This window comes from Papaver somniferum, unplaced genomic scaffold (genome assembly GCF_003573695.1).
Source record: "Papaver somniferum cultivar HN1 unplaced genomic scaffold, ASM357369v1 unplaced-scaffold_132, whole genome shotgun sequence".
NCBI lineage: Eukaryota > Viridiplantae > Streptophyta > Magnoliopsida > Ranunculales > Papaveraceae > Papaver > Papaver somniferum.
This window is the reverse complement of record NW_020622381.1, coordinates 11591257-11663345: the sequence shown is the minus strand read 5'-3', so window position 1 is coordinate 11663345 and position 72089 is coordinate 11591257. Positions and strand designations below refer to the sequence as shown.

Genomic DNA, 72089 nt, shown 5'->3' with positions numbered 1-72089 from the left:
AGCATAGCTCGGTCAACCTCGCATGCGTTGCTATCTCAAGCATGTTTGTCAATGTTAGTGATCAAAACTATAAGTCTTGATTTCTAACCTACATAGCTAAGTCTCGGACTAGGATAGAAAAGTGTAGTTGAGCTCAAGGACTTCATGGCGATTCATCATACAACGACGAAGATCTATACAAGGAACCGTGGAACTTCATCAACAAAAAGGTATGTGGAGACTTGAACTTATCTATCACTCAAAATTCTATCTCTTCTATCTCCTACTTCTTATGAGACAAAAGTCGTATGCTATATAGACTAGATCATACACATTTGACATTTCAAGCTGAGCATTCATTGCTTATCTTTTATCTCGAAATCGTGTGTTGGTAAAGCGTTTCGCTTTGATCAAGTTTATCTTCACCTAGTGACGAAAGTCATGAAAAGTTTCAATCACTTTGAGAATTGCTCTGACGTGAATCGGTCTGTGAATAACGACTACATAGCGTCCTCTGAGAATGTCTCAATGATTGAAATGAGAGTTTAGATTACATAACCATGTATTCCTTGAACCGAAGTTTTCAAACTTTGTTGATCAAGAGAAATCGGGAGGATTGTGGAATTGGATTGTCAAGTCCGCGAACTGTCGGAAGTTCTCGACCGAGAATTTTTGCTGGGATTTTCCGAAACTCGTTTGTGTGTTAAGGTCGCGAACTCAGTCCGCGAACCCAGTCTGCGAACTGGCGGAAGTTCTCTTTCCGAGAATTTCTGATGAGTTTGGAAAACTCAACCGATTAACTTAAGTCCGCGAACTTGTTTGTGAACTTAAGAGGTTATGATCTAAAGATGTGCTCTGAACATGAAATATTAAATTACTAAGGAATGCTTTATGCAAACCGTGGCTACAATGTTCATGAGCCGATTCAATCGAATCGAATCATCTTTGTTTCAATTGTGTCTTGTGTAGTTACATAAGATCTCATAGCAATTTAACAACTCTTTAACTAGTTCATTTGAGTCAATTGAACTAGTTATGGTGAAGAAGAACAAGGTTAATATGAAATGCTCATATGGTTAACCTTTTTGGGTTACTATGTTGAACCAACATACACGTACACGTTTGGGCATGGTTTTCACGGACCCAGTAAATGTCTACCCGAGTGTGTGTGACAAGCTAAGTTTTCGATCTAACGGTTGAGAAATATTAGCTTGAATCTAAATCAGGTTTTCATCTAACGGTGAATAAGGATTGTTGTGTAACTAAGGAAAAACCCTGATTTGAAGGCTATATAAAGGAGACATCTGGCATTGTGCAAAACTAATCCCCACACGTCTGTGTGCTACTAGTGCGTCTGCTAGAGTCGATCTCCATTAACCTTTGGTTTTCTTCTCTAAAATCAGGTTAACGACTTAAAGACTTCATCGGGATTGTGAAGCCAGACCGATACTACTTTATCGTAGTTGTGTGATCTGATCTTGCATCTTGTATCGTACGAGTACAATCGATTGATTGGCTTGAGATCGTGAGAGTTCTCCGATAGGCAAGATAAAAAAAGTCACAAACATCTTCGTCTCACTGTTTGTGATTCCTCGACAATCCGCTTGTGTAGTCAGGAAGGATTGTAGAGAGGTGATTGATTAATCTAGGCTGTTCTTCGGGAATATAAGACCGGATTATCAATTGGTTCCTGTTACCTTGATTTTATATGTAAAGACGGAACAAAACCTAGGGTTTATCTGTGGGAGACAGATTTATCCTCTTATAGACTTTTCTGTGTAAGACGGATCTGTTTATTATCAAGTCTGTGATTTTGGGTTACAACAACTCTTGGTTGTGGGTGAGATCAGCTAAGGGAATCAAGTGCGCAGTATCCTACTGGGATCAGAGGCGTAGGAGTACAAATGTACCTTGGATCGGTGGGAGACTGATTGGGGTTCAACTATAGTCTAGTACGAAGTTAGTTTGCAGTAGGATAGTGTCTGTAGCGGCTTAATACAGTGTGTATTCAATTTGGACTAGGTCCCGGTGTTTTTCTGCATTTGAGGTTTCCTTGTTAACAAAATTTCTGGTGTCTGTGTTTGGCAGGCCAGGAAATGTGTATAAAAATGATGCAATGGAAACGGGCCTACAGTAATACCGCAAGTGCACGGTCGTCGGTTGTAGCTCGTGCAAGTACGGGTCGATCCACAGAGATCGGGTGTGTTTCGGAAGTGTTTTAGCTAATTGGGTTCCTAGATTTGCTTTGGGCTTAGAAGCCCTTTGGAAGTGTTGGGCTTAATGTACTATTGGGTTTGAATGCCCTTTGAATGGATTGGGCTTAGTGGGTTTGTTAAACATAAAATGAACTGAGCCTGGGCTCAGTTATATTTAAAGTGCAAATGGGCTTTGGTTCTTTGTTTAAGCTTTGGGCTCAATCTCACCTGAACAGTGAAATGGCCTTTTACAGTAATTGGGCTTGGTATTTGAGAGTTGGGCTTTGTTTCAGTGAGCTGATTTGAGCTTTGGGCTCAGCAGTTCAACTATGAGTTGGGCTTAACAGAGAACTAGGCTTTGGCCTTGACTATGAATTTGACTTGGGGCCTTACTGAACTGGGCTTTGATTTTGGTCTTACAGTTGGGCTCAGATTGTGCTCTGGGCTTTTGGAAGTGAGCTGTGGAGAGCAAAGCAATCAGCAGCAATGCAACAGCCCAGAGAAGTGGATTGGCAGCGGCAGCTGCAGAGAGGCAAGAAGCAGTGCAGCAGGCACCAGCAGCAGCAACCTGGTAGAGTAACAGGCACCAGCAGCAGCACACCAGAAGAAGTGGCAGCAGCACAGAAAATGCACAGCAGTGCAGTAACAACAGAGCTGCAGCAGCAGCTGCAGCTGCTCAAGCAGTGAACAAAAAGCAAAGCAGGGGTGCAACAGAGTTGCAGGGCAGGGGGGAACAATCAAGGTAAAAGCAAAACAAAGCAAGAACAAAGCTAAACTAAACAGTTGAAGAATGAATTGTGGTTGAGAATGAAGTAGATTATGGATGGGAACTAGGGGTTGAATTCACTCTAATTTTTACTGTGTATTCTCCTATAGAAAGTTAAACACAACTATGATATTATTTCCAAAGCACTAATTGTCTTTCTACAGCACAACTAGTCAAGGGATTATGAATTCAGCTTGAGTTGCAGCTTATCAGCAGCTCATGAACCTAACTACAAAGCATACTTGGCATACATTGTGAAAGTGAGGTGATGATGAGCTAAGTTCAAGTTTTTCCTAAACTTGTTTAGCCTTCTAGAGCAATATATTCAGTGTACTACACAATAAGACATTAGAGATTCATCAAGTCCCTAGCATGGTGGTTTAGAACATGACAAACATCATAACAGTGAGTAACAATGAATAGAAAGTCTAACATGAACACACACAAACAAACATTGAACTGAAATTAACATGTGAACACAAACATCTAACACACTAACAGGATGCAAATACAATTATAACAAGAACACAAGCATTACAGGAATATCACACATTTAGACATTAACAGTGCAATTTGACATTGGAATTAACCTAACCCAAATTGGGTGGAAACTTGGCTAGTCCAAGAACAAGTTTTTCATCTCCTACACATTTCCTATTTATACCCAAATTAACAAATTAGGGTTTCACACACATTTTTCCCAAAAGTATCAATACACAGTACAATTTAGGGATAAATTATTACCCAAAATTTGGCCTCCAAACTCCAAAAATTGCTCGACCCATGCTCTGAATCGTCCTTATGATGCTCTTCCTGCTCCTATTGTCCCCTAATTTCTAGCTATTTTACTCACCCCAAAACCTAGGGTTTCAGAGGTTGTGAGATGAAGAAAATAGCTAGGCTAGGGTGTTGTCGGGTGTTGGAGATGGTGGTGGCAGTGATGGAACTGGTGGTGGTGAAGGAAGCTCGAGGTCTGGTGGTGGCAGTGGGTTGCAGGCGATGGTGGTGGCAGGACATGGTGTTGCAGGGCCTGTGAAGGAGAAGGTGATGGCAGAGGTGGTCGATGGGTTTGAGGAGAAGGATCTGTTTGGTTGGGTGTAGGTTCTCGACTGCTTGAGTGTGAGGCGGGCCCATCGTATTTCGATGTCTTGCGATGCTTAGCCGTGGGGTGTGGAGATGGTAGGTAGATCGGACGGCTAAGGAAGAGGCAGCTTGTAGCGACCGTAGGATGTAAAATACAACGAAGTCAACGGTGCTAGATTGAGTTAGGTGTTGTAGTGTTAGGCGGAATCATCGGGAGTTGATGCACAGGCATAGGAGCGACCGTTGGATTCAACTACCATCTAATCTGAAGGCTTGGAATTTCAGCGCTGTGGTGCTCGGCAGAAACATCAGATTTTGATGCTCTATGAAGGAGCGACCGTCGGATGCTCCTGAGAACTGATCTGATGGCTGAGAACGGAGGCACTTTTGTGTGTAGAAAATGAGGTTGTGCGCACCATTCTTTGCGGTTTCCTTGCGTAATTTCTCCCGGCTTTTCACTACTTTTCTGCTCTTTTCGCTCCACGTCTCATCCGAACTTTATTTATTACCTAAAAATGCAAAATTAATTAATAAAAATATTTATTCTTGAAAACAATGAAAATACAGAATATGGGATAAAATGTAGAATTAATGCGCAAAAGATGAGTTAAATGCCAACAAAAAGGGATAAATATATACAATATTTGGCACTCATCAGTGTTATTTCTTTTCCGCATTATATTTTATATAATTGAAATAGTACAGGTTGTGTGTTCGTGATCATCAATTGGAAATCCAACCTTTGGTTGTTGATTGATATTGATTGTTCCTTGTACATTGGTCTTTGGTACCGTCCAAGTATTCCTTGTAGTTGATAAAGACTGGCTATTGTTTTTAGCTTGAGTAAAAATAAAATCAAGAGAGAGATATTAACTCCTTGAGATACTTTTATCTAGATTGAGACTGACTGCTAATCGAAATATTGGGTGGTGTTCTTAAACCCCCGCTTTTTCACAAACTATAAGGGTTCACAACATATGAGATCGAATATCAAGGTTAGAAAATCTAAATAAAACATCCCATACACATACGTAGCAATAAGATAAAGCATTCAAGCACATGCTATGTAAATCATAAACTATCACAAGAAAAATTATAACTCAAATAATTTTATTCATAATAAGATAGTTTTATTCATAAATAGACCTAATATAATCATTGAAAGAAATCAAGGACTAGTGTCTATTTTCCTGGATTAAGTATTACAGCATATAACTTAATCTCTAATGGTGCTCTTGTTGTTCACTAAGGCTTCTTCAGTGTTCAAACTTCTGAAGCATGTCTCAAGAGACTTGTCTGCAACCACTTCTTGTTTCTCAAGTTCTTCAATTAGAACCTTGAGTTCAGTAAGAACTCCTCTTGTTCCTTTAATCTTTTCTTTTATCCAATCTTGATGTCGAACAGTCATAATGAGATTGGTTCCAGTTCTTCAAAACCTTGGATATAGTGAGTCATACTATCAGAACGAATCCACTTGGTTTTGGTTGGATCTTGTTAGTTGTAAGCCAACAGACATGACTCATCTTGTGATCCAACTGAACTATCAGAATCATAATCAGACATGATATTTGATATGTTTTTCTTCTTCCTCTCTGTATTGATTCCATGGCAATCACTAACCTTTTGAGCTTCCTCCTTATTAGCCTTTGTGATACTGCGAGTTATTGGAGGCATGCTCGGTTATATAAATAAGGATTGATTAGGGTTTCAATAATACAGGCAAGAGATAGTTTCCCTTTAAGAAGAGACAACTCTCCGACCGAAGGATATCATGGGAATCCGAAAATATTAAAGAATATGTTTCGTCTCCTTTGTCCGAACTTCTTAAGCTGGAAGGTTTATTAAAATTCGAAAATTCTAAATAAAACCTATTTTGGGAAGATCATATTAATCATGAACATTTTTCAGACAACCGCTATCCATAAAATGTCACAACTTTTCTGATAAACAACTACACAAACAAATATGCTCCAGTTTTATTGTGCCTTTCCCATCCATGAGTAAGAGCACGAAAAGGGATGAGGCACAATTTTGATACAACTAGGTTGCATCGGAGTAAGCTTTTTCTAGCTTGCAGTGAGTATCAGAAACATAATTCATGTTTCTCTTAGGGAATTTCTGCCCAAAATATTTTTTTCCAAGATGATGATCTTTTCTAACTCTAGAGATATGATCATGTGGAGAAACTGTACTGATGTGAGAATTCTCAGAGATAGATAAATCTCTCTTAATTCTTTCAATGAGATTTTCATAAGATTTTCTCATTCTAAGGACTTCCTTATGATCCATATCAGTGTGATTATCTGAAACTGAAAAAGCGGGGGTCTAACAACACCACCCAATATTTCGCTTAACAATTTATATGGACTAACTCCGAAATACTTTCTAGAGAATCAACTAGACAGTCAGACTCAATCTAGGTAAAAGTATCTCAAGGAGTTAATATCTCTCTCTTGTTTCGATTTACTCAAGCTAATAGAAATCAGTGAGTCCTAATCAAACACAAGGAATAACTTGGACGGTACCAAAGACCAATGTCCAAGGATCAATCGGCGACAATCAAACAACCAAAGGTTGGATTATACCAATTGATGATCTATACACACAACCTGTATTATTTCAATTATAAAGTTAAACAATATAATGCGGAAACTGAAATAACACAGACACCAGAAATTTTGTTAACGAGGAAACCGCAAATGCAGAAAAACCCCGGGACCTAGTCCAGATTGAATACACATTTGTATTAAGCCGCTACAGACACTAGCCTACTCCAAGCTAACTTCGGACTAGACTATAGTTGAACCCCAATCAGTATCCCACTGATCCAAGGTACAATTGTACTCCCTACACCTCTGATCCCAGCAGGAGACTGCGCACTTGATTCCCTTAGCTGATCTCACCCACAACTAAGAGTTGCTACGACCCAAAATCGCAGGCTTTAACAATAAACAAATTTGTCTCACACAGACAAGTCTATCAAACGATCAATATGTCTCCTACAGAAAAACCCTAAAAGTTTTTTGTTCCGTCTTTTGATAATAATCAAGGTGAACAGGAACCAATTGATAATCCGATCTTATATTCCCGAAGAACATCCTAGATTAATCAATCACCTCACAACAATGTTAATCGTATAGTAGCGAAACAAGATTTCGTGGAATCACAAACGATGAGACGAAGGTGTTTGTGATTACTTTTTATATCTTTCCTATCGGAGAACTCTCATGATCTCAAGCCAATCAATATAATTGTACCGTTACGATAGAAGATGCAAGATCAGATCACACAACTACGATAAAAGTAGTATCGGTCTGGCTTCACAATCCCAATGAAGTCTTTAAGTCGTTAACCTGGTTTTAGAAGAAGAAAACCAAAGGATAAAGGAGAACCGACGCTAGCAGCAAACTAGTAGCACACGTAAGGTGTGGGGATTAGTTTTGCAAGGTTGCTAGATGTCCCCTTATATAGTCTTTCAAATCAGGGTTTTTCCTTAGTTACAAAGCAATCAATATCCACCGTTAGATGAAAACCTGATTTAGATTCAGGCTAATATTTCTCAACTGTTAGATCGAAAACTTAGCTTGTCATACACAAATGACTGTACGCTTCTAGGTTTGTAAACCGCACCCAAACGTGTACATTGTTGGTTCAAAAATAGTTTACCAAAAAGGTTAACCATAAGAGCATTTCATACCAACCATGTTCTTCTTCACCATAACTAGTTCAAATGACTCAAATGAACTAGTAAAGAGAGTTGTTCAATTGCAAGGAAATCTTATGTAACTACACAAGACACAATTGAAGCAAAGATGATTTGATTCACAAGAAACGGTTCATGAACTTTAATAGCCACGGTTTGCAAATGCATTACTTAGTCTTTTAAGATTAAGTTCAGAAATCATATTTAGATATATAACCTTCTCAAGTTCGCATACTAGGTTCGCGGACTTAAGACACCGGATAGAGTTTACAAACTCCAACAGAAATTCTCGGGTTCGAGAACTACGCCTGTTCGTGGACTGGGTTCGCGGACTTGGCTCACGCAAGTAGTTTGTCAACTCCAGCAGAAATTCTCGGGTTTGAGAACTTCTGCAGTTCGCGGACTAAGTTCGCGGACTTGGCACTTTCCATACTTCCGGTTCTCTTGATCAACAAAGTTCGTGAACTTCGGTTCAAGGAATACATTGGTTATGTAATATAAACTCTCATTCCAATCATTGAAATATTCTTAGAGGACGTTATATAGTTGTTACACTATTTCTCGTCAAAGCAATTTCCAAAGTGATTAAAACATTCATGACTTTCATCACTAGGTAAAGATAAACTTGGTAAAAGCGAAAATCTTACTAACACATATTTCGAGATATAGATAGGCGAGGTATACTCGGCTCAAATATGTATGATCTAGTCTATATATATAGCATACGACTTTTGTCTCAAAGAGTAGGAGATAGAATAGATAGACTTTTTGAGTGATAGATAAGTTCAAGTCTCCACATACCTTTTTGTCGAGAAGTTCCACCAGTTCCTTGATTAGTCCTTCTACTTGTATGATGAATCGCCATGAAGTCCTTGAGCTTAACTACACTTACTATCCTAGTCCGAGACTTAGCTATAAGAGACTAGAAATCAAGACTTATAGTTTTGATCACTAACATTGACAAACATGCTTGAGATAGCAACGCATGCAAGTTTGACCGAGCAGTGCTCTAACAATCTCCCCCTTTGTCAGTTTTAGTGACAAAACCATCAATACATATGGAATACAAAAAACATAATGAAACTTTAGTAGCTCCTATTCCACATGTCTAATCTTCAACATTCTTCGAAATCTTCGTCACTTCCAAGTACTCCAATGATCCCAAAGGTTGTAAGTTTAGCACCATCGCTGTTGAAGATCCTTAGCTATAACAACGAGAAAGCATCGGTCTCGATCATTGTTATACAGTGTCATAGTATTATTACACAGTGTCAAAGCTCAATTGTATCACAACTTCAATAATAATACTATGGTGATATGTATCACTCCCCCTTAGTCAATACTCCATCTCACATGAAAACCACTCCCCCTTACACAATGATCCGAAAACCATAGGTATTTGTAGTGTGATCTACATATTAATTATCCCCATTTTTGTCAATAAAATTGGCAAAGGTACAAGAACGGGTTCATAATGAAATTTCCATAAGAGACATTTCATGATTCAGAGAAAGAAACACACGTCATCTTATTTAGATGCAATCATATAGCCGAAGCTAACAACATTCATCAAGGAGTTTAAAGATGCAAGATAACCCCTCTAAAATTCCACAGCCGTACACCCCTCAAGATATGACCATTAAGCACAAGTTCAAAAGAACTCTCCCCCATTAAATGTCATTACCAAGGGAACAACAAGAGCAACCTTAATTTCGAAGGAAAAAAGGATTTATTTGGACAAAACTAATCACATACAAGTATGAATTTGAATCCAAAAATATTCAATTAAACTAACCACAAGAGAACCCATGATTAATTTAATCGACAAATGCTCAATATAAGTGAACTTATGGAGACTCAAAATATACAATTAGATTAATCACAAGAGAACCCATAATTAATCTAATCGAAATACACAATCAAACTAATCTCAAAAGTAATCAATTTAATTGGTCGTGCTCGACATAATAAAACTTACGGAGCAACAACTAAATAACCAAACAAGATGGTTAATTTAGTTGAATATGCTCGACATAAAGTACCTTACGGAACAACAACATAGTTAATCATGAAAATAATCAACTTGGTCGTTCAACGCTCAACATAAGACACTTTACGGAGCCTCACAGTAATACATAAAATACGGATCAAGGAAGATCAATTACCGTGGAATACACAAGGATTCATTCTATTTTCCATCACTATTCGCGTAACGATATTTAATTGACATAATCCTTGCAAACAAAAGATTTTAACCTATCTTCCATCAATAATTGACATAATAGGCTTAACTTTTGTAATTGTCAAAAGTATATTCATTCTTTTATCAATACATGCATATCGACATACGAAAGACTTTACTTTTGACAAGGTATAGGATAGCCATAGTTCACGGACGCAAACACACATATCCCATAACAATATTGCAATATATAAAACCATAAAGATTAATACTGCAATAATCATCTTCCAAACAAAACATGAAGATGAAAACGTTCGCAATAGCTATATGTAAATACAATAATTGCTATTTCAAACTCTAGTAATCCTTCTCAAAAACAAGAATAAATTCTCATAAGAAGTTTCCTAGGCATCAAGACAAACTCGTAATGCACATATAAGATGATTTGTCCTTAGAGGGTAGAATCAATCTTTTCCGCCCGGATTTTCACCAAGAATAGCTACCAAAGGCGTATAAAAAGATTTTCTTAACAAAGAAGAACATACAAAGTCATTAACGACCATGCACCATAGTTCACATAAAATGATTGTGAACATTCAAGAATCCCATAGTAATGCGTATTACTGCCCATTCTTGAACTTCCTTATTTGTGATTCACCAACAACATTCTTGTGAAAGCTACAATGAGCTTAGAAGAGTAGTACTCCAAGAATAAAAGTGCCCAAGTCCAAGAGAAGTGGAACAAGTGCAACAAAACAGAGCAAAACACTCAAAATCAAGAGACAGGACAAATACCAATCTTAACTCATCCAAATTCAGAAATTCTCATCTCCATTTTGAAGAGAAATCAAAGAGTAAGAGAATGCAAAAATAATGAGGTCATTTGGAGTTCGTACGAAGAAATTACGGCCAAAACAATTTTATCGAATATCGACGTCTACAGGCAAGTATGCATACGGGTTTGCAAACGAATTTTCATATCCTGGAGCAGTATGCAGACGGGGTTTGAGAACTTAAACCCCTGGATTTTGGTTTTAAATGATGTTATGTATACTTGGTATGTGTACCATGAAGTCCAAACATCCCGAACTAATGTTTTCAAACCTAAACATTTAAGAACCTTAAACACAGATCAAGTTAGGTAGAAATGAACGATAAACAAGGTACATGGATCATTATAAGTACTCAAACAAGTAATAAAAACATAAAAATTGCTCAAGATTATAGACATACCTTTTTAGAAAAGTCCAATTGAATTCTACCGCCTTACCGAACATAATCTGTGTGCCCGAGTTCTCGTGCTTCCCTCAACGTATACATAATAGGGCATTCCTTGGTAAGGATGCACTTACAACGCAATCAAGTTGTGTTGGGGTGAAAAATGTCTTGCTCACCACAAGTGACCTTTGGATTATCATGAAAGAGATCGCTTTTAGAACCTTACACATCCAATTCCATTTTCCCAAAAAAATTGTTAAGTTCCAACATCATGGATACTGCCTTCTCCATAGTCATGGAATTTTCTGGAAGATCATTCCTTTTCACACTCAAAGCATCATTATATTTCTTTGGTACCCACTTATGAGTGCGTTTAGGAACAACTGGAACCTTCTTCCCATTACTCTCTTCAAGATTTCTCGGAAGAGAATTGGATTGACTATTCTTTTGCAAGTAAGTCTTTCTCCAATTGGGAGCATCGGATATTGTCTTCATCTTTACAAAGTTATCCTTTTGATAACCATTAAGATTGTGAAAAGGCTTCGTATAACGTTTATAGGCAAATCTAGGTTTATCACAACAACGATTCCTTTGCCTAAAGGTTGGAAAGTTACAACCTGTAATGTTAAGGGGATTAGCTTTAGCATATGATCTTGGTTTCACAACTTCTTGTGATGCCCAAACAAGAACATCATGAAGTTTATTATTCCTTATACGAAAACGACATCTCCTTTCCAGGTGACCTTTATTTCCGCAATAGTGGCAAACATAAGGAATGTTCTTACCTCGATTCGTACGTGCTGACTTTGGAGGTTGATATTCTTTGCTCTTTTGAACCTTAATTGCCGGTGAAGGTATTTCACTTTTGCCATCAGTGGAAACCTTTTGTTGAGAAGAATCACTAGCCTTGACAAATTTTACCTCTTTGCTAATACTTGGAGCATCTATTCCCTTATAGCCCAATCCTCGTGTATCACGATGATTTTTACTTGCTCCTATCATAATGGTCAATTTTCTTGAACTAGTATTGAACTTTTTCAAGTCATCTTCCAACATCTTGATTTTATCAAGAGCAATAGCTAAATCAGCCTCAAGGCGTTTTTCTCGAGCGAGACAAGCACTTTCTCTGTCATCAAAACTAATTTGTTGAGAGTTAAACCTTGCTTCAGATTCTGCAAGTTTCTCTTCCAACAAAAAGTACTTTTGATAAAGATTATCACATTTAAGTGACTTCATACGTAGGTTTTCCTCATAATCCTTGAGGATCGATTCATTAGAACGATTCGAAAAATAAACACCTGCGTAACATCTTCTCAATTTCTTGTTTTCTCGACAGAGAGGAGTCAGAAGAGGTGAGACATGAGAAGTTGTAATCTTCTTCATCTTCCACGAATCCAAAAACTTAACATACTCGGAGACTTCCTCATCAACATCTCTATCAATATCTGAATCACCTTCATCAGAAAGTTCATCCAACTGTTCTTCTAGGAGAGTTTCCCAATCAACAGTTTTTACATCAAGAGAATGTTTAGATATTGACTTAGATGTGATAGTTCTCTCAAGTGAATCCAAGATTTTAGAATCATATGGTAATTTCTGAACGGGTACGTTATTAGAGATAAAATCGTCCAATCAGATCACTACAAACACAGACTTGTAAGGTCTTTAACGTGTTTGGCTTCTCTGATACCAACTGAAAGAGCGGGGGTCTAACAACACCACCCAATATTTCGCTTAGCAATTTATATGGACTAACTCCGAAATACTTTCTAGAGAATCAACTAGATAGTCAGACTCAATCTAGGTAAAAGTATCTCAAGGAGTTAATATCTCTCTCTTGTTTTGATTTACTCAAGCTAATAGAAATCAGCGAGTCCTAATCAAACACAAGGAATAACTTGGACGGTACCAAAGACCAATGTCTAAGGATCAATCAATGACAATCAAACAACCAAAGGTTGGATTATACCAATTGATGATCTATACGCACAACCTGTATTATCTCAATTATAAAGATAAACAATATAATGCGGAAACTGAAATAACACAGACACCAGAAATTTTGTTAACGAGGAAACCGCAAATGCAGAAAAACCCCGGGACCTAGTCCAGATTGAATACACACTGTATTAAGACGCTACACACACTAGCCTACTCCAAGCTAACTTCGGACTAGACTATAGTTGAACCCCAATCAGTCTCCCACTGATCCAAGGTACAGTTGTACTCCCTACACCTCTGATCCCAGCAGGATACTGCGCACTTGATTCCCTTAGATGATCTCACCCACAACTAAGAGTTGATACAACCCAAAATCGCAGGATTTAACAATAAACAAACCTGTCTCACACAGACAAGTCTATCAAACGATCAATCTGTCTCCCACAGAAAAACCCTAAAAGTTTTTTGTTCCGTATTTTGATAATAATCAAGGTGAACAGGAACCAATTGATAATCCGGTCTTATATTCCCTAAGAACATCCTAGATTAATCAATCACCTCACAACAATGTTAATCGTATGGTAGCGAAACAAGATGTCGTGGAATCACAAACGATGAGACGAAGGTGTTTGTGATTACTTTTTATATCTTGCCTATCGGAGAACTCGCACGATCTCAAGCCAATCAATATGATTGTACCGTTAAGATAAAAGATGCAAGATCAGATCACACAACTACGATAAAAGTAGTATCGGTCTGGCTTCACAATCCCAATGAAGTCTTTAAGTCGTTAACCTGGTTTTAGAAGAAGAAAACCAAAGGTTAAAGGAGAACCGACTCTAGCACGCAAACTAGTAGCACACGTAAGGTGTGGGGATTAGTTTTGCAGAGTTGCTAGATGTCCCCTTATATAGTCTTTCAAATCAGGGTTTTGCCTTAGTTACAAAGCAATAAATATCCGCCGTTAGATGAAAACCTGATTTAGATTCAAGCTAATATTTCTCAACCGTTAGATCAAAAACTTAGCTTGTCATACACAAATGATTGTACGCTTTTAGGTTTGTAAACCACACCCAAACATGTACATTGTTGGTTCAACAATAGTTTACCAAAAAGGTTAACCATAAGAGCATTTCATACCAACCATGTTCTTCTTCACCATAACTAGTTCAAATGACTCAAATGAACTAGTTAAGAGAGTTGTTCAATTGCAAGGAAATCTTATGTAACTAAACAAGACACAATTGAAGCAAAGATGATTTGATTCACAAGAATCGGTTCATGAAATTTAATAGCCACGGTTTGTAAATGCATTCCTTAGTCTTTTAAGATTAAGTTCGGAAATCATATTTAGATATATAACCTTCTCAAGTTCGCATACTAGGTTCGCGGACTTAAGACACCGGATAGAGTTTACAAACTCCAGCAGAAATTCTTGGGTTCGAGAACTACGCCGGTTCGCGGACTGGGTTCGCGGACTTGGCTTACGCAAGTAGTTTGTCAACTCCAGCAGAAATTCTCGGGTTTGAGAACTTCGGCAGTTCGTGGACTTGGCACTTGCCATACTTCCGGTTCTCTTGATCAACAAAGTTCGAGAACTTCGGTTCAAGGAATACATTGGTTATGTAATATAAACTCTCATTCCAATCATTGAAACATTCTTAGAGGCGTTATATAGTTGTTACACCATTTCTCGTCAAAGCAATTTCCAAAGTGGTTAAAACATTCATGAATTTCGTCACTAGGTAAAGATAAACTTGGTCGAAGCGAAAAGCTTGCCAACACATATTTCGAGATATAGATAGGCGAGGTATACTCGGCTCGAAATAGCAAATATGTATGATCTAGTCTATATATATAGCATACGACTTTTGTCTCAAAGAGTAGGAGATAGAATAGATAGACTTTTTGAGTGATAGATAAGTTCAAGTCTCCACATACCTTTTTGTCGAGAAGTTCCACCAGTTCCTTGATTAGTCCTTCTACTTGTATGATGAATCGCCATGAAGTCCTTGAGCTCAACTACACTTACTATCCTAGTCCGATACTTAGCTATAAGAGACTAGAAATCAATACTTATAGTTTTGATCACTAAGATTGACAAACATGCTTGAGATAGCAACGCATGAGAGTTTGACCGAGCAGTGCTCTAACAGAAACAATTATTGGAAATTCCTGATTGTTTCTTTTGGCAGAGATTCTCTCTTTCCCTTTCTTCTGGAGTCGTTCTTCATTAAAACAAGAATTGTTTCGATATGGGTGAGGAGGAACCTTTTTCCAGATACGATTATCAACTCTTTCCTCTGATTCTTTTGAGTTTATCTTATCGGGTAGTGGTATAATCTGTCTTTCTACTGAGGAATGATTTTTTGGTTTTTTAAGACAAGAAACTTCTTTCAATATTTTTACCACAGTATGTTGAAGAAATATAAGTTTCCCGTCAAGTGTCTGAAAGTTGTATTCCTTAAGATCACAAACACAGAATAGGTTCAAAGTTTCCTTTGCACAAGATTTAGTTTGATCATCAGTAGATCTATAAGATGGTTTCTCATCCTCTTCTAACTTTATATAGTTAGGCAAACTAAGATCATCTTGATCTATTTCAGACGTGACTAAACCGGTTTTATCACAATCTGTAAAAGTCGATCAAGGACTTTTAGTTTCCTCATTATCAGAAGAAATCACAATAGCATCATTAGTCAGAGTCATAGGACGTGTCTCTTTATCAAAAGTAAGAGATTTACCAAGAGATTCTAGTTTGACAGTGAGATCCATATTATCTCTGGCCAGACTATTCAGTTGAATGTCTTTATCTCTGATCTCATGTTTAAGAAGATTTCACTCTGTCTTTAATATCAGCACTTTAGAAGATAGAGATTTTATAGGCTTTAGGAGTTTTAACAACTCTTTATCAACATTTTCTCTTTTATCAGATATATACATAGATGTTTTCGCAACCCCTGGATCATGAGTCAACGAAGTAGTAACATCTTCAACTTTTGAGTATTCATACTCTTGCATAACGTTAACAGAATCAAACATGGATTCAATTTCTTATAGGTTGGATCGCACCAAACACAGATTGTTAGATCTTTTCGTGGTTGCCTGCTCTGATACCAATTGTAAAGACGAGGGTACCCAAATATACCTCAACCTAAAACTTTTCTACCTATAAGTCCTTTCTCCGAAAGTGATTGTCTATGGACTGAGTCGAGACAATACAACTAATCGGTTCACACTCGTGTGATCGTCTATGGATACGGGATCGAGACAATGCAACAACGAAGTATGTTTACTTGATAAATGATTCGGACTTAACCAAACATAATAGGATTACTATCAAGTAAATAGGAATTAACGTTTGTGTATTTTACTTCTAATTATAATAAAAACAATTATAATTGCGGAACTAGAAAAGTAAAAGACACAACAAGATTTTGTTAACGAGGAAACCGCAAATGCAGAAAAACCCTGGGACCTTGTCCAGAATTGAATACTCTCAGGATTAAGCCGCTATATAATATCAAACCAACTTCGTATAGTTGAGACCAAGCAACTAAACATATAGTTCACCTAGTTCCGTCTGTATTCCCACGCCTCCAACTTGTAATAAGTCACGCACTTGGAACAATTCCTTTGGTTTGTATTCCAAACAGTAAAGGAACAACAAATCTGTTTGGTATCAACCAAGTGACGTGAGTTCGACAAAAGGCTCTTTCGTTTATCTCAATAAACTCCTTTCTCAGGTTCTTAGATCTATCTACTAACAACTACCGAAGTAACCGTCTAGATTTTGCAATCAATACTTTGAATGACAAAGAAACATATTGATGTTGATCTACTCAATAATCAATCCAATCTACCACAAGGATAAACTGATTATAGTTGGATCCTCTTTAACCGAAACAAGTATTGTGCACACCAAAGATTATGAACCCAAATTAGAAATCTTCAAAGTCTTCTTTGTCTTCAAATCTTTTTAGATTTTCAATAAACACCTGCACACAATCAACTTGAATCTCTTGTGATCGATCACGCACAGAGCGGAGTCTGTTAACAATGGATTATCACAAGACGTCTTTAGATCTACAAACAGTCTAAAGATCCCCGTCGAAACTTCGATCTAGTTTGAGTGAATCTTATATCAGAAGAGAAGATTCTCAAGCATAAACAAAATAGGTGCAATCAAAGTTCAACAACCGTTAGTCAATCAAATCAATCGAAAACTAATAATAAGCCGCAATTATCTAGTTTCCCACCAACGGTACTAATAGATCTTCTCAATCCCAAAGAAGTCTTTAAACTGAGCGGACGTAAGATATTTCGCCTAATTAGGTTACTTTCCTCTCCGAATAGGCGGCTCCACCAGTAACAACACAACTAGGTAGTTTTGCTGGCTCTGAGGATTAGTTTTCTACAAATGCAAACTTTGATATTTATAGACCAAGGAAGTTTGGACACCAAGGAATTTCCAAAACCGAAAATATTCTCAAGATATGCAATATATTCTAGATTATGTTTCCATAATTCCTAGAAATGCTTTGTCCAAACATTGACCGAAAATCTCTTAGAAAATCTCCAATTAGTAAATGCACATTACCAATTTTAATTTTCCAAAAATAAAATTAAAAACCTTAATTAAAAGATTCTCAACTTATTTTTCGATCCGGGATTTTCCTTTAGCTATTAAGGAATATCTTTGAACAATAAAAGATAAGCGTTACTGCACATGTTCAAAGTATGTCGACATCTTTACTTTGTAAGTCCTCTTTTATACTTACAATCTTGAAACCGATTTGCCACACTTCCAAAGGAGTTTATAATTGGTTCTTCTGACTTTCAAGAACTATGTGATTGATTAAGAACACTCAAACACAAATCATCGGTTTCACGGTTCTACCAAAACAAGTTTCGGTTCTACCTCCATGTGAGTACTGTGCATAGTCACACTAGCTTTCCAAAAATTCGGTTGACTAGGTACTAGAATCGGTTTCCCACATACTTATGGTAACTACTTGTATTTGTTGCACATGTCCATAGGATCGGTTCCCCTTTTACTAAAAACTTGTTACACGTGTTCATATGATCGGTTCCCCCATCTACTAAAAACGTGTTGCACCTCTTTCAAGGATCGATTCCCCTTTTGTGATCGGTTGCACCTCTTTACAGGATTGGTTCCCCTATGCATAAGATCGGTTTCACTAATAAAAGTCATACCAATACAATAGTCAGGCCTTGTGAATAGTTTTACCAAGAACATAAACAAGTCTTTATCGGTTATACTAATCACACATATTGGTAGTTCAAAAAATATGCAATGAATAACAAAACCAATAAGCCTAGTAATTTCCCTTTCGATTCACGAAACAAGTTCATGAATTTACTTACTTCAAACTAATGTAAAACATTGTTTCCTAGGATGAAATCTTCACCTCATACCCATACATAATCACAATAGCATTCAAACGATTATGTCGATGTCTTATATACGAAGTTCAAAAGATAAGCATTATATTTCGTATTGTATTCCTTAATACTACGTCTAACTAGAGTGTAATCATGTTTCACAGTTATGTTTTCAATATGCAGGACTTAAAATATACGTTAGGGAATGAAATAGTTCAAGTCAAATATCACTAACCTCAAGTGGAAGGATGATGATATCGTTATAGATCCTTACTTCTTCACTTCTTCAAGTCTTCACAATACTTGTAATGTCTGATAAACTAATACTTTCAAGCTAACCTATACGAAGTTGACTCTAGTGCATAATCAAGCGACTCTTTAAATGAGTTTTGGTTCATTTAAATATGACAACCAAACTTGACATACCAACGCTTGGTGGGTTCAACCGAGCTATGCTCTAACAGACTACATGATCAATGTCAAGTGATTAGGATTTAAGATACGAGTGTTATTCACTTTATTATATTAAAATAATTGTAATACGGAAGTAAAGTTAATGACACAACAAGATTTTGTCAACGAGGAAAGCACAAATGCATAAAATCTCGGGACCTAGTCCAGTTTTGAATACTCTCATAATTAAGCCGCTATACAAAGTACAAATCCAACTTCGTATAGCTGAGACCAAGTAATCTACCCATAGTTACTTAGTTCCCTCAGTATCCCTGCGTCTACGATCGTTTGGTCATGCACGTGATCCCAAGACAAAAAATAACTATCTTGAGTTGCTTTACCAATGTAAAGTCTTAAGAACTCAACTCCTTTTGATCGTCTTCCAAACATTATAGGAACAAAGTTGTTTAATAACTACTCCAATAATATTTTAGAAAAAGATTTGTTGAGTTGTCACAAAGGCTTTTCCGTCTAAACTAGTATACTCCTTTGTTGGGTTTAGATAAATCAAGATCATTATTAACGGGGTAATTAGATTTAGATTCGCAATCAATCTAAATGGATCCCGAAAGAGAACTATAAAGAGATGCCGATCTATTCAACTAAATAATCACAAGTATATCAAAGATAAACAAGTCTGGTTGGATCCTAGCTGATCAAGATGTGTGCACAAATCACGAGATACGAGAACCAATAAACAAAATCTTCTTGTTCTTCAGATCTTCAATTGCCTTATTTTGTACCTGCACACCACAAACTTGAATCCACTTATGATCGATCACACATCGAATGGAGGTTTTTAACAGTAGATGAACACAAGTTGTATTTAGATATAAAAATAGTTCTAAAGATCTCGTTAATACTTTGATCTAGTTTGAGTGACCCTTATGTCAGAAGAGAAGGCTCTCAAGAATAATCAAACTAGATTCAATCAAAGTTTCAACAACCATTATTCAGTCAAATCAATAATCGAAAACAAAAATAACAATGCAAATATCTAGTTTCCCACCAACGGTACTCGTAGAGCTTCTTGATCCCATAGTAGTCTTTAAATGAGCGATCATAAAATATTTCTCCTAATTAGGGTACTTTCATCTCTGGATAGACGACTCCACCAGAACAACACTAATGAAGTTCGCCTGGCTTTTAGTATAGTTTGCAAGAAATTCAAACTCGACTATTTATAGACCAAGCTTGTTTGGACAACAAGGAAATTCCAAAACCGAAAATATTCTCAAGATATTCAATAAGTACCTAATTTCGGTTTTCATATTTCCAACTAATATCCAACCTGTAATTCCAAAATATCTCATTAGAAAATATCTAATATTAGTTTAGTACTTAAGTAATATAACTTTCCAAAAGATATGTTTTGATTTGCTGGAAAATCAAAACATATAATCGAAAATCCTATTTAAAAGATTCTTAATATTTCGGTTTGGGATCACCTTGAGTATCAAGGAATATATTTGAATAATAAAAGATAAGAATTATATTCATGTTAAAATTATGTGGACATCTAGAACTTTCCTATCTAGCAAACCCTATTTCCAAACTCACACAAAACCGTAAAGTAATATGTGAATGTAGAGGATTGGTTTTACTCTTGGGAACGATTCTACCATGACTCCTAACATAGGTTAAGAACGGTTCTACCAAGTCTCCAAATATAGGTAGGGTCAGTTCTACCATGACTACCAACAATATCTAAGATCGGTTATACCATGACTCCCAATATAGGTAAGGATCGGTTTTGCCAAGACTCCCAAAAAAAGTTAGGATCGGTTCTACCATGTATCGATCCCAATATAGGCAAGGTCTCTTCTACCAAGACTCTCAACATAAGTTAAGATTGGTTCTACCATATATCCTAAACTAGGTAAAGATCGGTTCTACCATAACTCCGAACATAAGTCAAGATCGGTTCTACCAAAGTTCTTACTTATGTTCGAATTTGTCATCCAATAGATATTCAATGAAACCCGGACCAAAACGTCTATTGATTTCTTTTCGATTACGAAACAAGTTTCGTATATCTACTTCCTTTAAACATATGTAATCAAACCTAATTTCCTAGGAAGAAATCGCACCTATATCAAATACTGATAGACGCATTTATGTGTCTATTTTGTTCTCAATGTTCAGTATTGTTAGACTCGATTAAATACTTATTGTGTTATTTTATGTTTTTGTAGATGTTTTTGGAAAAATAAGCTCTTGCGGCGAAATTGGCTCGAAAAGTGGTGTTTTACACCCTAGGATAGAGTACTAAAGACACCCCAGAAATGCACCAGAGGAACCCAGAAAAAGTGTTGGAAACACCCCAGAAAAATTACTAAAGGCACCCCAAGGGACAAGTGTTATTCGGACTCCAGCAACGGATAAGGGGGCGACCACTGGATAAGGGGTGACCTTCTTCACAAATTCAAAAAAATATTTTGGCGGGAAAATATTTGCTCTTTACTGGCAGATTTTCTCGATTACATTTGGACGTGATTTTGTGCGATTCAATCGCTGAAACTTTGTGGAAAGATGTAATATATCATAACAGAGCTGGTATGGGTGATTGTTTCGACTGAATTTGGCTGGATAATCACGTGGAAGAAATCAGGGCAACACGGGTTTGAAAATGATATTCACGGATTTTCAGCAAGTTTGATGTGTGCTGCTCGTGTTTGGATGACACTTAGTCATTGAAGATGCATGTAGAAGCTAAATAAGGGAGTATCAGAAGCTGTTTACGCGTGGAGAATCATTTCAGGGAAGAAAATATTCGAAAAATATTTTCTTTTAACACCGAGTAATGGAGAGTTAATGAGCGTGATTTCTTGTCGTTGTTGGGTATAAATAGGTTCCATGGGTGTCCTAGAAGGGGGGTCGAGAGTTTGGGGTCTAGAGGAGGTCCAGAGAAGCAGAAATCAAGAGTTGATGAAACTCTGTTTCTGCTGCTGCTGATGATGAAGAACACCAAGAACACGAAGAACAGACTCGCAAGGACAGTCGTTTATCAACAGTGTCTAAGACGCACAGCAGTGGGTCACAGTGCAGTCTAAACAACAGCGACACTTGTGTTTTATCGTTCATTCTGTGACACTTTTTGTGCGTCGCTGATTACAGTTTTACACCATTTTCTCCTTTTCTCTCCATTGTAAACACCATTTGAGCTATAAAAATATATTTTGAGCGTGTTTTCATCATGAGGAGCTAAAACCCAACACTGGGACGACGAAGGAGGATGAATTTCATCCTTGGGGTAATTTATTTTATTCTTTTTTATGACTTTTGCATTAATCTAAAATTGAAATATGATTTGAATTAATTGATTGTTATTTAATTTGATGACGTATGCTTAGATTAGTTGTTTTGATACATCATGCTTAGGACTTACAATCAATGTTTTAAGAATCTATCTTGGTAAATCAGAGTCTATGTTAATTTTATTGAGTTTTAATTGTCAAAGAATATATGAATGAACCTTGTGTAGTGAATTCAGCCAAATCCTTAGTCCCAGTACCTCTCACCCATTGTTAATATTTTTGTATATATATTTTTATTAAATCTAAAAATTCCATTTCCTTCACAAGTCTGAAACGAATCCTATTTACTACAACCCCATCAAAAATCTGTAATCATTTTGGCGCCGCCGACGCGGATTTGTGCTTAGGTAGAATTTTTAGGTTTTTTTTTATTTCATTTGTTCTTTTTACGTTTCTTTGGGTGTGTCTTTGTATTACAGGTTTGAAGTTGGATACTAAAGACTTGGAATCAAAGCTTAAAGCTAAAAGAGAAGGAAAAAGACAAAGCAAAAAAAAAAAAGAAGAGCGAAAGAAAAAATTAAAAAAAAAAGAGAGAGAGAATTTATTTATTTATTTATTTTTATTTTTTAGAGACCTTCCATTTTTTGTAATTATTATTTTTTTATTTTTTTCTTTTCTTTTGCACTTTATTTGGACTTTGGACTTGGACAATTATTTTATTTTTTTAAACCCTAAGGAAGGGTACATTAAATATAAAACTGTTTGCAGGGAAGGACGACGATTACAATATCGTCTCGGCCCCTCGGGTTCGCACATGACACAGGATTCGTGGCCCGAGTCGACTTCAGCGGTTCTGCGCCCGTCTGGTATGGGAGGTAAGCTTTCGAAACACCCTCGAATCCCCTGTCAGCGGGTTTATTGTATGCCTTAAGGTGAATATATGCTGAGGATTTGAATATGGTTGTTTAATTTCCTAGTAAAGGGCAAGGCATGGCCAAATTAAGATAAGGACTCGGATTTCATCATCGTTTCCTTCTTGCCCGCTTTAGGAAAACGAAACCAAACGCGAACCTAAGCTTAAAATTTTGACTAGAACGAGACCTATAGGGTAACGAGCTTAGTAGGAAAGTCGTTCGAAAACTATTGGTTACTCTTTTAGCATACTTCGAAGTTCATGATGGTTTCTGTGAGTTGAATGCGTGACTGCGCCGCCTTGTGATAGCGGTGAGGCCTTGGGTATCAAAGCTCCACTGAGCTTCCCTCGCCTCAATTCAACTTACTTTGACTCAGATTGATTTCAGAGGGGTTTTCTTAAATTGTAACGAATTCCCTTTCGAAGGATTAGAAGCTGGTCTAGAAACAATCTAAGTGGAGCCATCATGCTTGTTGTTTGCTAGATTTTATAGGTTTGATTTGGTCGAGTCAGCCTTGTTTGTGATTGTGTAGAATTCCCTTGCAATTAAGAATGTCGAACTGGTATGATAGAAGCCAATACAATGATTATCGACCTGAATTTGAATATGGACATCATCCTTTCTATGACCATGTTGGGAATAGTGGTTGGGAACGCCATCCTTTGGAAGGATATGGGTCATACCCTGGTGAGCCCAATTACTATCCACACATGCATCGGTCTTACGATCAAGAAGATTATAGTACTAGTTCTTCGTCTCTAGAGGATACAATCAAACTATTGAAAAGTAGTCTTTTTTATGATCCCTCTGTTCCTATTCCTCCTTTAGAAGAGTCCCTCAGGGAGTTAGCTGAGTCGACGCGTAAGTTAGCTGAGATGAATAGTGTAGTTATAGACGAAAGAACTACAATAATGAGTGAATTTTCTATAGAGTAATCCCTCAAGCTGATGGCTGAGACGAACGAAAGAGTTGCTCGAAATAATCTTACTTTCCAATAATACCCTTAAAAATGAGGATAATTATTTTCATAATCAAGATGACGAGGTTAGAATTGGTAGCACTACTTATTTTGATGAGGTTCGATCTTTTTCATGTTATTATGATGAGGATAGTGTTGATGGAGAATCATACTTATGTAGGAATAGTGATCAGGAAATGGTTACTCCAATTGAGCTTTACAATGATAATATTATTTCTAGTTCAAATCCAAATAATTTTAATAATTATTCACCTATTCAAAAGGACGAGGATTTGACTAGAGATACCCTCGTTTTAGACGATGTAGTATTTCCTGTTTACAAAGCCGATAATGATTTAGAGGAACGAGTTTATTCTGAGAATAATGTTTTAGAGTCTAGCGATTTAGAAACAATAGTCTTAGACGAAGAAGATGAACTTGTAGAGATGAGTGAGGATGAACCTGACTTAGAAGAATCAATTGCCCATTTTCAGGAATCTGATGACCTAGAAATTAGGGAACTTGTGACTAGTCTTCCTAGAGACACTGAAAACTCTAAGTTTGGGGGTGATTATCACCTTCCTAGTGCCTTACCTTTAACTCTCAGAAAGTCCCCTAACTTAGGACTTGATATCTCTGCCTCGACCATTTTACAAGACTACCTTCATACTCGTTTTCCCGAACCTAATGATGTCCAGAAAGAAGTTCAGTCGTTAGAAACCCATCCTCTGGTTGACGTGGTTTGCCCAGGATATGATCCCAAGATTGACTTTGTTTTCCCACCAAATAGTTTTCTTCCAACTATGGGAACGTTTATATTCCAAATGTGTCGAATATTAAGTTGTGAGACTAAACCTAAATGCTTTAGGAAATTAGAATCGACACATTTGCTTAAGAATGACCACTACTCTCATTGTGGTCAATTATGTAAGTCAAATCTTATTGACTTAGAGGATCCTCAGTTATTTAGGTTATTATTGTGCGCTTCTAAGATCATATTTGAGTTTTTCAAGACTCTAGGACCTAATGATTCGGATCCCAGTTATGAAGAAACGCAGCCTGTGAAAATTTTCTATTTAGACCCTTTCATAGAACCTGAAACTGAACCACAATTAGATATAAATTTCTTAATCAGGAAACTAAGTAAGGGCTTGCTAGTCTTGTTCATTTTCTTGGTTCACTGCAGTTTCCTTTGGTCAGATCTATTTAGTTTTGAAGACCCACAGTTATTTCGACTGTTACTTTATGGTTCGAGTTGACTAATCCTTTCCTAAGTCTGGCTGAAGACTTTAAACTTAGCACTTCTTGGGAGGTATCCCATGCTCATGCAACACGGTAATATCTTTCCTTAACTCTTTTGCTTCAAATGGTAACCGTTTCTCCTTGTTAATGTTTTTAATATTATCTTTAGAACATTGAGGACAATGTTAGATTTAAGTTTGGGGGTATGGGAGAAACTTTTTAGTTGCAATTATTAAACTCCAGAGCCTAGAAATTTATGCCTATTAAGGTTTGCACTAACCAATCTAAGTGGATGGGAACATCTTGGTTATAGGAGTTGAGGAACCAATCTGATTAGATGGAAACATCTAAAGATTCTATTCATAAAAGCACAGAGCCCAGGTGTTAGAATTAAAAAAAAATGGTAGTTTCGCCATATCTCGTGATGGAAACATCGAAAGAATCCCGATCACTTCTTTTTATTTTTACCTTTTTACCATTACTAGGGTGAAATAGAGTGACTGAGATACACAAAAAAATAAAATAAAATTGAGACCAGACCATCATACCAACCGGAATAAATTCAATAAAGTCAACCACTGGTACCCTTGTATATGCCAACTGAGTTGACCTAGAGTTAGGATTATCGACCACTGGTTCCCTTGTATTTGCCAGTGTGTTGATCTTAGTCCAGACCAGTATCTCAGTCCATTAGGATAGGTTCACCTTAGTCAACATCATCCACATTTTTCTCTACATCCATCTTCTTAATCTATCCATGTGATTGGTTAACTCCGGTTTATGATGTCCAGAAACTATCCGAGTAGAGCTCTGTCACTTTATATGAATTTTAGTATGCTTGAGTGCAAACTCGTGTACAATAATTGGAATTTCGCATCCGGGTACTTCCTCCTGTAGTCAATAAGTATGCCAACCAAGGAGATTCTGTAGTGCCTTCCAAGGTTCTGCATAATAGCTAGGGTCTGGAGTAATGGTTTTGTGGGCACACCTCTGGTAAACCCTCCCGAGATTAACTCGGTTTTATTTATTTTTTATTAGTTTTACTCGAGGACTAGCAAATAATAAGTTTGGGGGTATTTGATAGACGCATTTATGTGTCTATTTTGTTCTCAATGTTCTGTATTGTTAGACTCGATTAAATACTTATTGTGTTATTTTATGTTTTTGTGGATGTTTTTGGAAAAATAAGCTCTTGCGGCGAAATTGGTTCGAAAAGTGGTGTTTTACACCCTAGGATAGAGTACTAAAGACACCCCAGAAATGCACCCAAGGAACCCAGAAAAAGTGTTGGAAACACCCCAGAAAAATTACTAAAGGCACCCCAAGGGACAAGTGTTATTCGGACTCCAGCAACAGATAAGGGGGCGACCACTGGATAAGGGGTGACCTTCTTCACAAATTCAAAAAAATATTTTGGCGGGAAAATATTTGCTCTTTACTGGCAGATTTTCTCGATTACATTTGGACGTGATTTTGTGCGATTCAATCGCTGAAACTTTGTGGAAAGATGTAATATATCATAACAGAGCTGGTATGGGTGATTGTTTCGACTGAATTTGGCTGGATAATCACGTGGAAGAAATCAGGGCAACACGGGTTTGAAAATGATATTCACGGATTTGCAGCAAGTTTGATGTGTGCTGCTCGTGTTTGGATGACACTTAGTCATTGAAGATGCGTGTAGAAGCTAAATAAGAGAGTATCAGAAGCTGTTTACGCGTGGAGAATCATTTCAGGGAAGAAAATATTCAAAAAATATTTTCTTTTAACACCGAGTAATGGAGAGTTAATGAGCGTGATTTATTGTCGTTGTTGGGTATAAATAGGTTCCCTGGGTGTCCTGGAAGGGGGGGTCGAGAGGAGGTCCAGAGAAGCAGAAATCAAGAGTTGATGAAACTCTGTTTCTGCTGCTGATGAAGAACACCAAGAACACGAAGAACAGACTCGCAAGGACAGTCGTTTATCAACAGTGTCTAAGACGCACAACAGTGGGTCGCAGTGCAGTCTAAACAGCAGCAGCACTTGTGTCTTATCATTCATTTTGTGACGCTTTTTGTGCGTCGCAGATTACAGTTTTACACCATTTTCTCCTTTTCTCTCCATTGTAAACACCATTTGAGCTATAAAAATATATTTTGAGCGTGTTTTCATCATGAGGAGCTAAAACCCAACACTGGGACGACGGAGGAGGCTGAATTTCATCCTTGGGGTAATTTATTTTATTCTTTTTTATGTCTTTTGCATTAATCTAAAATTGAAATATGATTTGAATTAATTGGTTGTTATTTAATTTGATGATGTATGCTTAGCTTAGTTGTTTTGATACATCATGCTTAGGACTTACAATCAATGTTTTAAGAATCTATCTTGGCAAAATCAGAGTCTATGTTAATTTTATTGAGTTTTAATTGTCAAAGAATATATGAATGAACCTTGTGTAGTGAATTCAGCCAAATCCTTAGTCCCAGTACCTCTCACCCATTGTTAATATTTTTGTATATATATTTTTATTAAATATAAAAATTTGATTTCCTTCACAAGTCTGAAACGAATCCTATTTACTACAACCCCATCAAAAATTTGTAATCAAATACACAATCAAGTAATGAGTTACATAGATTACGTCGATGTCGCATTCACGAAGTTCAAAAGATAAACGTTATACTTCATAATCAAATATTCTTTCTTGAGACTTTGATCATAAGAAAATGACCGAGTCTAATGCTAGAGTATTAAATATAACCTCGCATTTTTATGTTTTCAATCTTAAACGGCTTGTCAAAAACGATAGGAATGGAAACAAGTCAAGTCAGTATCACTAACCTCAAGTGGAAGGATAATGTCTTCATTGTAGTTGATACATCTTCACGATTTTCAGGTCTTCAGAGTAATACTTGTATGCCTCAACATTTCTATACTTTACAGTCTAACCTAAACGAAGTTGACTCTAGTACATTTAATCTAGCGACTCTAATTGAGTTTTGATACTAAAATATGACAACCAAACTTGACATACCAACGCTTGGTTGTCATGTTTTAGCATCAACTCATCTAGAGTCGCTTAATTAATTATTAGAGTCAACTTTGTTTAGGTTACACTAGAAAGTATATGAATGTTGAGACTTACAAGTATTACTCTGATGACCTGAAGAATGCGAAGAAGTAACAAATACAACAAAGACATCATCCTTCTACTTAAGGTTAGTAATATTTCCTTGACTTGTTTCCGTTCCTAATGTATCTTTCCAGTCGATTTATATTGAACATAACATGCGAAGATATACTTATAACACTCTGGTTATTACACTTGGTCATAAAATTATGATCAACGTATCAAGGAATTATATTGAATTCCGAAGTATAACGCTTATCTTTTGAACTTCATAAACACGACATCAACATAATCTATGTATCTAGTTACTGATTATGTATGGGATATATGTGTGATTTCATCCTAGGAAACCATGTATTATTACATTGGTTTAATGAAGTAGATGTACGAACTTGTTTCGTAATCGAAAGGGTAATCAAAAGTGTGTTGGTCCAGTTTTTCATTGAAGATTATTTGGATGACCAATGCAAGATGACAAGAAAGAACCAATCTTAACTTATGTTGAGAATCAAGGTAGAACCGGTCATAGCCTATATTGTGTGACAAGGTATAACCAATCCTAACTAGTATTGGGAAACAAGGTAGAACTTGTCATAACCTATATCGAGATTCATGGTATAACCGACCCTAACTAGTACTGGGAAGCAAGGTATAATCGACCATAACCTATATCGGGATTCATGGTATAACTGATCCTAACTTAGTTTGGAAGTCATGGTAGAACTGGTCCCAAGAGCAAAACCGAGTTTCCAATATCCACATATTTCTTTATGTTGTGTGTCAATTTGGAATTAGGGTTTTCTAAGATAGGAAACTTCCAGATGTCGGCATTATTTGAACATGTGCATAACTCTTATCATTAATTGTTTAAAGATATTCCTTGATGCTCAAGGTGATTCCAAACTGAAATATTGAAAATCATTTAATTATGATTTTCGATTTTATATGTTTTAATTACCAGCAATTGAAGCATATACTCTAGAAAAGGATTATTAGTTAATGTGCTAACCTAATAAAATAAATTTTCTATGAGATATTTCATAAATATTGTTTGATATTAATTGGAAATAGGAAAACCGAAATTAGGTACTTTATTGTATATCTTGAGGATATTTTCGGTTTTGGAATTTTCTTGTTGTCCAAACAACTTTGTTATATAAATAATTGAGTTTGCATTTCTTGAAAACTATCCTAAGAACCAAGAAAACTTCAATCATGTTGTTTATGGTGGAGCCGTCTATCCGGAGAGGAAAGTACCCTGATTAGGCGAAATCTCTTACGACCGCTCGTTTAAAGAATTATGTGGGATCAAGAAGCTCTACGAATATCGATGGTGGAAAACTATAATTACATTGTTATTTTAGTTTTCTATTATTGATTTGATTGAATAATGGTTATTTAAACTTTGATTTCACCTAGTTTGATTATTCTTGAGAGCCTTCTCTTCTGACATAAGGGTCACTCAAACTAGATCAAAGTATGGACGAGATATTTAGAATTGTTATTAGATCTAAAGACATCTTGTGATAATACATTGTTAACAGACTCCTTTCTGTGCGTAATTGATCACAAAAGGATTCAAGTTTGTGTTGTGCAGGTTATTTAAGAAGGCAATTGAAGATTTGAAGACAAGAAGATTTTTCTTATTAGTTTTTCTATCTCGTGATTTGTGCACACATATTGATCGGCTGGGATCCAACTAGATCTTGTTTATCTTTGATAGACGTGTGATTATCTAGTTGATAATATTATCTTCATTTTATAGTTTCTTTTTGAGTTCTATATTGTTTGATTGCAAATTCAGAAATTGGCGGTAATTAAGATTCAGATTGATCTAGGAAAACAAATGAGTTTATTAGATTAGACATAAGAACCCTTGTCAACAACTCAACATATCTTTTCTTAAAGATTGACTAGGGCGGTTACCAAAAAGATTTGTTCCTTTACTGTTTGGAATACAATGAAAAGGAGTTGAGTACATATGAATTTACTTGGTAAAGCAGCTCAAGATAATGACTTATGTCTTGAGATTCACGTGCGTGACCAAAAGGTCGAAGACGCAGGGATATTGAGGGAACTAAGCAACTAGGGGTAGTTTACTTCGTCTCAACTATACAAAGTTGGATTTTGTTCTTTGTATAGCGGCTTAATTATGAGAGTATTCAAAACTGGACTAGATCCCGGGGTTTTTCTGCGTTTGCGGTTTCCTCGTCAACAAAATCTTGATGTGTCATTTACTTTACTTCCGAAATATAATTATATTATTCTAATAAAGTAAATTACACTTTTATGTTAACACTAATCACTTGACTTTGATCTTATAGTCAATCGGTCTTGTACCATAACTATTTTTAAGTGAATATCAAGTTGTCGTATTATCTCGACTCTTTCCATAGACGATCACACTTGGTATCGTACTTGTAGGTTGAAAAAAAGATTATGGTGTATTTGGGTACCCTCGTCTTTTCAGTTCCAGAGTACACGATAATGGAGACTACTCAGTTTGCTCAAAAATTAGGTTTTTACAAAGCTCTGGAGTGATAAAAGAAAAGCTTTGCTTTATATACATATCTAGTATTGAATAATTATTCTTAATGATAATCAACTAATTCCAAAAGATGCCATTTTATACACTTTATTTCAGTAAATTAAAATTTATCGTTTTATTTTTATAACCTTAATTACCAGGTAACTTTCCACCTGTTGAGATTTTGAATGACCAAAAAAATTTAAGAACATTAGGGTATAACATGTTAATGTATTAACACTGAAGTTCATCTCCTATTATTTTGTTGATTTTTCACTCATCTGTGATTTTACTATGTTCTCAACGGGTTGTTTTTTTCACTTCTCATCGAAGGCTAAAACTTTAAAAAGTGTTGTTTTATCTTACTTCTCACCAAAGACGAAAATCATCATAACTTATTTGTTTTTAAGATAAAATGATAAAATTGTCCATGCCCGAAAGTGCATGTAAGTGAAATATCTATAAGAATGGAATTAGATGTTTTTTTCGGATGTAGTATATATGATTTGTGAGAATGTTGATTGTTTGAGTTTGTTTTCTATCCACATACTGTATTTTATAACATTTAATATTTGGTTTTAGAAACCTGGATGCTAATTGTCTGTTTGTTTCTATAACCAAAATATCAACCTGTGATTTTTGCCTTAGAAAACCTCCGACAATCACAATAGTTTCCTAAGGACAGATTTTTGTTGCTTAGTGTGTTTGATGACATGTCTATTTAATCTTTTGATTTATTTCGGTAATTATGTAATGAAGTACACAACTGATAACACACTTGATAGTGTAACCAAACATTTACTACATAATCAATTAGTTGAAAATATCAATTTAGCAGTCTTTAAAAGATTGTAAAAAATTGGATTCTAAATCTTTGGATAAAACGTCTAAGAAAAGTGTACATATATGACTATACATGCCTAAAGAATGTAGAGATTTCATCCATACGACAATACCTTAATTATTCAAACTACATATATAACATATATGTAGTACACAATTACTACAACAATTATTATGATTATACTAATTACATGACTGTCTGATTCATACGGTGATACATCATATTAATTTTAATTTAAAATTATTTTATCTTAATTTTATATTTCTTGGCACATGATATTTAGCTTTTATACACCAGTAGTAATTGTGTTTTCAACGATATCAATTTTGTTAGAGAATATATTGGGTAAGTACATTAGTTCAAGTTTAAACCAACTAATTACAGTTAGATAACAAAACCAAGTGTACATAGGATAAACTTGCATGAATATATCCTTTGTAGACGAACAGAAGAGGCGATGCGTTCTTTATCTTATTGTACATGTATGGACAATACTGATTATCAACGTGATCAAAGCTAATATTAACCTAATCATGCCGAAACCGGAAACTCCGTCTAATCCTATAAGTAGAAGAAACTAAACTTATTATATTAGTAAACTTTTTACCTAGGTCTTGACAACCTTAAAAGTGAAAGAAAATGAACTTTAAAATTAGTAGAGCATTGCCCAGTTGAACCCAGAAGTGTTGGTATGTCAAGCTTGTGGTCAATTCTATATGACCAAAACTATTTTTGATTTATTGTTTACTGAAGTCAGTCTTTCGCTAGGATTAGATTTAGGTAGTTTAGTATCAGAAATCACTAAATACCTTTGAAGGCTTAAGAACACAAAGACATCGATAAGAACTTTATTAACAAAGGTATGTGAGACTGATTCTTATTTACTCATTATTAATACCATTTTTATCTTCTAATACAATACATTATAACTTTAGTATATGATGAGTTACAAAGAAAAAGTTTTGTGTTCAAACTTGTACTTTTTTACCTTCGAAACATGAACTCAAGTATTGGATGTTCATAGGAATTGACGTATTTGAAGTTGATGACAAAATATAGTATCTACTGATAACTGACAGTTGTAGGGTCTAAGATGAAACCCAGGTTGCAATCTAAAGATCGAAACGCTGTCAAGTGCGGGATCAGAAGTTTGATCTCCGTCACATGCGATAGCTAAAATTTGAGACATTTTTCACGTATGAGACTTGAAGTTTGAGGCTAAGTCACATGCCAAACGTGAAGTTTGAGAATAAGTGACGATCCAAACTTGATTTAGACTGATCTTTTTTGGTATAATCAGTTAGGCATCTCTATAGTTTATGTAGTCATTAAACCCTAATTATTTGAGGTTTGCTTGATATATTTTTTTACCTGGATATCTCTCAAGAAAATATATTTACGTTACCTCGATTGAAATATATATGGAGGAGATCACATAGGTGCCATGTTGGTGGTAGGGAAGGAGTAGTATTCACAAAAGAATGTGGAGCAACTCTTATGTTTATAAAGGACGTCTGCTAGGGGAATCCGTGCATATGGTCTTACAAGATCCAAGAGACATAAGAAGCACGCATGAATCTGAAAGATGCGAAGGTATATTTGGTCGCAATTGTATTTCACTATGAAATATGATAGTAAACTAGGTTTTGTAGCCGCTTTATACAACGTGGCGTTCAAATTGAACGACATTCCGAGGTTTTACTTCCAAGTATTTAGTGCGTTTGCGAGAAATATCATTCGAAATGGCTATCCTGGGCAAAGGAATAAAAATAATATTAATAATTTTTTTTTTCTTTTCAAAAATTTTAAACTACAAACTATTAGATATAGAGTATTACATTAACTAGTTGGAAACCTAACAAGCTAAGCTCCAAAACCGTACTACTACATTAATTGAACAGGTTGCTGTGCTAGCCTACCAGCGAGCCTCATGGGTAACCTAGCCAAAGGAGCCGAAGTGGATTGGGGACTGAGATTGTGTCACAAGGGGGGCAAGCGAACTCTACCTTCCATGTTACTCTACCAGAACCAGAGCTCGTTTTCCAGTAACAAGTACCAGGTCGAGCGGAGATAAACCGCGTAACGATCTTATCTCCAGAGATGCAGCTAAAGTTTTTACACCGGATGCTTGCTGGCCTAGACGCAACTTGCCCGGAGACAAGACTAATTCTTAGCACATCCCGTGTCCTATTCGCTTTTGGTACAGAGGGTGCATCGGTCATCACTGTAATGGAATTACGCGTTCGCGACCATTTAGGTGATGTATCCACATACTTCATGTCCCGGCTGCAGGGCTACTGGGGGGTCTCCCCCATTCACAATCCTGCGAGCTACAGAGCTACTGGGGGGTGTTCCCCATTCACAATCCTGCCGTGGTTGTTTACGTGTTCGCAGTTTAAGCAATCCTACTAATAGAAAAGACAGAAATTCAAAGGTAATAGGGTCAGCTCACGTACCTCGAGTACGTGCTTTCCACGCACTTCTGTCGAGCGCCAACTCTCTTTCCAAGCCTCGATCGTTCAGATCCCGTTTTATCAATTCATCCCATGTGAGTTTCGGTCGTCCTGGACGCTTCATTCTACCTTATGGCCGTGTGATGCGTCCTAAACGAACTGGGGCGTCAGGTGGTCTTCGTTGGAGATGCCCATACCAGCGTATCCGGTATTGTGACAGTATATCCTTCACTGGTGCTACCCCAAGTTTCCCACGGACACAATCATTTCTGATTTTATCGCGCCATGTGTGCCCGCATGCCCATCTAAGCATCCTCATTTACGTCACGTGGAGCGCCATGAGGTGATCGCTTCTAGTTGCTCAACATTCCGCTCGGTACAACTTCGCGGGTCTGATTGCTGTCCTGTAGAATTTTCCTTTCAGTTTAACTGGGACCTTACGATCGCAGAGGACTCCAGTCACCGGTCTCCATTTAGCCCAACCTGACTGGGATCTGTGTCTAATGTCCTCCTTTATGTCCCCATCACTCTGGATCATAGATCCCAGATATCGAAAGGATTCTTTCCTTGGTACAATCTGGCCGTCAAGTAGCAGTTCTCTATCATCCCTCCCGGTTTCGTCGAAAGCGCACTTCAGATACTCAGTCTTTGTTCTACTGAGTCTAAAGCCCTTCGATTCCAGAGTCTGGCGCCACAGCTCAAGCTTACCTTCTACCTCTTGCTTGGACTCCCCAATACGTGCTACATCATCTGCAAAGAGCATGCACCAAGAGATTTCCCCCAGTATATCCTTCGTAACCTGGTCCAGTACTAGCGCAAACAGATATGGGCACAAGGATGACCCTTGGTGTAGTCCGATGTTGATTGGGAAGTCATCTGAGACACCGTCACACGTCCCGACCCCTGTGACCGCTCCCTCATACATATCCTTGATAAGGGATATATATTTAGGTGATACTCTACCTTCCATGTTAATTCCTGCAATATTACGCCATTGGGGGCTCCAATCTGGGACCTCCTAGAGCACATGAAATTTTGGGAGATAGAGATGACCACCTGAGGTAGGTGCCCCTTTTTTCAAAAATAATAAAAATAAAAAAAGTACTATTTGTGGTGATTTTGTCTCCTCGCGCGCCTGCAGAGAAACGCAGCTGATACAAGTTGATAGATTGCATAGGCTAGGCTGGGCAAAGGAAATAAGGAATGGTTTAATATTCGTTTTCCTATGTTGTTTGTGCTGTATAATTCACCCAATCAGTCACTCCCTCTTTCCTTTTCTTTCTAGTCTGTACTTCCTCTTTTACTTTTTTTTTTCCTCTCTCTCTCTTTTAATAAAACACTCATCCAAACACGCATTCTTCTTCTTCTTCTTCTTCTTCTTCTTCTTTGTTTTTGTTGTTTCTTTCTTTCCTCTTTCTTTCTTCTCTACAGTTACCACCAAACAAACACCAATCACAACAGCAATGTCTCTCCGACCCACATCACGAGCAGAAGTTCGTAAGAAATCATACAAAACTGGTGTCGATGCAGATGATGCAAGAAGAAGAAGAGAAGATAATCTAATCGAGATCAGAAAAAACAAAAGAGAAGATAACCTTCTTAAGAAGAGAAGAGAAGGTCTTCTTCAATTTCAACAATCTTCTTCTTCTAATGATCCTAATTCATTGTTAATCCCTCCTGTTGCCGTCGAGAAAAAGGTAGTTTTATTGATCACTTTTTGTTGAATGTTGATCTATTTTACACTGTATTAGATTAGTTAAATTGAAACAAACTAGGGTTATGTATGATTCACTGATTTTTACTATGGAATATTATATATATATATATATTTGATGATGGATTAGGTTTGACTACTGATCTCACTTGATGGTATTCTTACCGATTCAACATATTTATACTTTTTTTTTTTAATGAGGTTTGAAATTCGATTACACCGATGCTATTGCCTTTACTATTTTAATTACACCTGATATCTGTTTATTTAAACTGCTGGTTTGATTGCTGATGTGAAACCCAAAATTGACTTCTTTTTTGTACTCCATATATATTTAGGATATGACTTCGATGTGTGGCGTACGTTTTTGTGGTCTGTGTTTTCTGATGTTGTTAGTGATGGCTTCAGGGTACTGTTATGTTGGGTTGAATTCTGGATTTGAACCTTATTAATTGGATTCTTTTTGACTTTTGTTCATATATTAGGTGACTCATTAATAAATTCCTTAAAAGGAATGTGGAGAAGGATTTTTTTCCTGCCACATCAGTACCTGCCTATGTAGTTTACTCACTCTAGTTTGAAAGTGTTCATTTAGGAAGAAGAACACTTCAGTACTTGCCTAGGATTTTGGAAGTTTTACTACGGAAGACGAAAACTGATAAATAGAACTCAGGAATATATGTTCCCTTGGTCAACCACTAGAACCTGGATATAAAACCACAATGGGCTATCTCAAGAAACCATGTAACTGCCTATTTACAGCCATAACACTGCTTTCTACTTGTTGACATGTTTCTGAGCTCAAACAACTGTATTGCAGATACGGAAATCCGCATGTTGATATAAATAAATATTGCATATATTCCTTAAATGTTCTCTCTATGGAGTTCTTGTTTAGAGAATTTGAGGCTGACCAAGAACAAATTTAGTTATTTTGTTAGTGTGCATTGTTTTGATTGTTTATCTTGTTGGTGTTATTTGATAGTTGGAGAGCCTACCTGTTATGGTACAAGGAGTTTGGTCAGATAACCCTGCTTCACAATTGGAGTCCACTACTCAATTCAGGAAGCTTCTTTCTATTGGTATGCTCTAAAGTCCGGTGTTGATGTTCTATTCATTTTTAGCTTAGTTTTATTTGTTCCAGTGTTCTTACTTTCGAGGCTGAATTTTGGTTCACTTATTATGCAGAGCGCAGCCCTCCAATTGAGGAGGTAATCAAAGCAGGCGTCGTTCCTCGCTTTGTGGAATTTCTGGAGAGGCAAGATCTGCCTCAGTTACAAGTATGTCCTTCTCTAGATTTTACTGCTAGTTAAGTAAAAACTTGTGAACTCAAGCTTTACTGATGTTAATTAACCTTACTATTCAGTTCGAAGCTGCTTGGGCTTTAACCAATATTGCATCTGGGACGTCAGAGCATACACGAGTTGTTATTGAACATGGCGCTGTGCCAAAATTTGTGCAGCTTCTTAGTTCTTCAAGTGACGATGTCCGAGAGCAGGTAATCCAAATTTTTGTCTTGTTGGTCCTGTTCTTCTGTAGTATGGTTATCAAGCTATTTTTTGTTTTATGTTAGAGAACTTGATCGGATTTAGCTTGTGACGAACTTTTTTTTGTGTGTGCAAGTACTAAGTCACTTTTCTTTTTCTGCATTCCCTCTACAGGCTGTTTGGGCCTTGGGTAACGTGGCTGGTGATTCACCTAGCTGTAGAGATCTTGTCCTTGGTAACGGTGCCCTAATTCCATTGCTTAATCAGTTAAATGAGCACTCAAAATTGTCTATGTTAAGGAATGCAACATGGACATTGTCGAATTTCTGCCGCGGAAAACCACCGGCACCGTTTGACCAGGTTTTGATCAGAATTGAAGTTTTTGGTTTGACAGTTTTGTAAATTAATATTTCTCATCCATGTCATGTTATTTACTTTGCATCAGGTTAAGCCTGCACTGCCTGCTCTTCAGCAGCTTATACATTCATCAGATGAAGAAGTGCTAACAGATGCGTGTTGGGCACTCTCTTATCTTTCTGATGGCACAAACGACAAAATTCAAGCTGTGATTGATGCCAGTGTTTGTCCACGACTTGTGGAACTCCTACTGTACGATGTTTTCTTTAGTTGGCATCTTGATTTATATTTTCATTTATTTACTATTAGCTGACTAAGATATGTTTCTCTTCCAGTCATCCATCACCTACAGTTCTTATACCTGCTCTTAGGACAGTTGGAAATATTGTCACGGGTGATGATGCTCAAACTCAGGTATGTGTATTTGCAGAAAACATGACGCAATATACATAGATGTTGGACACTAAATGTTAAGTGATATATCTTCTCTTGGTTTCAGTTTGTGATCGACAACCATGTGCTTCCTTGTCTTCACCAACTTCTCACACAAAATCACAAAAAAAGTATTAAGAAGGAAGCATGCTGGACAATTTCAAATATTACAGCAGGGAATAGGGATCAAATACAGGTAAATGGCACATGTTTTTGTTTTTCCTGTATACGTTTTCAAGTATTTCTAATTTATGCTCTAAAAGAATGTATTTTGTATTTAAATGGTTGAAAAAATTGACAAATTTTACGTAATTGAAACAGGCTGTTATTGATGCCAACATCATCCTCCCTCTAGTTCATTTACTTCAGCACGCTGAGTTTGATATCAAGAAGGAGGCTGCTTGGGCTATCTCAAATGCTACCTCTGGTGGATCCCACGAGCAGATCCAGTAGGCATTTTTATCCCTTTCGAGTAACCATCATTTGTACAGTAGACCTTACAATGGGTTTCCCTTTCAGTGTCAGTAGAAAACTAATTAATTAATCATTTAAAAAAGCTAAAATGGTGAATGTCTGTGAGATGGGAAGTCAACTGTATATACTGTTTTCTAGCCACTCCTACTGCTTTCTACTAACATTGGGATCATCTTAATGTCTTTTAGGTTCTTAGTGACTCAAGGATGCATCAAACCTCTCTGTGATCTTCTAGCCTGCCCTGATCCAAGAATTGTTACCGTTTGTCTCGAGGGGCTCGAGAATATTCTGAAAGTGGGAGAGGCTGACAAGGATTTGGGAAAGAACGGCGGTGTCAACCTCTTTGCACAGATGATTGATGAATGCGAGGGATTAGATAAGGTTGAGAATTTACAAAGCCACGACAACAATGAGATATATGAGAAGGCTGTGAAGATCTTGGAAAGATATTGGATTGAGGATGAAGATGAAGAACAAAATCTTCAAGATGGTGGGGATGGAACTCAGCAGGGCTTTGATTTTGGAACTAGCCAGCCTAGTGTTCCCACTGGTGGTTTTAAGTTCGGTTGAAGTGGGTTAGACTCCAATTTGGGCTCTAATATTTTCTTTTTAATTTTCTTTTTTATCCTTATGTAGCAATTTGGGGTTATAGTGTTCTTCTTATCAAAAGTTTTTTATTTTCTTTAGCCGAATTTGTTGGTTTTGGCACACTTAGTTGTTTTCCCAGTACAAAGGGCGAGTCAGTGTTTTTGGTCTGGCTCCTAGGTTTCATTCATCTAGGGAACGCTATGAAAAAGATGTAAACCTTTCAACAATTGTGGTTTCCAGTTTTAATCTTTCATTTTTATGATAAGATCCTGATTCTTGTTTGTCATGATCATTTTAAGGCAATCAGTTCAATTGGTTCATTACTTTTCTTGATCAGAATGCATGTAAGCTGCAGGAGCTCAGCTTATGCATAAAATGTCATCTTGCCGCGAATAAGCTTCAAGGTCTTGTGGTGTAGGTGCTTGACTCGGTTGCTGCCAGGAAGTTGCAAATTTTCCATCTAGGTTTCCATCTAAAGTAATTGTGCAAGCCTGCAAAGCAGCTAGCAGACACCGTCTCCAGTGTACAGTGTCTTTTAACGAAACGTTGTTATTATTTGTACTCCTTGCTGTTTTAACGAAACGTAGTTTATTAGCTTACAAAAATCTAACATCGGGAATGTTAGTAATAGAGTACCCCTTGCTGTTCGGTTCTCTGACTCGGTCTCAAGGGTGCCTACACTATAAATTTGTTTGAGGCTTTAGTTCTTGGGTTGTACAAACAAAATCGTCACAGTAGAACTAAACTTGTTTCTGTAGCGTCTCTGCCATCACTATTCCTCTTGAGGTGGTGGGAGCTGTTAAATTCTAATCTTCCATTTACTGTAGGAAAATTCAACCGTTAATATCCATGTGGGTCTGCCATTGCATCTTAACCCCTAGCTGCAACAGATAAATACCATTTTAGCATTCAACAGATCGTTTGGGATTTGCCATTTACATAAAATTTCGGATGAATTGGCATTTACAGGATCGAATGATGGGTTGGTGGCAAAAGTGAACCTTATCACCACCACCACGTGTTTCATACCTACACTTCTGATGCCCAATAATGAAACCGAAAAACAATAGAAAAATAGAAAAAATCCTGTGAAAGCATGTAAAGATGCATATTTTCTTGATTTAAATAGAGCTTCATTTTTGAGGCATTCATTCATCAGAAAGGAAAACAAAACTAAGAAGTAGAAAGAAAGAAAGATTATCTATTGCATTATGGGCAAGAGTATTAAGATTTTCTTCCTATTCATTGTTCTGCTATTTGTCTCCACTGCCCTCACAAGTAAGTAGTTCTTTTTTCATTCAATTCAAGCCTTCTTTTGTTGGATCAGTTTTGTTTCATTAGAGGAATCATTTCACTTGATTAGATTACTAGATCAGTAGATCAGCATGCCAAGTGATGTATGATTTGTAAATGTCTGCAGGTGGGTCGACGCTTAAATGTAAGAAAGGTGAAGTTAAGACACAACTGCTATACATCCGATGTGGTCTTTCATGTAAGCAGATATGTGCGTCCAATAAGCAATGCCGAAATACTGGTTGCGAAAAAGTTTCATCGTCTCCTGATGAGCCTGCATCTGATCAATGTGTGATATGCCAGACTACAAAAAAGCAAGGCTTAAACGCCATAGTCGTTTAACTGCTAGTTAGTTGCTTTCTCTCGGTCGTGTTTTGCTTGTAATCTTGAAGATCCCTGTGTTACATTAATAAAGTAACTTGTTTCGGTTTCATTAATACTGAAGTTTCTGAATTAAATATGTTTCGATTTCGCACCATATAATCAGATTTACAGAACAAACCTTGCTTCTGCTTCAGTTTCCTGGTAGTTCGTACATTTGCATTGACAATACGGGGAAGATTACATTACTAAAGCTCAGAAGCAAACGTAAAATCTAATAAAACTGTCACTACTATTCTAGCTCAAGCTATAGCTCTCTCTTTACCCTTTTTACTTACACTAGATGAACCACTGCTTCTATCTTTTCCTGCATCCTCCTCATCAACAATGATAATAGTATCTTGCAGATCTTCGTCATCCAATTCCTCTTCTCCGTCTTCATCTTCATTTTCATAGTCTTCATCATCATCTTCATAGTCTTCATCATCATCTTCATAATCCAAATCCTCATCATCGTCACCATCATCCATATCCGAGCGAACGGTGTGGAACTCGGGAGGTGGAGGGCAGTCCTCAGTGATTGCTTCATCCCTCTTTATTACTAGATGTCGAATGACCCTCTCATCTTTGTCTAACAAGCTTTTGAAATCGTTAATCCATTTTGCTTCCAACTCAAAGTTCATCAACATGTAGTGGGCATTCTTGGCTTTCTTTATCTTGTAAGCCAGTCTTCGGAGGCCCCAATCGCTTACTCTCCAAATCTTACTCTTTTTCTCTTTTAAAAAGCCTACAGAGGATACAGAAATTAGAACCTATAAAACACACATCAATCACTTGTAAAGATTTTGCAAAGCAGGCAAATCCCTTAATATGAAAGTCTAGAGCTCACATAAATTGAAACTCAAAAGTGAACAAACTCGCTAAAACTGAGATGCAAACAACAAGAATGATGAAGAGAATAAGATCACCTTCAACTTTAGAATTTACGATGCCAACCTCCTCTGCATGGTCTTCATGAATCATATAAACCACTTCATAGTGACGCACTGCAAAAACAGTAAACACAATTGCTTAATCTGCTATGCCACTTCATTTTGTCCATCACCCACAAATCAGACAGGATTGACAACAAGGGATTCGTGAAACATCTCTGATTGAATTCTACCATAGTTTTGATTACATCAAACTGGCACAACAACGTCATCACAGACTCTCTTTTGCAGCTATAGAAGAGTACCAAAGAAGGAAAAACACAGCAAGATAGGCAGTGGGCTGAGGAAGATCACAAATAAGAAGAATCACAATGAAGAGAAAAAAGAAAAAAGCTGGTTTGGTAGGTGGTTTACTAACATTTCGATATTAATCAAAGTGGTCTATAACAAAGCGTGCACATAAATCGTACAAGCATGAAATGATAATTCCAGATCAACATCAAATATTGGCGAAAACGATAAAGCTAATTTACTTACAATACTAGCAAGCAATGATACACAAAAACAATATACTTACTTCTGTCATACTTCAAATCACTTTCCAGCTGAAGATTGAGGAAATCAAAAAGCTTTTCTGCAGAAACAAAAACCTTAACTAGTTAAACCACAACATTTGAACAGCAAAATATTTCCTTAGTCGAAACACGACATTACTAGTAAGTATTAACCTTCTTCGGAATCTGCAAATTCAGGGGCAAGTTTACCATCTTCCTTTACTTTTTGCTGAAAACCAAAAGAATACAACCCATTTCAAAAACTATCATAAAATTCATAAGAATCGTACAAGTGCAACTTAGATCATGAATGAAAATGGTACTCTCATAAGACATTACAGCATCAAAGTGATAAGCAGAAAAACTAGTTTTAATTCTTCCAATTCTAATTGAAGTAACCTAAAATGTAGAAATACAAACACACCTGCCCTTTCTATTAGGATAAGTAAAATCCCTCTATTTCAAATAAGCTAAAACCCAAAGGCGGTGGGTTTAACCAACACCATTTCCTCACAATTCTCACAAAAAGCCACCATAATGACCTAAAACTATCACTGAAAAGTGAATTATGCCCAGGAAAATTGAGCTAAACCCCTAAGAAATTGGGTTTTACCACAAAATGTATTTACACCTATTTTATCAGTGTGATGAGAATAAAAAAGGGTTCTCAATAAAAACCATGGAAGCAGAGAAAAAAAATCTTGGAATACAACATTGTAAAGAAGGGAATTTCTGTGTGTTTTACCTGTTTGAGCAAGATAGCCTCAGGGAAAGGACCAGTAGATTCCTCAGGTTTAGGGCTAAAACTATGTAAATCACTTTTATTCTTCTTTTTAGCTTCTGTAATCACTAAATTTCTGTGTTTCGTTTCAAGCTTTGGAGTTGGTGGAAATGGTAATGGTTTTTGAAAAGACCATCTTTTCACACTACTAGTAGATGTTAAACATGATATCTGGTTCTTGAAAACCCTTTCCCCACCATGAACTAATTTAAGTGAAGCTTGCATAAGAACCCCCATGGTGGTGGAAGTCTAGATTGCCAGAAAGAAGAAAACTCAAAAGAAGATAATGGTGTTGGCACAGTTTCTTTTATTTCAGTGGTCTATGGTTTTATCGTAATTCCAAGTGATAGACTGGGTATTTCTTCTGAAACATCCTCTATTCACTAACTCATAAAATACTAAGGGGTTTTAGTTGGGTAGAAGCTAATCTGGATTCTGGACAAAACGGAATAAAAATCCAAGAAAAAGTGTCACCAAAAGAAAAACCCTAAAACGTGAGAATTCTGGCCGGTCTTCATCTGAAAACTTCATTCTCCTTCGGTTTCGTTTCTCTTTCTAAATTTGGCGATCTCCTTCATGTTTACAAGGTACAAACCCTTAATTTCTAATATGTCTTTTGTGTGTTTAATTGTTGTTTTTTCAGTTTAGCATTTTCTTATGTGTGGTCTCCTGAATCTATATGCGATTGTCTGGGTTAAAAATTACTCTCTTTTACAATCCCTTTAAAAATTGTCTACTTGGATTACCTGTTTTATTATCATTCTCAAATTAATACCCATTCCCTTCTGAAAGTCCTGAATTCAGATTGGTCTTAGGTTCTTCTACATTCAGCTTCTCGTAGAAAAACAGTGTGTACCACAAATTAAGGACTGAAATCCTGATTCATAAACTTGCAGATAGTATTTATTCATATATTAGTTATTGAATTTAGCCAACGAAGGCCAGTATAGTTTCTGAATGAATAGTTGTAAAACCTTAGCTAACTAGTTCATTGCCATCTTAGTAACTGAGAGACCCATTTGGTTGAGAATTGAGACTTACTATATGCATTAAGCAATATGAATATCCTATATATCTCTTCACATAAACCTAGTGTTACGATTTAAACATCTAAAAAATAGTACTGTTTGTAGTTAAGATTAAACCTTATACCCCTCTATTTATTTAGCTAATCATTTGGGAATGAATATATAGTTCGTCAAAAATCCCTACCCGAATTGTTTATTATGTTTTGTTAAATGCATCTTTTTGTATGATTTTACATCTGATCTTCAATTTGTCTGTGCTTCTATGTAAACTTGTAGATTTCTATCCCAAGGCATTTTTATGATTTTAGTTCTCTGTGCATTTTCTGTACCAGGAATAACTGCCCTAGACGAAACCACTGCTTCACTTATTTAAACTTAAGCAAGACGACGTCCTTCTCTCTGCCTGTTCCTTTAGTGTATATTACTATTGTTAGAGTATAGTTATATCAGGAATGGCACCGATGAAGATATGGTTGTTCTATGATGGAGAATGGGATAACTCAGGTAAGGGTTTGGGTTACAATGGTGGTCAACAAAAAGGACTATTAGTGCAACATGATATAACTTTCAATGAGATTAAGAAATTAATAAGTTGTAGTGTTTCCGAGGAAGAAGATTCGGGCTGCCCATGTGCCGTTACTCTATGGTGTTTGGTACCTGGTACTGTACAGGTGAGAGATCCTATGAAAATAGCAAAACAATCAGATTTTGATTTCTTTTTAGCATTAGTCAATGATAACTTTCCTAGGTGTGTTCCTTTATATGTGACAAGACAACCTAAGGAACCACCAAGAGCTGAAATTAGGGTATTTCAAGATGCTTGTCCTGAAAATGCTCACACTCCAGAAAGAGATGGTTCCAGTAGTCAGAATAGCTTTGTATTCAAGAGAGCAACACTCTTCAGAGTTGAACCGCACGTTTCACCGGCATATGGTGACTCTGTGGATGACTTGTTTGATGATGAGGAAGAAGATGATAGGTTGCAAGAAAATGAACTCCTACCATCGCTACGAGCTAATGAAATAAGTCAAAAGGATGGAGATGTAGTGCATGTTGATGATCAAATGCGTGCTTCTACATCTGGTCCACCTCCAGATATTGATGGACAGATGAACAAGCAATACACTGATGAGTATTGCAAAGAATTTGAAGTTGGTGAGTTGTTTGAAAGTAAAATTGCTTTCCAGAAGAGATTGAGTATTTATGCATATAAAATGAACTTTGAGTTCAAGTTTAAGAAGTCTCAAGCAGATAGGGTCAGTGTAGTTTGTGATGCTGATAATTGCACATGGTCACTGTATGCGACAAAGTTTAAAAATAGTTCATATTTTAGAGTGAGGAGATACCACAAAATCCACACTTGTTCGCGAGACAGCACATCCGCCAGCAAGCATAAGCATATAACTTCTCGGATCATCGAAGAATGCTTAAAGAACAAGCAGAACAGTGCAGGCGGTATATACAAAACGAAGGATATAATTGAGGAAATTCAGAAGGATCTTGGTATCACTATAAGTTACCATCTGGCACGGAGTGCTAGAGAGCGTGCGGTGGTTTCCATTTTGGGGTCAGCTGAGGAATCCTACGCTTCACTTCCCTCTTATTGTGCAGAGTTGGAGAAGTCCAATCCTGGTACTGTGACGTTTATTAGCACAGATGCTTCTGATAATTTCAAGTATTTTTTCATGTCGATTGGCGCTTGCCTACGTGGCTTTTTGAGTTCAGTCAGGCCTGTAATCTCTGTTGGTGGAACGGATTGGAAGGCCAAATACCGTGGGACGTTGTTCTTTGCCACCTGCAAAGATGGGAATGATCAGTTATTTCCTTTAGCATTTGGCATTGGTGATTTGGAGAATGATGCTTCTTGGCATTGGTTTTTAAGCAAATTGCGAACAGTGATTGGTGATGTTGCAGACTTAGTCATCATTTCCAGTCCAAATGCAAGCATAGAGAAAGGTGTTCGTACAGTGTTTCCAGAAGCAGTTCATGGAGGATGCCTGTATCACATTGGTCGGTATGTGAAGAAAAACTGCAAAGATGATATTCTGAATCAAATGTTTCATGATGCTGCCAAATGCTATCGAATGTCAGATTTCAACCACATATTTCATCAGATCCGCCAGATATTCCCTGACATTGCCTCTAAGCTGGCCGAAGCAGGATTTGAAAAGTGGTCTCGTTCACACTTCAATGGCATACGGTACAATATAATGACAACCAACATTGAAGAGTGTATAAGTCTCATTGTTAAGGATATTGATGACCTTCACGTGACCAAGTTAATTGAGCATGTTAGTAAGATGTTCCAAAGCGTGTTTGATGAGCATCGAGAAGCTGCTCTGGGTTCAACAACTACACTAACAAAGTGGGCGGAGGATGAACTTCGCAAAAGGATGAACCAGTCTTCTCTGTACTCAATTCATCCCATCAACATGGATGAGTTTCAGATCTTTGATAATAATAAAAATGCGGAAGTGAAGTTGAACTACAAAACCTGCACGTGCCGAGTGTTTGATCTTGACCAACTTCCATGTGCACATGTAATGGCCGTGTGTAAGTTTCGTAACCTGGATCCTTACCAGTACTGCTCACGGTATTACTATCTTGCTACACTGAAGGAAGCATATTCAGATTCTATACATCCAGTTTCATCTCCTGAAAACTGGGAGGTATCCGAAGAGGTTCGCAGTCGAGTTGTGTTACCTCCAGGAACACGAAGACCTTGTGGCCGACCAGGTAAGCGGAAAATTTCTTCTCAGGAAGAAGGGGAATCAGGTAGGAAGTGTGGGAAGTGTGGTTTGTCCGGGCATAACCGTCAAAGGTGCGAACAAAGTGGTTCTCTGTTCACATAACTGAAAGTTGCATAATGTTTCTTTTTATAGTATAAAATAAGTTAATGGAATAGTAGGTTGTGATGTATGGATATGATTTTTTGCCAAAGTTGAGTTACCCGGTCTTACAAAATGGTGTTGTTTACCTTTCTTTTGGTTGGAGTGTTATCACTGCCTTAGTCTACCAGTGCAAGAAAGGCATCACTGAGTTTATTATACAGCCTAACAGACCCAGGTGGGCTTATAAATCAAATTTGACAGCATTGAAGGTAACATAATTCTTAAAATTTGAAAAATCATATTAAGCTCTAAAAAAACCAAGGTGATATTCTTTCAGTTACACAAACACCAGCCATATTATTTGGTACTTTTAAAAACCATATCCAAGAAAAATGAAACAAAAACCCCATTTCAATTTCAAATGGTTAAATTTAGTTTTCATTACCTTTTGTATTTCCAATCTTGCCCATCACTATACACATAGGCATATAAATCTTTTTTCTTCTCTCGTAATTCATTTCTTTTTCCTTCTTTCCCCTGACACCACCACCACCTCCTAATGTCGCACCACATAAACCACTACCAGTTTCAGATCTAGTACCAACACCTCATCCTCTTTGTTTTCTTCTATATCCACCAACACCTCTTTATTTTTTCTGCTACTACCATTTCACATCGCCACCAAGAGTACCTCCGCGACCACGTATCAGTTACGATGTTCAGATTGACATGAACATCGTCTCCTCTATCCCCTCCTCCCCCCCTTCACCACCGGAAACAACACCTTCTCCTCCTGCTTCTATACCGCTAGCAAACCCACACCCATCTCCGCCAACACCTCCTTATTTTCTTATTCCCCTAACCCACCAGCAACACTTCCTCCTCTTACTCCTCTTCCTCCACCACCACAACCACTATTTGATTATTAGTACAAACTCAATTAGCAAAACCAATGCGGTGATGGTGGTGAATTAATCTTATACTGAAAATGAACCATTGACGGGGATTCAATTTCATCTGATTATTGTGTTTGGAGAAACGATGAATTTTAATGGTGATTTGAAGTTGGTAAGTAATTAAAGCTTTTTATTTCATTGATTTTTAATTGAATTGGATATTGGATCTTGTTTTGTTGTGAATTTTGTTGTAATTGGGAATTGAAAATCAATATTTTTGGTTCCTATTTATAACACGAAAATCAATATTGTTGTAAACTAATAAGACTAACTACCCTAAATTTGAGAGTTACAATGACGTTTTATAGAAGTGAGAATGTTATAAATGCCCTCCATTTTTGTTGACCTTGTACAAATACCCCCTAGGGGTAAAAGAAAACTTTTTTAAAGTCAACTTGAGAAAGTTGCTTCCACTTTTTTGAAGCAACTTGTATAAAGTTGCGTCCGCTTCCGGAAGCAACTTGTGCTAGTTGTATCCACTTCTGAAAGCAACTTGTGCTAGTTGCTTCAACTTTTCGGAAGGTAGGGATATTTTTAAAAATTGAATAAGGGTATATTTTAAGATGTGAATTTTGAGGGGTATTTAAATAATGTTCCCTTTATAGAAACCCCAATTGATCTTCAATGATAATATGGTTCTATTTAAGTTCTGATACTTTGTATGTAACATGTTTATGAAAGATTGTTCACTCCCTTCACATCGTTTCCTGTTACTTTTAGTTTACTGAACTTTCATTTTTCTTTCTTGTACCTTGATGGAATTCTCTTTGCTTACATAAAGATAGTTCCAAGTATGCAAGACGTGCTAAGGATTAGAGAGTACCGCCCTGGTTCGACCAGCTCTCATCGAGGAACCAACCATTAATTCTCTGTCATATTTCAGGTTTGTAAAGAATTGGTTGTGTAACAAAAAAAAAATGGAACTACACAAAGCTTAAGAAGTGTTATATAATTCACCAATTTATGAAACACTTAAGAGTACATTTATGACGAAACCAATTTCGGTTTCATCTAATTTTGGTGAAACCGATTTTGGTTTCATCTAATTTTGTTTCATCTAAGTACTGATACCACATTATGGTGGTGAATGATTGAGTGACCGATGTAGGTGGTCAGTATTGAATGAGTAGTGCATGGTTATTGAGTCAGTAAGTGGTGATGTTGGTGAGTGGGTTGTTTCAGTCCATCTTTTCTTAGATTATTTAAGTGCATTTTCGGCATTATACTGTACTTGATAATTTGGCCAAGTTTATGTATCAGTAGTTTGAGTTTTCATTGTTGGCGGATCAGAATTGCGACTAGAGTTCGAGAATAATTGAACAAGCAACGACTTTTGTCTTGTTCGTGAGATGTATTAGCTTGTCGTGTGATATCAAAAACTTATAATATAATGTTATTTAATAGAATCTACCCTAGCAGTATTTAAATTCCACAAACCACAAATGCATGAGACTGTATAGTTTGAGGTTTTGGACATTTTTGTTTGCATTGAGTTATATTAATTATCATATGGACCTGTACAATACCTCTAGTGATTTCTCTTGCAGGTATACAACAAGTACACATTTTTTCGTGGAAATGATGAAGAGGTATTTGCACGAAACCAATTTTGGTTTTATCTGTTCAAAGGAGATACTGAAGAGGCATTTGTAATTTATCTAGCAGGTATACAGTAAGTCCTATTGAGAGTTGTATTCAATCAAGACTAATTCATCCAGTTCCCACAGTTGAAAGGCCTGCAACAATTTCACCCAAGTTTGTTGTTCTTGGACCTAAAGTTTTGCCACAATCAGGTCTCCCAAGTAAGAAGAAAAGCATTCCTAATACAGGTTCAGTTCCTAACAAGAAGATGAGAACTTGTGGTGGCTGCAATTTATTGACTACTCATAACCGAAGGACATGCCCTACGAAGCAGATGTGAAGTCTTATAGTCTAATCTCATTTTGACTAGAGTTCATCAACTTTCATTTTTTACAGTTAAACATGTTAATTTCCTGCCGGTGTTTCATTTAGATTAAGTTTTCCTTTTCAGGTTTCACCTGCAATAAGTTGGAACCCTTTTTGGTTTCATTATTTCTACCGTTATTTTGGAACAAAAATAGGTTGTAACCTTTTTTGGTTTCATCCATTTCATTTCTTCTCTAACTGTGCATTATTGAGTTGTCCAAGTATGTCGGAATTGTCTTGGCATTTTTCATTTGTCGTGTTATGAATTATTGCCATGACTTGTTACCATTGTGTCGAATGTTGATCGTCAAAAAGCGATCCTTGGCGTGTTTCTTGCTATTGTCTAATACTTTTTGTTGTAATTATACTTCTTCCGCGAAACATGAAAATGTTCCATGCCTTCAAATATATCAAAATTTTGAGTTTAAACCAAGCCGTAATACGACCCTTTTCCTTTTGGTTTCACCTGCAATATTGGAACCCTTTCTGGTTTCATCATTTTACTACTATAGTGGAATCAAAATATGCTGGAAACCTTTTTTCATCAAAAAACAGACATAACATTCTGCGACAGTATGGTTTGGGTTAAACATAATTGAGACCATTACAAACATTGTTTACAACTAGTTGACTGTACACTAATTGAAACATTCATAAAACATTTAAACCTTTTCTAAACTATTATAAGCATTTAAGTTTACAGCTAGTTGACAGTACACTAATTTTTATGTCTTCGTTTATAATTCTTTTAGTGTCTTGTCCATCAGGATCTTGTAGCACAACCTTGCTCTCATGTTCTCCACCTTCTCTGAAATATTTCATTCATGAGACTTCATGTTTCCCTTCAAGAGGCTCTTCATGTAATAGCAAACATGAAGGCTACAATCTACCCTGAAATTAAAAAACAAATTTCTCAATGGTTAGCACTTTATAAAGAAAATTGTTGGTATGAAATTACAAACATTACTGGTAGAACCAACAAGGGAATTTTCACGTCTTTTCCCTGCAAAACAAAACTGATTTTAGCAGCCAAAACAAGAATAAACTAACACTGCCGAACCAATATTGGTAGAACCAACAAAGGAAGAATGATGAAACCATTTTTGGTTTCATCAAAACTACCAGAGTTAACCAACACCACCAAACCAGTATTGGTGGAACCAAATTCGACAAGGAAAGAATGATGAAACCATTTTTGGTTTCATCAAAACAATCAGAATTAATCAATACACCAACACTACCAAATTATATAAGTGAAAATAATGGAACCAAAAGTTGTTTCATCAAAACCACCAGAATTAATCAACACACCAACAGTCCAGGTGGAATCAAGTTCGACAAGAGAAAAATGATGAAATCATTTTTGGTTTCATCAAAACTACCAGAATTAATCAACACACCAACAGTTCAGGTGGAACCAAGTTCGACAAGGGAAAAATGATGAAACCAAAAATGGTTTCATCAAAACTACCAGAATTAATCAACACAACAACAGTTCAGGTGGAACCAAGTTCGACTAGGGAAAAATGATGAAACCAAAAATAGTTTCATCAAAACTACCAGAATTAATCAACACAACAACAGTTCAGGTGGAACCAAGTTCGACTAGGGAAAAATGATGAAACCATTTTTGGTTTCATCAAAACTACCAGAATTAATGCCTACGTGATTTCATCAAAAAAGACAAAAAAAATTAACACCATCACCACAGGGTTTATACGATTCTTACCTTTTGGAGTTTTTTCACTGTTTTCGTTAACTTTTCATCTCTCTTTTTCTCTTGTTTAGTTTTCTTCTTCACCATTTTGTTGTTAAAGAAGATTTAGGTCAGAAAATTGAGACGATTTAGGTCAGAATTGATTTTATTGGTTGAAGTAAGTAATCATTGAAGAACAGAAGAAGGGAAAATCGAAAATCGGAGGATGATTTTGCTACGGATGAAGACAGGAAGAATTCGTAGATCTGATTTAGGTCAAAATCGGTTTCATTAATTGGTTGAAGTAAGTAACCATTGAAGAAGAGAAGAAAGGAAAATCAAAAATCGGAGGATGATTTTCCCGACGGATGAAGTAGATATGATTTCTTCTTATGTTTCAGAGACTAGGAAAGGGAACTAGAAGAAAATAATGACGGTATCGAAAAAATGTGTAGGGTTTATTTGCTCTGTTAGCTTTGGCCGAATAAAAGTAAAGGATATTTCAGACAATTTAGGAATTTTGGGGTTTTTTTATATCATTTGTTTTGTTGGATTTTTGTTACATGGATGTTAACATCCCTGGGGCTGTAACACGCGTGTTAATTTGAAATTGCAAAATTCACTAGGTGATAAAAGCGGGATGTTTCCTTAATTCTTGAACGTGTCCCTTTTCTTTTTTTGAAAATAAAGATGATATATAAAACCCAAAGAGAACTGAAACAAGTACAAATAGAAAGGAAAAACTAAATAAAATAGTAGAAGGTGCAATGTTGTCAAGTCATCACTTCAGGACAAGCCCTGTTGTGATCATTAGACAACAAACCTTCAAATTTATATGTTACGTTGGTAGTATTACTACTACTACCACCTTCTTTTAAAATACTCCTTTTATCTATCTTAATAAGATTATCTAAGAAAGCTGGCATATCTTCTTTTTTCCATACACTAAGAATTGAAGATTTCCTAACTTCCACCGCTAACTTGTCAGCCACTGAATTGCCGGTTTTGTGGATGAATTTGAATCCCAAAAATTTATTACATTCTTCCAAGATCTTCATAGTATCTTTCACAAATCTCTGATTCCTCCATTCTATCATAGTCTCCTTTCCATTGATGAAATTTACCAGTCTTTCGCAGTCACCCTCTAACCAGAAGCTAGATATGCCTTCATCTCTGGCCCATCTAGCACCCTGTAGAAGAGCTAGAGCTTCAGCTTTTTCAGGGCTTGAAGCTTTGATGATTCCAGACTTTACTTCCTTTCCATCATCTGCATCATTCCTCATAATTAATCCATAACCAGCATTATTAACATCTGATATCCAAGAGGCATCATAATTAATCTTGTTGAATGTGTCCCTTAATCGTATATCTTGTATTCTTATTTTTCCCTTTCTAGTAACATGTGTTTGGGGTACTATATTTTTATCTTGTTACTACAACCCACGGTATTTTATCCTAGGCTCCCACCCATTCCTTCTCGAGTTCTATCTCAAACAACAATTGTCTGGGGAGACGAAAAATTATCATTTGACTACTACATTGAAATCAAGAAGAGACGGAAAATTATAATTTGACTATTGTATTGAAATCAAGGCGATGGATGAGAGTGATGAAGACCAATTACAATTTATTTTATGTCGATAAACCCAAGATTCTGAGATGAATTATGTTTTGGATGATAAATCTTTTCATCGTTTCTCATCTCAACAAGAGTCAAATGAAGAATGTGGACCTCATAATGAGGTAAGTGCATTACTTAGTTGAAAGGGAAAATTAGGCTAAGGCCCAACCCATGGGTTACCCATAATACCAAACCCTTAAGTGAAAGAAGTTTAAATCTAGGCCCAGAAATATTAAAAGACTTTGATACCCTTATGCATATTGTCAAGCCCATAATTAAATAAAATTTAAATTCAGGCCCAAAATTATTAAAATAATTTATCTCAACAGTTACACGTGTAAGCAGAAGTTACACATGTGTATGGCATGTGTATCTACAAGTTACACATGCATATAAATGTTTATCTCAACAGTTACACGTCAAAAAAGAAACATATATTCAGTTGTTATCGAAATAATAATTTCATTTACAATAATTTCTCTGTTTATCAGTTACATATGGGCACGCAATGACTACAATAATTTCTCTGAGATTCAAAACATGAGGGCAAAGACAAAATGATTGCCATTTTTAGTTAACCAGTCATCTGGGTATGCTCCTAATGCCCCAAACATATGCCTGCAACAGTATCAGGAGGGTCGAAAAGGTTATCAGCTGAATAGCCAAACAAAACGCACAAGAATCTAAGTATTCATTTTTTGGCTGGAAAACCATAGTAACTGAGATAATAAATTACGCACCAACTAACCAATGTCAAGAATGACAATACGACAACTGTGGGGACAAAAATCCTAGCAACCTGTATGAGACATGCATATAATGAGAATAATAAAGGAACATAATTAATATTACATCACTACTTGAATATTGTAGAAGATAAAGCAACAAAATTAGCATGAGACATTTCATAGATTAAATATGTATAAAAGTAAGCACCATAAGTAACGGTTTCATTGATACTTACAAAATCAACAAATTATTGAACATGATCTTTGGACATTTGGGCTGTCTCAACCAGACAAATAATCTGGCTCAAAACAATGTTAACTAGAATGTGTAACTACCAACTACACATCCAATTAGCATGTGTAACTAGTAGCTACACATCCGTATAGCACTCGTAAAATCTGAAGGCTTGTGTACCTGGCACATACAATTTACAGTGTAATCTTATTAGACTGTGCATCTTATTATACAATTTATAGTGTCATCCAATCTACATGATATCCCATTCCGTAAGAGCTTGCACAACCAAAAACGTAGACTTTTTATCCTATCCAATTAGCATGTGTATCTATAAGATACACATCTGGTTAGCATGTGTAACTAGTATCTACACATCCATTTAGCTTGTGAAACTAGAAGCTACACAACTAATTAGCATGTGTACATAGTAGCTACACACCCATTTAGCTTTCCAAATTAGTGAATTTCGTCACATAAAGTTCAGAAGATTTAAAATGTTTCAATCAAAGATAAGCATATTGCATCAGTTTTGACCTAAGAGTATTCATGGAAAATATATAGTAGCTAAGATACTTTAAAGAGATGATACTTATATTCGTTGTGATTCATTATGTAACCGCAGATGTTGATGAGATTATTAGTCGTTATATTAAGCTAGTATTCATTGTAAATCAACAAAGTCGTCATCCCTAAAGGATGTTCTGTTGAGAACATAAACTGATATGGCAGAAAAAAAGCCTACCTCAAGAATTTGATGTACTCTTCAGTTTCTAAGGTGCCAAATTCTGGTAGTACAAGAGCAGCAGCAACTAAAACCAGTTGGAACACTGTGTTAACCTGTTGTCCCAAAATGCAGAAGAGAAAAAAAATCAATTCAACTTGCTAAATAATGATAACTCAAGGAAAAGTCAAGCAGACTGCTGAACAATACTAAGGCAGATCTTAATTCTTACATTGAAATACTGTTAATTAATGTTAGACCATCGATATGGAGATCAATTTCTAGACCGTCGATAAGGACATCAACTGCGAACCACAAAACCCAAAGTAAGCAAATTTACATTATTTTCCTTTTGAAATGTATAGTTTAAGAGAAGAATCATCTATGCATAACAGATATACATCACTAAATACATGTGTAATCAGCAATTACACATCCAACATGCAAGTGTAACCAGCAATTGCACATCCTAAAAGCATGTGTAACTAGCAGATACACATGCTAGAAAGCATGTGTAACTAGTAGATACACATGCTTATAGCCACAAAATTTCATCAAAAAAGATTTAAGATACCAGAAAGGCTTTAGAAAGTGGACCCATTCCATCCAAAGTTCAACCCTGCACAGACAAAAAACAACAACAATGACATAAGTACCAAAAGATACTAATTTAAGAGGTACAAAATTACCGGAAGTACAATCAGAAGATGTTTTAATGATACTTGAAAGTTGAAAAGAACTTTTCTAGTGATTTTGAAACACTGAATGGTATTCTCTACATTTTCTAATGTTGGTTTAAGCATGCATTAGACCAATAGCTAAATGAATGACTACGCAACATATGCCAAAGCAGATCTGCAAGGAGTTTTAGATTGCTTGCCTTTATGGTAGCGAACTTGATAAATAAGCGAGATTTGGACACAGAGATCTTGTCTTCGAGAATTGCTGCACTCAGTTTCTTGTTTACATCGACATTAAGACCTCCAATAGATGTTAGCTCACCAAAAGCGTTGTTCTTTTCACTCCTACCGAATGAGATAGGGACTGATCCTTTTAGTATAACCATAACATAGTGCAAATTAACATAAAAACCTCAGTTGAGTTCGCAAGACAAGGCAAGTCTACTAGTACGAAACTTAGTGCAAAAAATGTACATATATGTTGAAACATTGATATGATATCTAAGATGGCCATGTTATAAAATGCCCCAAACAATATCCTGAAGGTGTTAAACTGACTCTATCTTCTATGAGTTTTCAATGTAACCATCACAAATAGAAAAATGGTGTGAAATCGTACCAACGCTCATGAGAAAAATATTTTTCCTGGTCTGGTTATATTACTCTAATCGTAAATTCACAGGTCGTATCATCGTAGCCAAAATTTGGCACGAAAGTTTACCAGATGACAACTTCAGAAACTCTAATATAACGAAAAAAATGAATGTGTATCAACAAGTTACACTAATAATTAGCATGTGTAACCAATAGATACACATACATTTAGATTGTGTAACTAATATCTACACATATAATTAGCATGTGTAACTAATAGATACACATCCATTTAGCTTGCCAATTTACAACACTCTGCAATTCATATGTGAAATTAGATCCATAATATAATGCATTAGACTGAATTAAGTTTGTAGTAAGTCATATTATCACAACATACCGAGTTTACTTGCATACAAAGATCTTAGTGTCAACTATATTCACATATATAGAACAAAGATTTATATACTTGGTACCCCAGTTTCCTCTTATGAACCAGAGGATATCCTTCGTACTACAAATTTCACCAACACAACATAAAAATGCATAGATTCATACACTTACTGAGAAAGTTCTAAGTTACCAACTGCACATGTACATCAATGAAACAACATATAGCCTTTCAGATAACTATATATACATATATATATATATTTAAAAAAGACATTTATTTCATAAAACTATTGAAAGTAAATGAATTGATACAGTCAATAAGAAAGCAGTAATCAACTTACCTTCTGCAAATCATCTTATCTTGATTGTATTTCCCGTCCAAAGACATCTAAGAAATAGTTCCTCCACAAACCTCCAAAACCACATGAAGTATAGACTCTGCAACACAAAGATTTCAGTGTTAAAAATATTAAAAAATTAATCTAGTCTAAAGTACAATTATTGTTTCTATGATTTCTCTTCTGATACTCATCTGACAAATGCACGAATCATAAATTAAAATGATAAAAACTATCAAGAACAAAAACAAATAGAGTTATCAAAAACAGATAATCAAACAAATCGAAACTCAAAAACAACAACAACACAAATTAAAACCTACCTAAATTCAGAATTGTAAAATTAAAACCTACCTAAATTCAAATTAAACCAACACAGATTAAAACCTACCTAAATTCAGAATTGATTGGTTTCTACAATAAACTTTTATGATATTAAAAAAAAAATCATACCATAATACAAATAAGAAACGGAGAAAATAAAAAAGGATGAATACCTTACCTGAACTAGCTTGAATCGACTGAAAATTTAGCTCGTAATTGATGTTAATAAAATCGTTTTTCAGATCTATATAAACAATTAAATGTAAAAGAAGAAGAAGAAAACCCTAAGAATATCGCCAGAAACAACATCAACTTGAAGAACAAATACTGAAACAGAAAACCTAATCGTTGATTAGACAATACGATTTGAGGATTGAAAAAACTTTATTGAATCTTTTGTTGTAGTTTGATGTAACTTCGATAGAATTTATATAGTATTATCGATGAAGAACCAGATCGTAAACCAGAAACGAAACCAAATAAGAAAAAAAAAACCCTGTTAGAGCATTGCTCGGTCAAACTCGCATGCGTTGCTATCTCAATCATGTTTGTCAATGTTAGTGATCAAAACTATAAGTCTTGATTTCTAGTCTCTTATAGCTAAGTCTCGGACTAGGATAGTAAGTGTAGTTGAGCTCAAGGACTTCATGGCGATTCATCATACAAGTAAAAGATCTACTCAAGGAATCGGTGGAACTTCTCGACAAAAAGGCATGTGGAGACTTGAACTAATCTGTCACTCAAAATTATATCTATTCTATCTCCTACTCTTTGAAACAAAAGTCGTATGCTATATATATAGACTAGATCATACACATTTGGTATTTCGAGTCGAGTATACCTCGCCTATCTATATCTCGAAATATGTGCTGGTAAGCTTTTCGCTTCGACCAAGTTTATCTTTACCTAGTGACGAAAGTCATGAATGTTTCAATCACTTTGAAAATTGCTTTGACGATAAATAGTGTAACAACTATATAACGTCCTCTAAGAATGTTTCAATGATTGGAATGAGAGTTTAGATTACATAACCAATAGATTCCTTGAACCGAGGTTTTCGAACTTTGTTGATCAAGAGAACCGGAAGTATGGAAAGTGCCAAGTCCAAGAACTCAATCCGCGAACTGCCAAAGTTCTCAAACCCGAGAATTTCTGCTGGAGTTGACAAACTTCTTGCGTGAGCCAAGTCCGCGAACCCAGTCCGTGAACCGGCGTAGTTCTCGAACCCGAGAATTTCTGCTGGAGTTTGTAAACTCTATCCGGTGTCTTAAGTCCGCGAACCTAGTCTGCGAACTTGAGAAGGTTGTATATCTAAAGATGATTTCTGAACTTAATCTTAAAAGACTAAGGAATGCATTTGCAAACCGTGGCTATTAAAGTTCATGAACCGATTCGAGTGAATCAAATCATCTTTGCTTCATTGTGTCTTGTGTAGTTACATAAAATTTCCTTGCAATTGAACAACTCTCTTAACTAGTTCATTTGAGTCAATTGAACTAGTTATGGTGAAGAATAACATGGTTGGTATGAAATGCTCATATGATTAACCTCTTTGGGTAAACTATTGTTGAACCAACAATGTACACGTTTGGGTGCGGTTAACAACCTAGAAGCGTACAGTCATTTGTGTATGACAAGCTAAGTTTTCGATCTAACGGTTGAGAAATATTAGCTTGAATCTAAATCAGGTTTTCATCTAACGGTGAATATTGATTGATTTGTAACTAAGGAAAAACCCTGATTTGAAAGGCTATATAAAGGAGACATCTAGTATTGTGCAAAACTAATCCCCACACCTTAGGTGTGATACTAGTTTGCATACTAGAGTCGGTTATCCTTTAACCTTTGGTTTTCTTCTTCTAAAACCAGGTTAACGACTTAAAGACTTCATTGGGATTGTGAAGCCAGACCGATACTACTTTTATCGTAGTTATGTGATCTGATCTTGCATATTCTATCGTACGAGTACAATCAGATTGATTGGCTTGAGATTTGATATAATTGAAATAATACAGGTTGTGCGTTGTTTAATCAATTAGAATATCCGACCTTTTGGTTGTTGATTTAAATTGATTGACACTTGGATATTGGTCATTGGTACCATCTAAGTTATCTCTCTAGTACTTGATAAAGACTCGCAGATTTCTATTTGCTTGAGTATAAATCAAATCGAGAGATTGAGATATAAACTTTTTGATATACTTTTATCTAGATTGAGTCTGAATGTCTAGTTAATTCACTAGAAAGTATATTGGAGTTTGTCCATACAGATTGCTAAGTGAAATATTGGGTGGTGTTGTTAGACCCCCACTTTTTGAGTTGGTATCAGAGCAGGCAAACACGTTAAGACCTCACAAGTCTGTATTTGTAGCGATCTGACTCTATGGATAAGGTTACTATCTCTGATAAACGCAATACCAGAAATAAGAGTTCTATCTCGTCTAATTTTAAAAAGAAGGGTTCTACTATCTTGTACTTAGATAAACCTTCCACACTGACGAGACAGGCTAACACCGACATATGTTCTTCCGATAACCCTTCAATTGAACGGGAAACAACTGAAGAGAGTCAGTTGATTCTAAACCTTGCTAGAATCCAAGCTGATAGATTTAATCGGTTAAGACATCATGTCGATGTTTTACTTGGTATAATAAGAGATTGCAAATCCAAAGGAAACTCTGATGTTTAGTCATCGTGTATGTCTCTTGAAGCTAGTCTCAGAAAAGATGCCTTGGAAATTGAACATCGCTTGAGTAAACTCTCTATTCAAGGATGCTCAAAGCAATCTAATATACCAAGTACTTCTGACACAATAGATGGTTCATGTTCAGAAGCAAAAACAGGAACCCCTTCTTGTAAAACGAATGTGCCTGGAGTCACCAACAATCAAAAAGACTACACATCAAATGAAGGGAGGAAATCTTCTAACGATGGTTTTAAGGCTGTAATATTTAATCATTTTGATGATCAGAAAGTATGTCTTGTCTGTGAAACAAAGAGTTCGGTGAAACAAAAGGGAACCTCTAAGTTGAAGAAAACTCCTTGGTTCAACTTCAACACACCTTAGATTTGATTCTTAAAGGTGTAACTGACATTCGTATGTCTAAACCAATTGGTTTTCGTACCTATCCTGTGTATGTTACCAGGAAAGTCAGTTCAATGAGTTCCTCAAACACTCGAGAACAAAACAGACATCTGAATAAACATCGTCTAAAGGAAGATCGTGTGATGATATCTGAAAATAACATTGCTCCTGTTGAGAAAGAAAGTTCAGATGAAAGAAGAAATATTGATGAATTGAGAGATAATCTGAAGAAGATAATTGAAGGGTATAAAGAATTCGTTAACATGTTGTCTTCCTCATCAAGCCAAAATTCTTCTGGTAAGAACTTAAACTATATCTCGTATTTTGATGACAGTAAGTTTTATGATAATTTCTCACATAACAAGGGATCATTTCCTCGTCTCGGAAGGAAAAAGAAACTTGGCCACAAACACAAATTTCTTGATGAGCATATTGCTCATACCTGTGCTAATTAATCACAAGGTTTAAAGAGCTTACTCATAAAAACCCTGTTGAGTAAGATGTGTTGATATTCAGATATACTTTTGGCATGTGCATCTGTTAAGTTGAGTTATCTTCTTATCGTCCATAGCGAAACGATTGCAGACTTGCTGTGCTTAGAGTATTGTTTTGGTCTAAAGTTACTTCTCATTTTCTTTAGGAATTCCTCCGTTGAATCTTGGTTCTTGCTACATCCAGGTTCAAAAGTTTCTTATTAAAAAAAAAAAAAAAAGAGGCCATGTTTTTTTATTTTTGCTGGGCTTCTTTTTCTGGGTCATGTTGTACTCGAATAGATAACCGTGTTCTGGAACGAGCCAACTGTTAAGAAAACCTTAGAATCTCTTCTCTAAGAGACCCTTATATACCAACTTGTGAGTTTCAAAAGTCACGTACGCATACTCTAGGTTGGTTTCTGGGTTATCAAGTATGTCTTCTTCTTCATCTTGCTATGGTGGTTTCACAAGAGGATTCCTTGACAAAGAAGTTGTTGTCGAGTCTAAGAAGAAAGGAACTCTTGTAGACGAAGATCATCCCAATGCTTCATATTACTTTGCCTATGTCCATGAGGATGCTGAAAAGGATGATATGATTTCTGCTGAAGATGTTCACGACTTTCTTAAGTACTTTGGAGAAGCAAAACAAGAGCTCATTGCTACTCTGAAAAATATTGATGCTTTGAAAACTAAGTTGAAAAAGGTTACTACTGACCTTGGTCTCATAAAGTCATGCATCAATGATCTTCGCAAAGAGAATCACCACTCTGATGTCGCAATGAATGATGTCTTTCACAAGTTCAAAGACCCCATGACTCGTGTAGTTCCTGAACCGTCCATATGATCTTAGTTCGTGTTCGGAAAGTGTACTGTAGTCTGTTTTCCTTTAGCTTGTTGATTTACTATTGTTGCCTAGTATGTCTTCTTTTTGGCTTAGTTGGAAGAATAACTAGTGCTTTGAATAACGATGATTGTGACTACACATAGCTATTCTTGTTTTTAGGTTTGTGGTTTAAAATTCTGAAACTATTTGGAGGATGATGTTTTGAAATATTTTTAATTTTGTTATATTGCAACTTGTTATGGGATATTTGTGTTTACGTCCGTGAACTTTGTTGTCCCATATTTTTGTCAAAAGTAAAGTCGTTCACGATCGGTATTCATGTATTGGTTTAAGAATGAATAGACTTTTGACATATACAAAAGTTAAGCCTATATTGTCAACCCTTGACGGAAGATAGGTTAAAATCTTTTATATCCAAGGATTATTGCTATTGTATATGCTTGTGCAAAAGAATGAATCCTTGTGTATTCCACGGTATAGATCTTCATTGATCCATCTTTTTGTATTACCGTAAGGCTCTGTGATGTGTCTTATGTTGAGCACGATACAACTAAGTTGATTATTCTTGATTAGATTTGTTGGTTGTTCCGTAAGGTACATTATGTTGATCATTTTAGAACTAAATTAATCATCTTGTTGGTTATTTAGTTATTAGTCCACAAGTTCTCTTGTGTTGAGTACATGAACGATTAAGCCAATCACTCTCTTGTAGGATTAACTTAGTCGTTGCTCCGTAAGTTTACTTATGTTGAGCACAATGAATTAAATTGATCACTTTTGTGGTTAATTTGATTATGTATTCCGATTGAATTATTCATGGATTTACTTATGGTTAATTTGATTGAGTGTTGGATATAAAAATCATTCTCATGGTTTTGGTGTCCAATAAAATCCTTCGTTTCTCTTGAAATTAAGGTCGCTCGTTGTTGTTCCCTTGGGAATGACATCTAATGGGGGAGAGTTCTTTTAAACTTTTGCTTAATGGTCATATCTTGGGGGGTGTGCGGCTGTGGAATTTTAGAGGGGTTATCTTGTATCTTTAAACTCCTTGATGAATGTTGTTATCTTCGGCTATATGATTTCATCTAAATAAGATGATGTGTGTTTCTTTCTCTCAGTCATGAAATGTCTCTTACGGAAATTTCATTATGATCCCGTTCAAGTACCTTTGCCAATTTTATTGACAAAAAGGGGGAGAATTAATATGTAGTTCACACTACAAATACATATGGTCTTCGGATCATTGTGTAAGGGGGAGTGGTTTTCATGTGAGATGGAGTATTGACTAAGGTGGAGTGATGCATATCACCATATTATTACTGTTGAAGTTGTGATACAATTGGACTTTGACACTGTGTAATAATACTATGACACTGTATAACAATGATCGAGACTGATGCTTTCTCATTGTTATAGCTACAGATCTTTAACAAAGGTGATGCTAAACTTACAACCTTTGGGATCATTGGAGTACTTGGAAATGACGAAGATTTCGAGGAATGTTGAAGATTAGACACGTGGAATAGGAGCTACTAAAGTTTCATTATATTTTTTGTATTCCATATTTATTGATAGTTTTGTCACTAAAATTGACAAAGGGGGAGATTGTTAGAGCACTGCTCGGTCAAACTCGCATGCGTTGCTACCTGAAGCATGCTTGTCAATGTTAGTGATCAAAACTATAAGTCTTGATTTCTAGTCTCTTATAGCTAAGTCTCGGACTAGGATAGTAAGTGTAGTTGAGCTCAAGGACTTCATGGCAATTCATCATACAAGCAGAAGATCTACTCAAGGAACCGGTGGAACTTCTCGACAAAAAGGTATATGGAGACTTGAACTTATCTGTCACTCAAAAGTCTATCTATTCTATCTCCTACTCTTTGAGACAAAAATCGTACGCTATATATAGACTAGATCATACACATTTGGTATTTCGATCCGAGTATACCTCGCCTATCTATATCTCGAAATATATGTTGGTAAGCTTTTCGCTTCGACCAAGTTTATCTTTACCTAGTGACGAAAGTCATGAATGTTTGAATCACTTTGAAAATTGATTTGACGAGAAATAGTGTAACAACTATATAACGTCCTCTAAGAATATTTCAATGATTGGAATGAAAGTTTAGATTACATAACCAATGGATTCCTTGAACCGAAGTTTTCGAACTTTGTTGATCAAGAGAACCGGAAGTATGTCAAGTGCCAAGTCCGCGTACTCAGTCCGCGAATTGCCGAAGTTCTCAAACCCGATAATTTCTGCTGGAGTTGACAAATTACTTGCGTGAGCCAAGTCCACGAACCCAGTCCGCGAACTAGCGTAGTTCTCGAACCCGAGAATTTCTGCTGGAGTTTGTAAACTCTATCCGGTGTCTTAAGTCCGCGAACCTAGTATGCGAACTTGAGAAGGTTATATAGTTAAAGATGATTTCTGAACTTAATCTTAAAAGACTAAGGAATGCATTTGCAAACCGTGGCTATTAAAGTTCATGAACTGATTCGAGTGAATCAAATCATCTTTGCTTCAATTGTGTCTTATGTAGTTACATAAGATTTCCTTGCAATTGAACAACTCCCTTAACTAGTTCATTTGAGTCAATTGAACTAGTTATGGTGAAGAAGAACATGGTTGGTATGAAACGCTCATATGGTTAACCTATTTGGGTAGACTATTGTTGAACCAACAATGTACATGTTTGGGTGCGATTAACAAACCTAGAAGCGTGCAGTCCTTTGTGTATGACAAGCTAAGTTTCGATCTAACGGTTGAGAAATATTAGCTTGAATCTAAATCAGGTTTTCATCTAACGGTGAATATTGATGGCTTTGTAACTAAGGCAAAACCCTGATTTGAAAGGCTATATAAAGGAGACATCTAGTATTGTGTAAAACTAATCCCCGCACCTTACGAGTGATACTAGTTTGCGTACTAGAGTCGGTTCTCCTTTAACCTTTAGTTTTCTTCTTCTAAAACCAGGTTAATGACTTAAAAACTTCATTTGGATTGTGAAGCCAGACCGATACTAGTTTTATCGTAGTTGTGTGATATGATCTTGCATCTTCTATCGTACGAGTACAATCAGATTTATTGGCTTGAGATTTGATATCTCCGATAGGCAAGATATAAAAAGTAATCACAAACATCTTCGTCTCATTGTTTGTGATTCCACAACATCTTGTTTCGCTACCATACGATTAAGATTGTTGTGAGGTGATTGATTAATCTAGGTTGTTCTTTGGGAATATAAGACCGGATTATCAATTGGTTCTTGCTCACCTTGATTATTATCAAAAGACGGAACAAAAACTTTAGGGTTTTCCTGTGGGAGACAGATTGATCCTTTGATAGACTTGTCTGTGTGAGACATATTTGTTTATTGTCAAAGCCTGCGATTTTGGGTCGTAACAACTCTTAGTTGTGGGTGAGATCATCTAAGGGAATCAAGTGCGCAGTATCCTGCTAGGATTAGAGGCGTAGGTACCTTGGATCAGTGGGATACTGATTGGGGTTCAACTACAGTCCAGTCCGAAGTTAGCTTGGAGTAGTCTAGTGTCTGTAGCGGCTTAATACAGTGTGTATTCAATCTGGACTAGGTCACAGGGTTTTTCTGCATTTGCGGTTTCCTCGTTAATAAAATTCTGGTGTATGTGTTATTTCTATTTCCGTATTATATTTGTTTATATAATTGAAATAATACAGGTTGTGCGTTGTTTAATCAATTAGAATATCCGACCTTTGGTTGTTGATTTAAATTAATTGACACTTGGATATTGGTCTTTGGTACCATCCAAGTTATCTCTCTAGTATTTGATAAAGACTCGCAGATTTCTATTTGCTTGAGTATATATCAAATCGGGAGATTGAGATATAAACTCTTTGATATACATTTATCTAGATTGAATCTGACTGTCTAGTTGATTCTCTAGAAATTATATTGGAGTTTGTTCATACAGATTGCTAAGCGGAATATCGGGTGGTGCTGTTAGACCCCCACTTTTTCAGTTGGTATCAGAGCAGGCAAAGACGTTAAGACCTAACAAGTCTGTGTTTGTAGCGATCTGACTCTATGGATAAGGGTACTATCTCTGATAAACGCAATACCAGAAATAAGAGTTCTATCTCGTCTAATTCTAAAAAGAAGGGTTATACTATCTTGTACTTAGATAAACCTTCCACACTGACGAGACAGACTAGCACCGACAAATGTTCTTCTGATAACCCTTCAATTGAACGGGAAACAGCTGAAGAGAGTCAATTGATTCTAAACCTTGTGAGAATCCAAGCTGATAGATTTAATCGGTTAAGACATCATGTCGATTGTTTTACTTGGTATAATAAGAGATTGCAAATCCAAAGGAAACTCTGATGTTCAGTCATCGTGTACGTCTCTTGAATCTAGTCTTAGAAAAAATGCTTTGGAAATTGAACATCGCTTGAGTAAACTCTCTATTCAAGGATGCTCAAAGCAATCTAATATACCAAGTACTTCTGACACAATAGATGGTTCATGTTCAGAAGCAAAAACAGAAACCCCTTCTTGTAAAACGAATGTGCCTGGAGTCACCATCAATCAAAAAGACTGCACATCAAATGAAGGTAGGGAATCTTCTAATGATGGTTTTAAGGCTGTACTATCTAATCATTTTGATGATCAGAAAGTATGTCTTGTCTGTGAAACAAAGAGTTCGGTGAAATAAAAGGGAACCTATAAGTTGAAGAAAAACTCCTTGGTTCTACTTCAACACACCTTAGATTTGATTCTTAAAGGTGTAACTGACATTCGTATGTCTAAACCAATTGGTTTTCGTACCTACCCTGTGTATGTTACCAGGAAAGTCAGTTCAATGAGTTCCTCAAACACTCGAGAACAAAACATACATCTGAATAAATATCGTCTAAAGGAATATCGTGTGATGATCTCTGAAAATAACATTGCTCCTGTTGAGAAAGAAAGTTCAGATGATAGAAAAAATATTGATGAATTGAGAGATAATCTGAAGAATATAATTGAAGGGTATAGAATTCGTTAACATGTTGTCTTCCTCATTAAACCAAAATTCTTCTGGTAAGAACTTAAACTATATCTCGTATTTTGAAGACAGTAAGTTTTATGATAATTTCTCACATAACAAGGGATCATTTCCTCGTCTCGGAAGGAAAAAGAAACTTGTCCACAAACACAAATCTCTTGATGAGCATATTGCTCATACCTGTGCTAATTAATCACAAGGTTTAAAGAGCTTGCTCATAAAAACCCTGTTGAGTAAGATGTGTTGATATTCAGGTATACTTTTGGCATGCACATCTATTAAGTTGAGCTATCTTCTTATCGTCCATAGCGAAACGATTGTAGACTTGCAGTGCTTAGAGTATTGTTTTGGTCTAAAGTTACTTCTCATTTTCTTTAGGAATTCCTCTGTTGAATCTTGGTTCTTGCTACATCCAGGTTCAAAAGTTTGTTTTTTTTTTTAAAAAAAAAAAGAGGCCATGTTTTTTTATTTTTGCTTGGCTTCTTTTTCTGGGTCATGTTGTACTCGAACGGATACCCGTGTTCTCGCACGAGTCAACTGTTGAGAAAACCCTAGAACCTCTTCTCTAAGAGACCCTTATATACCAACTTGTGAGTTTCAAAAGTCACGTACGCATACTCTAGGTTGGTTTCTGGGTTATCAAGTATGTCTTCTTCTTCATCTTGCTATGGTGGTTTCGCAAGAGGATTCCTCGACAAAGAAGTTGTTGTCGAGTCTAAGAAGAAAAGAACTCTTGTAGACGAAGATCATCCAATGCTTCATGTTACTTTGCCTATGTCCATGAGGATGCTGAAAAGGATGATATGATTTCTGCTGAAGTTGTTCACGACTTTCTTAAGTACTTTGGAGAAGCAAAACAAGAGCTCATTGCTACTCTGAAAAATCTTGATGCTTTGAAAACTGAGTTGAAAAAGGTTACTACTGATCTTGGTCTCATAAAGTCATGCATCAATGATCTTCGCAAAGAGAATCACCACTCCGATGTCACAATGAATGTTGTCTTTCACAAGCTCAAAGACCCCATGACTCGTGTAGTTCCTGAACCGTCCATATGATCTTAGTTCATGTTCGGAAAGTGTATTGTAGTCTGTTTTCCTTTAACTTGTTGATTTACTATTGTTTCCTAGTATGTCTTCTTTTTGGCTTAGTTGGAAGAATAACTAGTGCTTTGAATAGCGATGATTGTGACTACACATAACTGTTATTTTCATCTTCTTGTTTTTAGGTTTGTGGTTTAAAATTCTAAAACTATTTGGAGGATGATGTTTTGCAATATTTTTGATTTTGTTATATTGCAACTTGTTATGGGATTTTGTGTTTACGTCCGTGAACTTTGTTGTCCCATATTTTTGTCAAAAGTAAAGTCGTTCATGATCGGTATTCATGTATTGGTTTAAGAATGAATATACTTTTGACATATACAAAAGTTAAGCCTATATTGTCAACCCTTGACGGAAGATAGGATAAAATCTTTTGTATCCAAGGATTATTGCTATTGTATATGCTTGTGCAAAAGAATGAATCCTTGTGTATTCCACGGTGTAGATCTTCATTGATCCATCTTTTTGTATTACCGTAAGGCTCCGTGATGTCTCTTATGTTGAGCACGATACAACTAAGTTGATTATTCTTGATTAACTTTGTTGGTTATTCCGTAAGGTACATTATGTTGAGCATTTTAGAACTAAATTAATCATCTTGTTGGTTATTTAGTTATTACTCCACAAGTTCTCTTGTGTTGAGTACATGAACGATTAATCCAATCACTCTCTTGTATGATTAACTTAGTCGTTGCTCCGTAAGTTTACTTACGTTGACCATAATGAATTAAATTGATCACTTTTGTGGTTAATTTTATTATGTATTCCGATTGAATTATTCGTGGATTTACTTATGGTTAATTTGATTGAGTGTTGGATATAAAAATCATTCTTATGGTTTTGGTGTCCAATAAAATCCTTCGTTTCTCTTGAAATTAAGGTCGCTCGTTTTTGTTCCCTTGGGAATGACATCTAATGGGGGAGAGTTCTTTTGAACTTTTGCTTAATGGTCATATCTTGAGGGGTGTGCGGCTGTGGAATTTTAGAGGGGTTATCTTGTATCTTTAAACTCCTTGATGAATGCTGTTAGCTTCGGTTATATGATTGCATCTAAATAAGATGATGTGTGTTTCTTTCTCTCAGTCATGAAATTCTCTTATGGAATTTTCATTATGATCCCGTTCAAGTACCTTTGCCAATTTTATTGACAAAAAGAGGGAGAATTAATATGTAGTTCATACTACAAATACATATGGTTTTCGGATCATTGTGTAAGGGGGAGTGGTTTTCATATCACCATAGTATTATTGTTGAAGTTGTGATACAATTGGACTTTGAAACTGTGTAATAATACTATGACACTGTATAACAATGATCGAGACCGATGCTTTCTCATTGTTATAGCTACAGATCTTCAACAACGGTGATGCTAAACTTACAACCTTTGGGATCATTGGAGTACTTGGAAGTGACGGAGATTTCGAGGAATGTCGAAGATTAGACATGTGGAATAGGAGCTACTAAAGTTTCATTATCTTTTTTGTATTCCATATGTATTGATAGTTTTGTCACTAAAATTGACAAAGGGGGAGATTGTTAGAGCACTGCTCGGTCAAACTCGCATGCGTTGCTATCTCAAGCATGTTTTTCAATGTTAGTGATCAAAACTATAAGTCTTGATTTCTAGTCTCTTATAGCTAAGTCTCGGACTAGGATAGTATGTGCAGTTGAGCTCAAGGACTTCATGGAAATTCATCATTCAAGTAGAAGATCTACTCAAGGAATCGGTGGAACTTCTCGATAAAAAGGTATGTGGAGACTTGAACTTATCTGTCACTCAAAAGTCTATCTATTCTATCTCCTACTCTTTGAGACAAAAGTCGTATGCTATATATATAGACTAGATCATACACATTTGGTATTTCGAGCCGAGTATACCTCGCCTATCTATATCTCGAAATATGTGTTGGTAAGCTTTTCTCTTCGACCAAGTTTATCTTTACCTAGTGACGAAAGTCATGAATGTTTTAATCACTTTGAAAATTGCTTTGACGAGAAATAGTGTAACAACTATATAACGTCCTATAAGAATGTTTCAATGATTGGAATGAAAGTTTAGATTACATAACCAATGGATTCCTTGAACCGAAGTTTTCGAACTTTGTTGATCAAGAGAACCGGAAGTATGGAAAGTGCCAAGTCCGCGAACTGCCGAAGTTCTCAAACCCGAGAATTTCTGCTGGAGTTGACAAAATACTTGCGTGAGCCAAGTCCGCGAACCCAGTCCGCGAACCGGCGTAATTCTCGAACCCGAGAATTTCTGCTGGAGTTTGTAAACTCTATCCGGTGTCTTAAGTCCGCGAACCTAGTGTGCGAACTTGAGAAGGTTATATATCTAAAGATGATTTCTGAACTTAATCTTAAAAGACTAAGGAATGCATTTGCAAACCGTGGCTATTAAAGTTCATGAACCGATTCGAGTGAATCAAATCATCTTTGCTTCAATTGTGTCTTGTGTAGTTACATAAGATTTCCTTGTAATTGAACAACTCTCTTAACTAGTTCATTTGAGTCAATTGAACTAGTTATGGTGAAGAAGAACATGGTTGGTATGAAACGCTCATATGGTTAACCTCTTTGGGTAGACTATTGTTGAACCAACAATATACATGTTTGGGTGCGGTTAACAAACCTAGAAGCGTACAGTCATTTGAATATGACAAGCTAAGTTTTCGATCTAACGGTTGAGAAATATTAGCTTGAATCTAAATCAGGTTTTCATCTAACGGTGAATATTGATTGCTTTGTAACTAAGGAAAAACCCTGATTTGAAAGGCTATATAAAGGAGACATCTAGTATTGTGCAAAAATAATCCCCACACCTTACGTGTGATACTAGTTTGCGTACTAGAGTCGGTTCTCCTTTAACCTTTGGTTTTCTTCTTCTAAAACCAGGTTAACGACTTAAAGAATTCACTGGGATTGTGAAGCCAGACCGATACTACTTTTATCGTAGTTGTGTGATCTGATCTTGCATCTTCTATCGTACGAGTACAATCATATTGATTGTCTTGAGATTTAATATCTCCGATAGGCAAGATATAAAAAGTAATCACAAACATCTTCGTCTCATTGTTTGTGATTCCACAACATCTTGTTTATCTACCATACGATTAAGATTGTTGTGTGGTGATTGATTAATCTAGGCTGTTCTTCGGGAATATAAGACCGGATTATCAATTGGTTCCTGCTCACCTTGATTATTATCAAAAGACGGAACAAAAACTTTAGGGTTTTCCTGTGGGAGACAGATTGATCCTTTGATAGACTTGTCTGTGTGAGACATATTTGTTTATTCTCAAAGCCTGCGATTTTGGGTCGTAGCAACTCTTAGTTGTGGGTGCGATCAGCTAAGGGAATCAAGTGCGCAGTACCCTGCTGGGATCATAGGCGTAGGGAGTACAAATGTACCTTGGATCAGTGGGAGACTAATTGGGGTTCAACTACAGTCCAGTACGAAGTTAGCTTGGAGTAGGCTAGTGTCTGTAGCGGCTTAATACAGTGTGTATTCAATCTGGACTAGGTCTCGAGGTTTTTCTGCATTTGCGGTTTCCTCGTTAACAAAATTCTGGTGTCTGTGTTATTTCTATTTCCGCATTATATTTGTTTATATAATTGAAATAATACAGGTCGTGCGTTGTTCAATCAATTAGAATATCCGACCTTTTGGTTGTTGATTTAAATTAATTGACACTTGGATATTGGTCTTTGGTAACATCCAAGTTATCTCTCTAGTATTTGATAAAGACTCGCAAATTTCTATTTGCTTGAGTATATGTCAAATCAAGAGATTGAGATATAAACTCTTTCATATACTTTTATCTGGATTGAGTCTGATTGTCTAGTTGATTCTCTAGAAAGGATATTGGAGTTTGTCCATACAGATTGCTAAGCGAAATATTGGGTGGTGGTGTTAGACCCTCGCTTTTTCAAACCCTAGAAATTATTTTCGGTAGAGCCGAGAGAGAGAGAGAGAAATGAGAAATGAAAATGGGCCAGATGTATTTATTTTCTTCTTGTATTTATTGAAAATGGTAAAATTATCATTACGAAAATGCATAAATTGAAATTATGGGCCAGATCTGAAGAAAATTTGGTTTTTTGGGCCTAGCAATATCATTTTCCTAAAGTATGGAGTTGCAAATGAATGATCCATTTAGTGGGGAATCTATATGTTGAACCCATATAGAAGGGGGTTATAGTATTTTTCACTAGTTATAAACTCAAGTTTTTCATGATCAACAATGGTGGAAACCTTATTTCCAGTCATTGTTCGTAGGATCAGAAATTTGTAT

General features: G+C 36.3%; 4 protein-coding genes and 1 long non-coding RNA gene across 6 annotated transcripts; 3 read left to right on the top strand and 2 right to left on the bottom strand.

The window, feature by feature from the left end:
• Positions 1-34594: 34594 nt before the first annotated feature.
• LOC113332823 lies at positions 34595-35203 on the bottom strand. The gene has a single exon (XM_026579330.1). It carries the CDS (start codon positions 35201-35203, stop codon positions 34595-34597), a length of 609 nt encoding a protein of 202 aa, XP_026435115.1.
• Positions 35204-35545: 342 nt separating this feature from the next.
• On the top strand, positions 35546-39571 carry LOC113333103 (importin subunit alpha-4-like). Its single transcript, XM_026579595.1, has 10 exons — positions 35546-35930; positions 36933-37029; positions 37136-37227; positions 37314-37445; positions 37609-37794; positions 37880-38043; positions 38127-38205; positions 38291-38419; positions 38545-38672; positions 38886-39571. The coding sequence occupies exons 1-10, from the start codon at positions 35697-35699 to the stop codon at positions 39265-39267; spliced, it is 1623 nt and encodes a 540-aa protein (XP_026435380.1). The 5' UTR covers positions 35546-35696; the 3' UTR covers positions 39268-39571.
• A 728-nt stretch (positions 39572-40299) lies between these two features.
• Positions 40300-41093, top strand: LOC113332765. Its single transcript, XR_003351710.1, has 2 exons — positions 40300-40563; positions 40706-41093. It is a non-coding gene; the product is annotated as an uncharacterized LOC113332765 (long non-coding RNA).
• Positions 40980-43443, bottom strand: LOC113332764 (chaperonin CPN60, mitochondrial-like). 2 transcript variants are annotated; one of them, XM_026579283.1, is made up of 6 exons: positions 43131-43443; positions 42560-42614; positions 42409-42465; positions 41868-41945; positions 41172-41686; positions 40980-41138 (listed from the first exon to the last, which is right to left on the bottom strand). In XM_026579283.1, exons 1-5 carry the CDS (start codon positions 43401-43403, stop codon positions 41202-41204), a joined length of 948 nt encoding a protein of 315 aa, XP_026435068.1. In that variant the 5' UTR covers positions 43404-43443; the 3' UTR covers positions 40980-41138; positions 41172-41201. The 2 variants fall into 2 exon arrangements, with proteins under 2 accessions (XP_026435068.1, XP_026435067.1); XM_026579282.1 differs by having other exon boundaries at positions 40985-41686.
• Positions 43444-43604: 161 nt separating this feature from the next.
• On the top strand, positions 43605-47209 carry LOC113332763. Its single transcript, XM_026579281.1, has 2 exons — positions 43605-43753; positions 44527-47209. The coding sequence occupies exon 2, from the start codon at positions 44647-44649 to the stop codon at positions 47044-47046; it is 2400 nt and encodes a 799-aa protein (XP_026435066.1). The 5' UTR covers positions 43605-43753; positions 44527-44646; the 3' UTR covers positions 47047-47209.
• The last annotated feature ends 24880 nt before the right edge of the window (positions 47210-72089 follow it).

What these genes read in the sequence shown, in the direction of transcription:
- LOC113332823 (XM_026579330.1), bottom strand. Translation starts at nt 35,203, where the DNA reads ATGGAAGGTAGAGTATCACCTAAATATATATCCCTTATCAAGGATATG.
- LOC113333103 (XM_026579595.1), top strand. Translation starts at nt 35,697, where the DNA reads ATGTCTCTCCGACCCACATCACGAGCAGAAGTTCGTAAGAAATCATAC. An exon ending in CGACTTGTGGAACTCCTACT is followed by an intron (nt 38,044 to 38,126) that starts GTACGATGTTTT and finishes TTTCTCTTCCAG; the next exon opens with TCATCCATCACCTACAGTTC. An exon ending in GTGATGATGCTCAAACTCAG is followed by an intron (nt 38,206 to 38,290) that starts GTATGTGTATTT and finishes TCTTGGTTTCAG; the next exon opens with TTTGTGATCGACAACCATGT.
- LOC113332764 (XM_026579283.1), bottom strand. Translation starts at nt 43,403, where the DNA reads ATGGGGGTTCTTATGCAAGCTTCACTTAAATTAGTTCATGGTGGGGAA. An exon ending in AGGCTATCTTGCTCAAACAG is followed by an intron (nt 42,615 to 43,130) that starts GTAAAACACACA and finishes TTTGGTTTTCAG; the next exon opens with CAAAAAGTAAAGGAAGATGG. An exon ending in ATTTGCAGATTCCGAAGAAG is followed by an intron (nt 42,466 to 42,559) that starts GTTAATACTTAC and finishes TTGTTTCTGCAG; the next exon opens with AAAAGCTTTTTGATTTCCTC.
- LOC113332763 (XM_026579281.1), top strand. Translation starts at nt 44,647, where the DNA reads ATGGCACCGATGAAGATATGGTTGTTCTATGATGGAGAATGGGATAAC.